Here is a 72,089-nt window from a genome sequence, read left to right as displayed (position 1 = left end):
CTTGAAGTCCATGGACGAAAAATACTTCCTCTTGTGTAGTTTATTCAGCGCGTTGCTTATCCGTGGGATTTGATCAACATCCTTTACTGTGACTCTGTTCCGGCGGCGAGAATCCCCACAGAAACGTAGGTTTCCGTCCTTCTTTCTTCACTGACATCACGGGTGATGCCCCACGGACTCTTAGACGGCTGGATGATGTCGTCACGTAGCATTTCGTTGGCCTGTCTCTTTAGGGCCTCGTGTTCTCGGATTATTCCAAATAATGCACGTGGCAATATATTTTGTGAATAGGATACTGTGCAAACGACTCGTCATTCACGTAACGATACTAATACCAATCTCCAGATTGACAAAAATCTAAACGCCGATTCTAGACAGTGATCTTGGTGGCCATGTGGGGTGTATCACACGCACACAAAAAAACTATGCTTCAGACTAATCATGAACGTGTAGTTTATAAAGATGCGAATAAATAAAAACTTACGGATAAAGGCACGTGCGAGCCGCAGGCCACGTGTTGAGACACATATAGAGTGAAAAATAGCATAAAATAAGGAGGAAGAAAGAAACAGGGAGGGAGGAATAAGAAAGAAGAGAAAGAGATAGTTAAAGATAGAGAACGACAGAAACAGACATAAAGATAACATGATAGAAGCAAGTAGGGAGCAAACAAAAAAGTGGGAGTGAGACAGAGATAGCTAATAAGTAGAAAACGAGAGAGAAAAAAAGTGGAATTAAGCAGACTCAAAAAAGCTTGAAAAACACAAAAAAAGAAAAAAGAAAGAGAAAGAGAAAACGACAAAAAGATAACTATATATATGCAAAGACTACTCGGTGCATATGAAAATATAGAGAAATGTTGGAACAGGTTGCCCAGCGAGGGGTGACGGACCCGTGCTTCGCTGTGCCGAGCATTGCGCGACTCAGCGCCAACTTCCTTCATACTTGTAAATATTTTAAGATTGACCGAGGTTCCTAAGTGCGTTTGCACGAACCTCCCACTTTCGCCGTTATATGCGATTTAAACTCTAAATGAGCAGCGCAGTCCTCAAGACATTATTGACGAGATATGCCTTCTGCTAGTCCCTTTTCACCCAGATTGTTTGATCACTCAACCGTAGTACACTGAATTGACTAAATTCGGTGTTTCCCCGTCAATTATAACGTTGAAAAACGTTAACAGTGGCTTAGCTCGTCTGTGCCAGGATATGTAGCGTGGGTTACGGATTGACGGTAGACGAACAACAGATGCATGGAAGGGCGGATGGATGGACGTATGAACGGATGAACCATGGACTGATGGATGAACAGACTGGTGATCTCGCTATCTCAGACGAGTCAAGCGCTAAACTACTGGTTACACGTCACTTCACGAGCTTTTAGGCCTTTTACAGCCCACCAGTGGTGCACCGTATGACGTCACTGCTCCTCACTCGTGCACTGCAGAACTGCTCACCTTAAGCCACGCGAAACTCCTCGACCTCGACCAGTTACGCGGAGTGGGAAGTCGTTAACGCCGGCGCTGTGTTATGCCACTGCTTCTATCTTGTTCTTTCGTCAATAACATGAAACATTAGGGAAATTTAGAATGCCGTTTGCAAGAGCTGCGGGCGCTGCGTGTGAAGCGGGCGCTATTAAAGTTTTATAAGGGCGCTTGCCCTGCTGCGAACCGCAACGCACGATCGCAGCGACACCGTAGCCTCAAAACCAGCGCTTGCGGGCCACATGGGGGCGCCATCACCACACGCAATTTCGGATTTTCTGCGTGCTGTCCGCGAACTCTAACGCCGACTCGCATTACGACGCATTCGCAGTTGCAGCGACCACACCGCAAGAGCTCGCGGTGCGCTATTCTAAAACTCCCTATTGATCGCGGCTTTATGCAGAATGTGTATAACTTGTAGGTCCGTGTACTCAGGTTTGGGTGCACGTTAAAGAACCCCAGGTGGTCGAAATTTCCGGAGCCCTCCACTACGGCGTCTCTCATAATCATATGGTGGTTTTGGGACGTTAAACCCCCCAAAACAATCAATCAATGTGCACAACGATTGCCGCGCGATTATAAATTGCGCTCAACAATACGATTTTGTGGGGAGAGTGGGGGAGAAACGAGCACATCTTATGGACCACAGCATGCCTTCTTCCCGCTTGCGCAAGTACAGTAGAATTTCGTGAATGTTTTCCAACTCAAAAACAACGTATATAAGCTGAACACCAAACAAAAGCTAGATACTGCGCGTTGCCATGCTAAGTGCATTGGCATGTACAGCTGGTTTCTGTGTTTACGCAGCCCGTAGCAAGAGCAAAAGTGGGTAATGCCATCGGCACACCGATGAGAGTGAAGGGGAAGCATACGGCAAGACTCCCACTGTTGTGAGTCATGTATTATTTCACACACACGCATATATATATATATATATATATATATATATATATAGCGTTGAATTCATTGACACGTCCACGTTTAAAATTCACATAGATACACAATAAGAACTGGCTGGGGAGATAACTGTCGTGGTAGCTCAGTGGTGGAGCATCGAACGCTTTATTCGAAGGTCGCACGTTTGGATCCTGCGCATGGCAAGTTATTTTTTCACCCCCTTTTCTTTCTTCACATTTACAATTTACATTACAATTGACCTGATAACTTCCCCTATACTTACCTTGGCATTATTGTCTGTTATATCTCATTATTATTGTGTCTAAACATGAAAACACAGGCCCTTAAGTATACACTGGTTTCCCATATGTATATATATATATATATATATATATATATATATATATATATATATATATATATATATATATATATATATATATATATATATATATATATATAATATCTGTGTGTGTGAGAGACAGAGAGAAAGAGAGAGAGGGCGGTCTCGTTATCAGTGTCGTGAGGCTTGAAGTCGGCACCAAAGGAACGTGTTCCGGCTAAAAACTTAAAAACATAATAAAAATTTGAAAACGCGAGAGGACGAATTACGTCGTTTTATAAAATCAGGCTATTCCGCAGTATGTATTCTGTGAGATGCACGATTGATTGCAAGAGAAGCGAGAAAGAACTTTAAACTTCGTCACATTCACTTGTTAAGCTCTGTACCCCTGCCATCAGCTCTGGGCTCTGTTTAAAAATTCCTATACATTCCAGCATTCCTTTTATCGCCATGAACAATCCTGCTACATTTACCTCAGCCACAGCTGCCTGGAACACTCCGATCAGAGTGTCACCTTTCTCCCCAAGTCATGCGTGACATAGCACAAACCAACACATCTTGTACATTATTGTTCACTGCACTGTTTACAAGAGCAAAGCAATTATATGTGCCACTTAAGCACAAATAGCAGTAAACGAGAAATATGAGGTACAGACGATATGAATCACATGTAAACGTATTTAAGTAAGTACGAACTACAAAACATTTACACGTATCCCTACTTAGAGGCTATGACTTGCCACTGCAAGTTATAAAGCTAATAACCGCCATGGCCTCGTATTTACAAAATGTTGTCACGCTGCTCAAAAAAAAAACACCGAAGTATACATTCATTCTGTTAGGCTTAATATTAGCGAATTTCGCCAGACAATGGCAAACCAGCATTTACGAATACAACATTTGTAGTTTGCGCGCACTTAAGAGTAGTGTGAAGCTCAAATGTCAACCGATCATGCCATTTCTTAACAAAAGATGCAATCTCGCGTTTAATCCATGTTGCACTTTCCTAAAGGCATATATAGGTCACAGGATTCGTTGCGGCCTAACCTTATGTATTTGCTTGTCAGCCTTTCTAACCTTTCGCGCACGAAACGACATAATTCAACCTCCGTTCGCGGCGTCCGCTCAGTAATTGAAATCTTCCCATTATTCCCAGAATTACCCATTACGGGTTCTATATTTTCTTTACATATGCATATGGAGATGTGTTCTTTCAGCATGGTATTCAATGAACGTCTAAACTTATCAAATTTTTGCTCAAGCCTTCCCTTTCATACAAATTCTTCCACTCGATTGCCGTTTGATTGCCTCGAGAGCAAGGCCCTTTAAAAGACTAGTGCTCCATTCAAAGGACTCGGAGATAAGGGAGGATTGCCTCCGCGTCCCCTGCAGCTGTCGGCAAAAATTCTACAACGTCAGCCCATAAGCTAGAGGCGCCGAATGTGAAGAAAATGGCTAAATTTTCTGATATAGTACTTGTGCACTGTTGTTCAGTGGGGCAGTATTTTACAAGCGTCCCTGATGGAACAAACTAAGGAAGCCAATAGAACTAATATAAAAGAAAAACAAACTTTTACTAAGGTACTAGCGTGTGTTTTACACTGCAATGCACGTTGCGATTTTCTAATATTATTATATGTTTCAAAGTTGAACAACACCCTGCATTTTAGCATAGTCTCACGCATTCATTGTTGCACATGTCGGATCCTTTTCAAGCGATAATTTTTCATTCAAAAAGAAAAAAACGCATGCACGCATTTTTATACTGGAGAATCCAAAACATGGCAGGAAGGGTGAGATGGAAACTTTCGATAAAGAATTCACAGATCCCAGGTAAAGTGGGAATCGATGATAAGCGAAGCACGAATGAGAAATGTTTAAACGTCACTGTAAAATCAGCACCACGCTATGAGGTAAAAGTAAATGATGCCGTACATGACTTCCGTGTCGTGATTATCATGCTTGGATGTGTCGTTTACTTTTGTCATCTATTCAAGTCACGCGATACCAAATTTAGTATATGTGGAGCTAGTGAAACGACCGCGAGCACGCTTTGAGCGTGGTTTATTGTCACGTTCTTACATGACACGTGTGTCAGGATTATCATGTTTGCACCAGCCATATATTTCGTCTTAAAACTCCATTTAAGCAGCAAAAAAAAAAAGTTTTTCAAGCAAGCAAGCACTCCGGTTTGGCCGCATTGCGCATGTTCATGATGATGGCTCGAAAGTGCGCATTATACCATTACTAATGCTTGCCGCTTTCGCGCTTCAATTGGCGGTCATAGCTCCTTGCCCGTGGTGTCCGCTTTTAGATTGATTGATATGTGGGGTTTAACGTCCCAAAACCACTATATGATTATGAGAGACGCCGTAGTGGAGGGCTTTGGAAATTTAGACCACCTGGGGTTCTTTAACGTGCACCCAAATCTGAGTACACGGGCCTACAACATTTCCGCCTCCATCGGAAATGCAGCCGCCGCAGCCGGGATTCGAACCCGCGCCCTGCGGGTCAGCAGCCGAGTACCTTAGCCACTAGACCACCGCGGCGGGGCTGTCCGCTTTTAGGATTCATGGTAAGTGGGCGTTAAAAAAGAATGGTGATCTTATCCAGTCGACAAAGCTCATCTGCAGTTCACGAATATTAAAAGAATCGAATTAGATCAAGATTATATTCATGGTGCAACGAACAATACTCCACTTACACACAGGAGCGCAGCGCAGAGGAAGCACGTTCACACTATCTGCCACACACATCAAGATTGCGGGTGGAAAGGTGTCAATTGAGCGAGACACAGAGTGCGTTGTTAAGAATTTGCTGTGTCGCGATGGTAGCAGTGGCGAAGAGCAGCGAGCCGTCCAGTGGACTTCGCTGAAGCCTTAAGTGCCAACCACTGGCACGCGTACGCTCGCGTCTACGCGCGATGGTAGCGGTGGCGAAGAGCAGCGAGCCGTCGAGCGGACTTCGCTGAAGCCTTAAGTGCCAACCACTGGCACGCGTACGCTCGCGTCTACGCGCGATGGTAGCGGTGGCGAAGAGCAGCGAGCCGTCGAGCGGACTTCGCTGAAGCCTTAAGTGCCAACCACTGGCACGCGTACGCTCGCGTCTACGCGTCAAAAGCGTCAAATTCGCCTCTCGGCGTCGACGTCGGAGGGGCATACGCGAGCAGAAGCGAGGGATCAAGCCGGGCTTGATATTTCGCCTCGCGTACGCTACGTCACCACGCGTACAGCGGCGCCAACCAACCAGAGGCCGCGCGCCAACCAACGAGAGGCCGCGATGACTCCGAATGCTGTGTCTAATGGCCGCCGCTTCGAAGGCACAGCCGAGTGCTGAAAGCAAGCATGAAAACTACTCCAAACGTTCCTGAATGACCGCTTCGTAATCTAGAACGACAACGAAACGACTGCGAGTGCTACCAGCGTGACACGGTTTCGTGCCGAGTTCGAGCGACGCCGACAAATCCACCAAATGCCGGCACCGGTCCCGAGTGCGATCGTCGGCCGAGCAAAAACATCGCACAGACTACTGGAGCATGTCGGTGTTCTTGTGCTTTGATTTGTGATTTTCTGTGCTAAAAATAAGTGTGAACAGACTTCGAGGTTCGAAGCTTTGAGCGCGAGCCCTCGCCTACCGCGGAGGCAATTCAGAGCGGTGTCATCTGGATCCAGCGTAGGCCTCTACCGTCTAATTCGTATGAACCAACACATGCGAGGAACATCGGCTGAGAAAGATCTACAGTAGTTTCCGTCGCAACATAGACACCGTATACGACGCCCAAAACATTGCGTAGTGCACACGGAGGAGTTTTTATCTGCACTGTGTTTGTTTTCAACATCGGTATTCATCATCGCTGAAAACGAACCTCGCACTAGCCAACACATTTCCGTGATGTGAAAACGAACGAACCTATATAAGTGTATTCGCGAATTGTATGACGCGGAAATATTTGTTGGCTTCGGTGCTAATCGTTTTCGTGTGTTGCCAAGCTAATAACAAGCGTGCGCTGGTTGGTAGCAGTGACATGTGACTTCGTGTCGGGTACCAGCGACGCTGACACATTGAGCTGTCAGCGGTCTCATTTCCATTCACGTACAAGACAGAAACTCGAGCGTGCGTTGCTGTGGTGATCGAAAAAGAAAGTTGCATGATTAAGTGCTGCTGGTATTGCCTGCTATTTCACTTCTCGCTTGTTCTGCTTCTCGGCCACGCTCAGTTGCACATACATTGTTTGGAGGCATTCTAACATACACATTCTTAATTTATAGTTCATTCTCTTACTCATAGCTGTAGGCATACGATGGTGCTTCTCCGTCGTTTTACAGTTCACTATAATATAACACGCGTTTTGTTTACAGCTAGACAGATAACTGAAAACCTTGTGAGAAGCGCCTGATTTGAAATTAGCTGCACGATGACACAATATTAGGAAGAGAAGGTCACCACATGTATGCACAGAAAAAATGAAGGTGCACTAGTACTGTACTGCACTTTGTATAGAAGAAATGCAAAAAGTACCTCATGTGACTTATGAGATCTTTCAGAACTGCGCATGTATTTATCTCTTCCTCTATACTGTAATGAGCTGAAGAAATTATTAGATGGTTTCAAACATTGAATCTTTGTATGTGTTTCCAAGGACTGCTTCATTTCTTTTCAGGTTTTTAGTATACACATTAACTTGGACTATATATGCATGCACTTAAGCACATTCAGTTAGGCTATGTTAAGAAACTTGCCAAAACTTCTGTATGGTGCTCTGGTGCAATCCTATGACCGGTATCTGTACGATCAAAAATTTTGAGCATGCTTTATTGCATTCTAGGGTATTTTGACTATTTATGACATGGGAAAGCCACAGTGCTTGGCTGCCGTCTCAAAACCAATTTCTGTCTCATCAAGAAGTGTCAGATGCACTTTGTAGATGTTAAAAGATATTGAAACTAGCAGCAAAGTGCAGAAACCTCCAACAGAGCACTGATCTGCAATGACAGTCCAGCCTAGAAGTCATTTGTAGTGCTCTCCACCACGTTCAAATAAAGTTGTCGAACACTGGAATGATCTACTTGGCTTTGTTCGTGATACCAGTGTGTCTGACTTTTTGGAGGCACTTGTATCATATTAATGTTCTGTAACTCTCATTTCTTATTGGGGTGCACTCAGGGGGTAGTGATATTTATTTACGTTGGCACACTTACTGTGATATCACTGTTTAAATGCTTTCATTTTGAATATATGTACACCACTTCTCCAGTAGCCTCACATTGGGCTGCCGTATTTGAAAATAAATAAATATACCATCTGAAAGTGTTCCACGCTGTGCTTGGTTCCAATCTGATCACTATCTGTTGCATCATGAAGTGTCAGGTGTGTTTTATTGCATTGGAGAACATTTTGACTGCCTTCCATACAGGGTTCAGTTCCAGTATTACGACCGATATCTGTGACTTCATGAAGAGTTGGGTACAGTTTGTCGTTTAACAGAATACTTTAACTATAGACAACATCCAGAAGTATTCCATACAGGGTTCAGTTGCAGTCCTATGACCAATATCTGTCTTATCATGAGGTTTCAGGTACAGTTAATTGCGTTAAAGCATATTTTTACCACAAAAAATGCCCAAAGGCATTATATGTAATGCTTGGTTCCATTCCTATGACCAGTATCTGTTGTATCATTAAGGGCGAAGTGCGGTTCATTGCATTAGAGGATATTTCCGATACGCTTATCATTCGAAAGCCCTCTGCACAGTGTACAATTACAGTCTCATGACCTAAATCCGTCACATCATGAAGAGTAGGTGTGGGTCGTTGCATTGGAGAACATTTTGATTGCAGACAACATTCGAAAGCCTTCTATACAGGGTTCAGTTCCAATATTATGACCGATATCTGTGACTTCATGAACAGTTGGGTGCGGCTTGTCACTTTAGAGAATACTTTGACTAAAGACAACGTCCAGAAGTCTTTCATACAGGGTTCAGTTCCAATATTATGACCTATATCTGTGACTTCATAAACAGTTGGATGTCGTTTGTCGTTTTAGAGAATACTTTGACTAAAGACAATGTCCAGAGGTCTTGCATTAAGGTTTAAGTTCTAATATTATGACCGATATCTGCGACCTAATAAACAGTTCGGTGTCATTTGTCGTTTTAGAGAATACTTTGACTGAAGACAATGTCAAGAAGTCTTCTATCAAGGATTCAGTTCTAATACTATGACCGATATATGTGACTTTATGAACAGTTGGGCGTCATTTTAGAGAATACTTTGACTAAAGACAACGTCCAGAAGTCTTCCATACAGGGTTCAGTTCCAATATTATGACCGCTATCTGTGACTTCATGAACAGTCGGGTGTCGTCTGTCGTTTTAGAGAATACTTTGACTAAAGACAACGTCCAGAAATCTTGTATTAAGGTTTCAGTACTAATATTATGGCCGATATCTGTGACTTCATGAACAGTTGGGTGTCGTCTGTCGTTTTAGAGAATACTTTGACTAAAGACAACGTCCAGCAGTCTTCCATACAGGGTTCAGTTCCAATGTTATGACGATATCTGTGACTTCATGAATAGTCGGGTGTCGTTTGTCGTGTTAGAGAATACTTTGACTAAAGACAACGTCCAGAAGTCTTGCATTAAGGTTTCAGTTCTAATATTATGACCGATATCTGTGACTTCATGAACAGTTGGGTGTCATTTGTCGTTTTAGAGAATACTTTGACTAAAGACAACGCCCAGAAGTCTTCCATACAGGGGTCAGTTGCAATAATATGACCGATATCTGTAACATCATGAAGTGTCAGGCACAGTTAGTTGCATTAGAGCACATTACGACTATGGAAAATGCCCGAAGGCATTCTACGCAGTATTTGGTTCCTATCTTATGGCCAATATCAGTTGTATCAATAAGAACCAGGTGTGCTTTGTTGCATTAGAAGATATTTCGAACACGCACATCAGCCGAAAGCCTGCTACTCTGGCCTCAATTGTAGTTTTATGACTGACTTAAATCTGTCAGATCATGAAGTTGCAGGCGTGATTATTAAGTTGACTGATGTAAAATATGTTGTGTAAGTATACTGAAGGTACCAGCATATGCAAGATATTGTTGGCAACTTTGGTAGTGCAGGTATAGAAAGAAACCCGGTGGTTTGTAAACCTGATCAGGAGGGCAGCCACGCCTCATTCACCGCAGAGAGGAGGGGGGGGGGAGGGAGCTCAATGTCAACTCCATATGTTAACATAATAGGGAGGGGGTGCTAAGTCAGTCCTGGGGAGGGGCACTGGGACAAATTTTTGCCCTCCCCCCTCCTTAAGGAGAACCCTGCACACGCCTATGATAGACGTACAGTATGCTAGACGTGAATGTTCGTTCGCGGGAGCGGCGCACGCACCGATGTTGATTTCTGGTGCATACCGCTGTAGTTACTTTGGGCACTGAAATGTCAATTACTTCTAAAATAGCCTAAACTCTGGTGGTTGAAGCACTATCAACTTGTTGACGTGTTCTCATATCCTCTAAAACATACATTCCCGCTCCAGTTGAGAACGTGCCGTTCTGTGCTGAACTTGAACATTTCTAAGCCAACATATCAAGCAACATTGTGCATCGGCCTTGGACGCGTGGGCGTCAACCCGGTCGACGCGTACGTGCCAGTAGTTGCGCGCCCTTTTCCTCCACAGGCGCGACTATACGCTTTTGACGCGTAGGCGCGTGCATACGCGGGCCAGTGGTTGGCACTTTAGCACGAAGGCGACGCAGGGAGGCAATCCGTTTTGAAAACAGCAACAAGAAGGAGCATTTACTGTAGCAGGTTGTCGTTTGTACAGAAGCCGGTCAGCACGACAACGTCGGCTGGGGCAAATCCTCTAAACATGGGGATGGCATGGCCTTAAATAGCGTTTTTGGACTGTTCTGCGAGACCAGCTCCCCGGAATGGCACAGTGGCTCGGCTGAGGAGACGCAGCCATACCCGGAACTGCAAGGTTGTTCGGCGGAGGAAGCGACGTTATCCCCGGAACTGCACGGTTCTCCTGCACGGAAGGCGGCGCTGGGAGGTGGGAGATAGTTCGTCAGAACAGCGCTCGATCTCGTGAGACGTGCTTCCGAACGAGGAAAATGTCTGTGGCATAACAGCACCCCCGCCGCCAGACAAGGCATCCGGAGTTTTGAGCCGTCAGCGCGGCTGGGAAGGAGGGATGCTGGTTGACCGTCGGTAGCCGTTCCGCTCTCTCCGCCCGTTGAGACTGTCATAGGCCTGCGGAGGTTCACTGGAACGACGGAGTCGAACACAAAGCCGAACCACTCTGGCCAAAGCAAGCACCCTCCAAATGCTGATCAAATCGCCAGACCAGCAGAAACCAAACGTTTCCTCGAGATTACGCTTGGCTAACAAATAGCATCACGAGCAACGAATCTCGGGAGAAATACACAATGCCAACACTTCTTCACAGTGCAGGACACTGCTAAACCAAACAGAATTTTTGTTTTCGTGAGCGATTCTCGATTGTGACCCGGGCAGATTGGGGACGATCGAAGCTGCTGAGGTTAATTGGATTTGGCCCCGAATCTACAGTTTAGAATGCCAAGAACTACCGAATCACGCACATTTGCGTCGCCTGCAAGCATAAGATTGTCAAACTTGACAAAGTTCATCCTCGTACAAGCTCTCACTTCAATGAGCTCCGCCAATGATCATCAAAACAAGAGAATGCACGCTTGAAAAGTAAGAAACTAAGAATGAAAATCAAACTTGCGTGCGTTATACAAAACAAAGTTAACCAAGACTGACGTGCATAATAACACGTAATGCAAAACATAGAAGGTATCTTAAACAGGAGCTTTTAGTATGCCTTCTCTGTTAAAATATAACACACTAACTGTTAGCTTTCGAAATATTATGAAGACAAAATTAATCAAGCAAACATATGAATATCTGCTTCTCCGATGACAAGGAAAGTAAAACTTACAAACATTTTGACTCATTCCTTGCTCATCGGCAGACGACAAAACTAGAAAAAGTTATTTCAAAACTAAACACAAAGTACACTCTTGGTATTGGCAAGGCAGCACTCTCTCAGACGAACTCTGGGGAGTCGCGCACTCCACAGCTTTCGAGGGTTGTGGTCTGGACAATGGGACGACGAACCAACTTGTTCGTCGTCCCAACAATTGACGACGAACCAACCAAAGACGAACCGACTTTTGACGTACACCCACTTAACTCGAAGAAATGGGCATCTGCACTGCGTCGTTTACCCCTCCAGTTCGACCAGTGACCCTCTCGCCACGGTGAAGAATGACAGCCTTTGTTAAAGCTCAGGCGTACGCGATGCTTCTTCACGTGATTGCCTCTACGTGGCATTGAAAAAGATGAGACCAGGCGAAGATCTCAGCGTCCGAATTTTCCTGAAAGTCGATTTTTCTTGACGCGCTTCCCGCCTAATCTCGATCCTCGTGATGGTCTGAGCTTCAAACATTTCCTAGAGAGCCCTGCCGCGATCCTACACTTAGCCGTGAACATGGCGTCTCGACGGATGATGTCATGGCACCTAACAGCAGCTTTAGCACGCTTGGCGCCCGTCGTCTTTACCACGTTACGCTTACGCCGACGCCTCTTTCTGTCGGGACTTCTCGCAATACTGGCAGCCTCGACACACTTACTTCCAAGTGTGCTGCCTTTGACAAGTACTTCCGAAACTCCATACTGGTTATCTAGCTTATCCTCGGGCCCGTTGCTAGCTTCCTCTGCTTGGGACAGAACGGGAGTCCCGATGCCCTTAAATGCAACTAACGCGCCTAAAGAGCTTTCGATCGGTGGGGGTTTATTGCTGTCGTGGTTAGCCCTTGTTCTCTGCCCTTCGAAGTCAGCCTCGTGCTCTCTTTCAAGAGCTTTATTCTGTAGCGCTTTATCTCGCGCATCCTGCTCAATATTTTGTCGACATGCGTGAACCTCTAGCGCCTTGCGAAGCGACTCGTCGTCAAGCTCTTTTTGACGCGATGCATCTTGATCATGTGCGCTGGGAAGCGGCTCCGTCTCTGGCGCTTTACGATGCGCTTCGGCGTCCTTAGCTGTGCGATGGGCCTCGGTTCCTAACTGCTCGCGATGTACCTCAGCGTATGGCTCTGTCTGACGCACTTCAGCGTCCTGCATTTTGTGACGGGCCTCAACGTCAGATACCTCGTGACTTTCCTCAGCGCTTCGCTTTCTCTGACGCACTTCAGCGGCTTGCGCATAGCAACGAGCCTCGGCGTCTTGCACTTTGCTTCTGTCCTTATCATCTAACACTTTCCAGTGAGCGACATCATCAAGCGCCACGTGGCGGGCCTCAGCCTCAATCGCTTCACGTCGCGCCTCATCCTCACGCTCTTTTCGGCAGGCGTCTACCCTTAGCGCCCTTCAACGCGCTTCAGCGCTGTCTCTATCGCTCCGACTTTCCCAGTCAGCAGGACTCGAAAGAAAAAAAATTCCTATCAAGGCATATCTAGCATGACTGAAGTCTCCTGCTTCCTCGAAGGGTAAGCACTTCAAAACATGCGCGATCTTGCTCGGCAACAGCGTGGCGAGCTTCTCCACCCAAAGGTCGCGGATAACACCTACAATACAGCAGACAACTTCAAAATCATCAATAAAATGCACGATGTTCTCGCTTGTCTGAAAGTTGTGGAGCTGGCGTTCCGCTTGCTGCCACTTAAGTGCTTGAATTTTACGATCAAGCTCTCTCATTTTGAGTGCATGCTCTCTCCTTTTGCGACTTTCCTCGGCCTTCCATTTTTCGTGCCTTTGAGCTTCGAGCTCTTCGCAGCTTTGCTCGGCCTTCTGCTTTTGCTCACAAATGAGCTCACAAATGAGCTCCCAAAACTCGTCAGCCTCATCGGCAGTCCCATTTTCTGCCCGCATCACCTCGAAAATCGTTTCCTTTGTTTTAGCGGACCCGGCGGAAATCCCCATAGCTCCCCAAATTTCGAGGAGGTCCTCCAGAAGGTATTGCTCCATCGCGATCTCGTTCCTCATGATGCTTTGCTACTGATATTCACCGTACTCTAAAACTAATCTCATGGTTTAAAGCACGTGAATAGTAAATTATGACCAACGAAACGAAACAAAACACTCTCCTATCATCTGCCTGTGCTAGAGTGGTCTGGCGAAATGAACGATAAACGTTGGGCACTCACTCAACCAAAGTAGCCGACGAAGGTCCAACTCGTGGCTGCTGTCGAACAGTGTCGTGGGTGTCCTCGGGCCTGCATGGATCCGCTCCAACTTTCCAGCCGTTGAAGTCGAGGTAGCGGGTCCCAGAGCAGTAAAACGTTGAGCGCAGGGGTAGCGTATCCCAGCGTATTCAAACGCTAATATCAGGTTGGTCGTGCTCGAGCTACCAGGGGTCAGATCCGGCGTGCCAAACGTAGGGTAGCGTATCACAACGTAGCCAAATGCTATCGCGGCGGTCGTCTTCGTGCTCAGAGATTCGATCAGACTTGCCAAACGTAGGATATCGTATCCCGTAGCTGCCAACCACTGTTAGGAATTCGCTGTGTCGCGATGGTAGCGGTGGCGAAGAGCTTGATTGATTTGTGGGGTTTAACGTCCCAAAACCACCATATGATTATGAGAGACGCCGTAGTGGAGGGCTCCGGAAATTTAGACCACCTGAAGTGCTTTAACGTGCACCCAAATCTGAGCACACGGGCCTACAACATTTCCGCCTCCATCGGAAATGCAGCCGCAACAGTCGGGAATCAAACCCGCGACCTGCGGGTCAGCAGCCCAGTACCTTAGCCACTATACCACCACGGCGGGGCTAAATTGAGAGAAAGCCAGGGAGGTCAACTAGAGTTGTAGCATCCCGTTTGCTATCCTACACCAAGGCGAGAAGAAAGGGGGAAAAAGATGAGAAAGAGGAACAGACAAAGTAGCGACCTTCAAGGCGTAATGTTCCTGGAACCCTTTGATAACTTTTCTTTCCCTCTCTTGACTCCGCAGCTGCACTTCCCTACCCCCCGCCTGAGCTCCCGGCTCTCCCGAGGGTCTAAGAGCGTCACAAACTTCGGAGAAGCGTGGGAGTTTTCCTCGCAGATCGTTTACGGCACACCTCGCCGTCCTCTAGTCTTTCGGTGACAATCAAGCCTTGTCCACGTCTGTTCTCTCGTGGACATTGCTGGCGGCATGCAATAGAAGGTCTTCCGCCTTCTCTGGCTGCCTCGGACTTTCCCGACAGGTCGACCGTAAAAAGTTTTTACGATCGCTTCCCTGTTTGGCAAGCGCCGCCTGTTAATTTTTTTTCTTTGATCAGTTCTACTGTTTTCAACGTTTTTGGTCACACCACGCATAACACGAACAACATATAGACGACAATACCAAATGCATGGTATTTCTTTTCGTTGTGGCACCATGGGACAGCCTTTTCTTTCAAAAAAGCCTTGACCACCATCTGGTCAGAGCAGCCAGTACCACAATTCAGGAGAGGGTATTTTATATTTCGTCCAGTGTAGAACCATCTCAAGGATGCGTTTCAAAAAACTCATCTCAGCTACGTGAATATAGTGTTTTCACGTGATTCCTGAAGCGCGAGAATTTTATAAATATCTCGAACGTGCGGCCTCCACAAGTCCCGATCGCAAGATGCCAAGAAACTCGCGTTCTTAAATGGTTTTTGCCTTCGTTTTTATCTCAATACGCTGCGACGATGTCTTTAGTCTTGAGAAAGTGATGCATTATTCTGAATAGTAATAAAGGAACTATAAAAATAGCTGTACATTTGCCTCTCAAAATACTGATGTACATCGCATCTAAACGTAGGCTCAGAGAGTTCTACTTTACGGTATCGTGTGCCGTAAACATAAACACATGAATTCAACGACGGTTATGGTAAGTGTAGGCAATGCATAATTCATAAGGCTTTTGTCTTCACGCTGGTTGCGGCCGGAGAAAGCGTACTGAAATTGCGAGCATAATCATCTGGTTTTTTAAAAAAATTTAATTTACCAGTTTTGGGTATTTTACACACGTACTGTAATTTAACAAAATGGTTTGCTGGTCTAGTTAGTACTTAATTTTACACTACCTTTGCTGCAACATGTCACAAGCTGGCTTTCTTACTACTCAGTTGGGTCTTCATATGCTATAAGACATACCTTCTAATGAAAATAAAGTACTCTGTTCACCTTTTATAGTTCTGTCTTGCCACGTATATGAGTCAATTTAGAGAAAACACATCAACCCACTTAGAGAATTATCTTAATTACATCGGAGAGCCATGTGATGTGAAGTCCCTAGATTTTTTCCTATCACTAGTAGGAAAAAATCTAGGTTTTTGTTGTGACCCTCACAAGAGTTAACGTGTCTTTTTAAAGACAGCCATTTGCGTGGTAACTGAAGACTCCCCGAAAAGAGTCACACGTACTCTTTGTTTTCATTTTAATGCAATAGCGTTAAACAGCTCATATCGCCGAAAACCCGCCGCCGGTGTCGGCCCCGTTGGTTGTGAGCGAGCAATCGTCTGTGCGTCTGTGACCGAAAAAGCAAGTTACCGAGATAGCCGCGGGAGGCCGCTACATGTGCACGCGTGTGCGCATGATCACACAGGGAAAAACCGCGCAATAGAAAAAAAACAAAGTGCTCAAAGTCTAGTGGCGTGGTTGTTTCTTTGCCCTGACATCCTTCCCTGCTTAGCTTCCAGCGCTTTCGTCGGACGAGAGAAGAGAGAATGCAATTGCAGCATGTGACACACTTTTGTAACTCCACTCGCACTGGGCAGATTCTTAAAATTTTTGCGGCGTTGAATTTGTGAGACAATAAGCTCTTGAAGTGAATTCATTCAATCATTACTTGATAAAGTGTTTCAGGGCCCCTTTAAACCATTTTGTTCGACGGGTGTCACGACGAAAACAAGGCCATTCGGCGATAATAGCGCTCTTGTCCAATCTACTGCGTTCGTGTTTCTGTGCGTGCGTGTGTATGTAGGAAAACATATAAATAAGTGTGCACTCAGCGGTTGAAGGGGTGCACTGGGGGCCGGATTTAACTATCGCGTTCAACTCCTAAAGGCGAAGCTTAAGGGTCCCCCAATTTTTTTAGTGTGTATGTGACGAAACCGGAAACATATACAAATTGTGTTTTACGAGGGTGAGAATACCGACTGAACGTTCTGAGTTTTTAGCCAGCCCGTTCAATCGCGGAGAGGTTACGTCATCGTGCTTCACTTCCCGCCGTTTTGACGGATTATTCCATTCAGACACCTATTTCTGCCAGTAATGACTGCCACAGGAGCAATGATGAGAGTATTATCTTAGCATCGGTGATATATCCCCGTACATTATCTTACTCTTCTCACTTTACAGGCAGTGGTTTCCATTCAAATTTAACCAACATTGAAAGTGTTGTTACTTGCACTGCTCAGTCTCACGTTACTTGCACTGCTCATTCTCACGTTACCTGAACTGGCTAACCTCCCTGTCTTTCCTCTTTCAATACTCCTCCTCACGTTACCTAACGTTTAAGTTTAGCTGTATTTATTCAATTGTCTTCGACGTTTCTTATAGCGAGCTTGATGCCATTTGCCATGTATCAGCGCTGCAAGCGCAGCGCCCGTCAAGAGCGTATGCCTGTGCTTTCCCACGCTTCAGGAGTTTCCAAGAGAAGCTTTTTTTTTCTCTTTCTATCCTTTTGCCGACAGCGTGTGGCGTCAGCTGGCCCAGAGCGTGACACGGAGCGGTGACCAATAACTGGGCGATCAGAGCGTCTTGGAAGAAAGCCGGGAGTGCTGGTGAAAATGGTGATGCCTCCCGAAGGAGATCGCAGAGACGGTCGAGAGATGCGTATGTGCGCGGGAAAAGGAAGACAGCCGGCAAAGGGAGAGACACGGAGGATGTCTTCGTATCTGAGTGGTGGGCATCAAGGAAATGGGCTGGGACTGCGGAGACGCCGGACGCGCTTACATTCGTGCTGAGGGCGCATTGGCGTCGGCGCCGTCTTTGATGTGCTGATGACGAAAGGAACAACAGTCGTCGTCCTGTTTTCTCCATCATTTTCTCGCCACGGGATGTGCATGTCGCTAAAAGACGTACTCGAGACCTAGCCGATATGCCAAGTCATGAGCTGGCAAACATCGATGGAGAGTTGAGAGCACTATTGCCCCGACGTGCGAAACATATTCACATCTATTTTCACAAATGGTGACTTGAGTAATACTACAATAATGAGAATTTTTAGCTTTTCCTTCCTGCTTCGGAAGTTTTGGCCATTGGGTGTACTGTAAAAAATAGCCGTGTTTTAACGTCGGAACTGACCATGAAGATCAAAGACTGAGATCTGTTTCTCGAAAAATGACGGAAGTGGACGTATGACAACATTCTTGTGTGGCGTTTTCAATAAAACGGCGGGAAATACCGTAAATGTGCACTATAAGTTTTGATTCCTGTGCTCATTCCGTAAAAGAGAAGAAAATAACGTCAAGCTGATGTATTTTGTCACGTGGTGCGCTAGCATCCGGGAAGCAGGAAGCAACGCCTTTGGCACTTTTGGACTCGTCGGCAGCGGCGGTGGTGGGGCGTCTTGCGATATTTTGTGGTTTTTGTTCGCGCGTGGTGATTCGTTAACTTACACATGCCACTGCATTTGGGCGCGGTGTGATGCCATCCACACGTTCTGTGCAAGCCAGGCATCTTCACGGAGAAAGCGCCTGTGTGTGGCGATACAGAAAATATATTTACAGAGCCTCCGTGAAACGAAGCCTGCTGTTTTTTTGTTAATTACAGAAATCTTTAGGCACCTATTTACTGGCAAGTTCTTCTGTGAACTGAGGAGGAGGAGGAGGAATAAACGTTTATTTTTCGAAACGGTGCAGCTGTGTACGTTCCGCGTCCACCTTAGGTGGGAGGTCTCCTCATTCCAGGACCCCTCTGGCCTTCGCTGCCTCCTTGGCCCTGGCGACGAGACGTCGTTGTTCGTCCAGGTCCTCGAAGGCGAGCGCGACCTCCCACGTTTCGAGAAGGTGTTCGTTTTCTTTAACAGCGTCGCAGGTGTTCGGCGGAGGTGATAGATCTGTATTTGTTTTGCATGGACACTCGGGGATCAGGTGGGCTAACCAGATTAACCGAGGCAGCTCATCTATTGAAGCAGAATACGACTTCCGATTACGTAGTCTACTATAGAATATTATCTTCCGGGAAGGCGTATTCGAGTCTGATGATCACATGAACAGATGGTTACATTTATTACACATCAGACATACTAACATTGCGTGCTGCAACGATAAAATGTTTGTGTAATTTTTGGCACATACTTTCCTTAACTTTCATCAAGTTTCAAGCAATTCCGCATCGTTTCTTTTATCCTGGCAGTTTTGTGCTTCGGTCATCACAGTTACGAAACGGGAAGATAGAATGAGTGGACAGACTGGGAAGAATGCGGAAGCAGCGACAGAGAAATGCGGTTCACCACTTGTGTTGCATTGTAACCCTCATGGTTTGGGTGATCCGGATTCATCCTTTAAGTGCACAGGAGCTAAACCTACAGTAATTATAGTCGTATAAAGGAGGTGCTTACACTTCGCAACAATGGGGTACGAGAAAATTCGAGAAACAATTCAAAAGAGAGAGACGGCGGCTGTCCACAGAAAATAACGGCCTTCCAAAGGGAGGGGGGTGTTGATTTATTGCACCCAGTACCTTCTTTTAAAATGTCGCTAGCTTGCTCTAAGAGACCAGGCAAGTGTAAGTACATATGGCTGGAAGAAAAAAAAAAGGCAATTCGAGAAAAAGATAACTCGCTAAGTACTAGAATTACATTGGTCTAAACCACGATATCCAGACCATGAGGCATGAACTTTGCTCATTTTTTTTTCATAAAAGCAGCAGGAAATCTATGAGCCAAAACTCGTATTAAAAACTGCGAGTTCAGAACAGCTATAGAAATAAAAGAATAAAAATAAACTTATTCAGTATTTATAGGCCATTCCCCCCAGCTTTACTATGACATATAAATTGGAATACATATGCAGACGCTTAGGTCCATTGGCAAACACCCATTCTACGAAATCAGCAAAAAACAGTACAGTTTTTTTTTAATAAAGGAACTAAAAACAAGACAACTTTTGCGTCGACCTTGTAACACACTGTCATCTTCTCGTCCTATTAGCTGTAGTCTTGTTTGTTGTTCTGCTCACAACATCATGACAACGTTAATACTGGTATAATCAGCCATATGCGATTGCTTTTATTTTTTAAGTATGTTACGTATTCAGTGCGTGTATAGATATCAGAAAGGTTTATAAGCTAATTCAATACAGTAAACGTACTGTCATGTTTCCTCACATTGTTAGTTCGTAGAGCTGGTTCTATAAACCAATTGTCGGACAGAGGAGAGACTAAAGGTACGTAGTACTGCAGTTTGACTTAGCGAAAGTTAAGATTTTCCTAAGCAAGGTATCGTGTTTTTTTTAAGTTTAACAGCTTGCGTTATCACATTCATGTCATCCATCTTAAGTGATGATTATCTAACGCAATATATTTCACTTTTTCTGCGTGCCCATTGTTATTCTTGCCACATTCATTCACAGTTGAGCACAAGACAGCAATGTCCCCAATGCAAGCTAGGTAACTATCTGTCCATGTTCATTCTTCATAATTATTTGATATAAAGAACAAGCCAATTGTGACGGCTAACAAACGCAAATAAGTTCGCCTAAATGTGCCTCATTACAAGGCACAACCACACTATTCAAATCCAACAAGAATGCATAGAAATATTGCATCTATTTGTTTTTCCGATACCACCTGCTGCCTTTTAGAATGCACGCAAAGAATGAGCACGTAGCCTTTGAAAATAGAATAAAATTTTCCTAATAGAAACGACCAACACGACAATGCTGATACCAAATAAAGCATTGAATAAAGATTAACCATATTTTTATGTTCTAAAGACCATGTTAGAATAACGTATATAAGAAATGCGATGTGAATATTCCTGCCATGCTTTTTCTTTTATTATTTCCTGCGTCGTCGTCACTCTGGTTTGAGATGGTACGCAGTAAAGTAACACATAACAACGAAAAATAATAAAGTACTCAAAATGCCATAAACCTCATGGTCGCGTGCGACGCAGTTTCTTTTTTAACGGAGATGCTCACTAATGCGCTTTTGAAGTGAACATCATGACACTCGCTAAAACTCGAGCCAGGTAGAAACGTTTGAGTGCACATCGCACAGCTTGTTTTAAGGCTGCGCACATTATGAATGCTAGCGTAATGAACGAGAGGATGGTGCTATACTACACTTTGCAATTTTCCAAATCAACCTTTGTACAGACTAGAAGGGCAGTGGAGGTTCGCTACACATGAGAAACGGCACACCAAGAAAAAAGACTCTGAAAACTTGAAAACCGAAAAAGGAAGTTGATTTACTGCATTATTTATACACACGGGCTGAGTTTCATGTCAAGTGAGAGTTTTAATGATGATTTCATGTAGGAAGAGAGGAATTATTTTTTTTTGTCAAGCATGTGTGTCGCATGATCTGAAAAACTGAAATAGAAGCTAAACGAGAGAATGTAAAAACCGATTAGCTTACTTTCCAGAAGCAGGAAGTACACTTCTACGGGTGAGGTTAACACAGAGAGAGAAATCCACAAACGTGGCACGAAGAGGAAAATGGAAGGTTGGCGTAAGAAGTTCGTAAATGGTGGGTGTCAGCAGGATGCGACGTTTTCAACAAGCGGCCTTGCTTTGAAAAAGACAAGTCCACTTGTCGTAACGACGGCTGCAGCTCCCATCCCCTGTTTACGTATTTCTCACCAAAAAAATAGAAAAGAATGTAAGAGGCAAATAAATTGGAAATTAGTTATGTGCACGAGTCATTGCTTTCGAGTTTTTCGCGCTCATCTTCTATAGTGGTATACACCTAAGGCAGCACACTTTAGGCTAGTAAAGTGTGGCCTTTCATATATATATATATATATATATATATATATATATATATATATATATATATATATATATATATATATATATATGCCTGCACATTGGAGAAGGAAGGAAAAGACGAGGCACCGAGCACAGCCAGATTTCAAAAAGTAGTGCTACAATCACAACATTTACGAAAATAAAAGTTATCAGAAAGCAGCAAAGAAACCAGTAAACAACGCACATAAAATAAGAACACCTAATCTATTATTATTATTATTATTATTATGGTTTATTGGCGCATGGGCAATGTTTAGCCAAAGAGCGCCATAAAATGCGAAATCGTAACAATTGTCGGTGTATAACGCTAGTATGTAGGTATGTGGGCTATGATAATGTTACGAGGATGTATAGAGGCCTGAAATTCCGCGCCGTAATGTGGGTAAAACACATAGATACTAAAATCATGAGAATGACGTGACGCTTGAAGTGAGAATGAATGACAAGCGATCGTAGTAATAAAAGCATAGAGAATAACAGCATGACTACCTTATCAACAACCCTTGTGTCCAAGGACCTCTAGGCAGGTGCTTTTTAATGTAGTTACCGCAGCAGCAACCTCCACTTGGAGGTCGTGCTATGGATTGCCTCGAAAGATGACGTGAAAACTATTTCATGTCTTTAAAAATGTGAGCAATGATTGGTACTTAAAAAGTAGCTCTCTACCTAAGACCATTGACGGATGCAGTGGTATTTGATGTTGGTGGAGAAGTTTTTTGTCTACGAGCATCCAATTCCTTCATCATCAGCCTGATTACGTCCACTGCAGGACAAAGGCCTCTCCCATGTTCCGCCAGTTGACCCGGTCCTGTGCTTGCTGCCGCCAATTTATACCCGCAAACTTCTTAATCTCATCTGCCCACCTAACCTTCTGTCTTCCCCTAACCCGCTTCCCTTCTCTGGGAATCCAGTTAGTTACCCTTAATGACCAGCGGTTACCCTGTCTACGCGCTACATGCCCGACCCATGTCCATTTCCTCTTCTTTATTTCAACTATGATATCCTTAACCCCCGTTTGTCCCCTAATCCACTCTACTCTCTTCTTGTCTCTTAAGGTTACACCTACCATTTTTCTTTCTATTGCTCGCTGCGTCGTCCTCAATTTAGGCTGAACCCTCTTTGTGAGTCTCCAGGTTTCTGCTCCGTAGCTAAGTACCGGCAAGATACAGCTGTAATATACCTTCCTCTTAAAGGATAATGGCAATCTACCTGTCATAATTTGAGAGTGCTTGCCGAATGTGCTCCACCCCATTCTTATTCTTCTAGTTATTTCAATCTCGTGGTTAGGCTCTGCGGTTATTACCTGCCCTAAGTAGACAGTCTTTTACAACTTCCAGTGCACTATTACCTATCTCGAAGCGCTGTTCCTTTACGAGGTTGTTGTACATTACTTTCGATTTCTGCAGATTAATTTTAAGACCCACCTTCCTGCTCTCCTTGTGTAACTCCGTAATCATGAATTGCAATTCGTCCCCTGAGTTACTCAGCGATGCAATGTCATCGGCGAAGCGCAAGTTACTAAGGTATTCTTCATTGACTCTTATCCCTAACTGTTCCCATTCTAGGCTTCTGAAAACCTCCTGTAAGCACGCGGTAAATAGCATTGGGGAGATTGTGTCCCCCTTCCTTACAACCTTCTTGATTGGTATTCTGTTGCTTTCTTTATGAAGCACTATGGTAGCAGTTGATCCCCTGTAGATTTCTTCCAGAATGTTTATATATACTTCATCTACTCCCTGATTCCGCAGTGTCTGCATGACGGCTGATATTTCTACTGAATCAAACGCCTTCTCGTAATCTATGAAGGCTATGTATAGTGGTTGGTTACACTCTGAACATTTCTCTATTACCTGATTGATAGTATGAATGTGGTCAATTGTTGAGTAGCCTGTTCGAAATCCTGCTTGTTCCTTTGGTTGATTGAATTCTAGTGTTTTCCTTACTCTGTTAGCAATTACCTTTGTAAATAGCTTGTATATTAGAGAGAGCAAGCTGATCGGCCTGTAATTCTTCAAGTCCTTGTCATCTCCTTTGTTATGTATTAAGATGATGTTAGCGTTCTTCCAAGACTCTGGTACCTTTCCCGTCAGGAGACACCTCGTAAACAGGGTGGCTAGTTTTTCTAACACAATCTGTCCTCCATCTTTCAGCAGATCTGATGTTACCTGATCGTCACTAGCAGCTTTGCCTCTTTGCATGCTCTTTAAAGCTTTTCTGACTTCTTCTATCATTACTGGTGGGGTGTCATCTGGGTTACTGTTAGTTCTTATAGTATTGTCGTGGTTGTCTCGGCTACTGTACAGATCTCTGTAAAACTCCTCCGCTATTTTAACTATCCTATCCATATTGGTAGTTATTTTGCCTTCTTTGTCCCTTAGTACATACATCCGACTTTTGCCTAACCCAAGTTTCCTCTTCACTGCTTTGACGCTTCCTCCGTTTTTCAGAGCGTGTTCAATTCTCTCCATGTTATACCTTCTTACATCGCATACTTTACGTCTATTAATCAACTTCGAAAGCTCTGTCAGTTCTATTTTGTCTGTTGTACTTGACACTTTCATGATTTGACGCTTCTTAATTAGGTTCTTCGTTTCCTGGAAAAGCTTGCCAGTGTCCTGTCTAACTACCCTGCCTCCAACTTCCACAGCACACTCCGTAATAATACTCGTCAGATTATCATTCATTGTATCTACGCTAAGGTTGGTTTCCTCACTAAGAGCCGAGTACCTGTTCTGCAGTGACACTCTGAATTCCTGTACTTTCCCTCTCAGTGCTAGCTCATTGATTGGCTTCTTGCGTATCAGTTTCTGTCGTTTCTTCTTCAAGTCTAGGCGAATTCGAGACCGTACCATTCAATGGTCACTGCATCGTACCTTGCCAACCACTTCCACATCCTGCACGATTCCTGGGTGTGCAGTCATTATAAAGTCTATTTCGTTCTTATTTTCTCCATTAGGGCTCCTCCATGTCCACTTGCGGTTTTCTCGTTTTCGGTAGAAGCTATTCTAAATCCGCAAATTATTGCGTTCTGCGAATTCTACTAGTAGCTCTCCTCTGGCGTTTCTAGTGCCGATGCCATAATCTCCTCCTGCCTGGTTTCCAGCCTGCTTCTTCCCTACCTTTGCATTAAAGTCGCCCATCACTATAGTATACTGTGCTTTTACCTTACTTATTGCCAATTCCTTATATTCAACTAAAATATGAAGCATGCTGAGTGGGTCGCCACATGTCACATACGGGAGGATCACCACCGGACAAAAGGCATGAATGAGTGCTGTAGGTGTGTCCTATTTGTAGCCTTGTGAGTGTTGGTTGAATGCGGCATCACCTTGATATCTGTGGCCAAGTTACAAGGCTCGGTTTGATAACACTTAATTTATTTCGTGTTTGCTTATTCTATGAAAGCTGCCAATACGCCCTGAGCTTCTGTTTTACGAGGTGTCTCTCAGTTCTAACGCAGCGACAACCATAGATGTATTAGTGTTAGCGTTGTCGTGAGCTGAGGAGGACGCAATACAACTTGTTTGTGAGTGAGTAAGCAGTGCATAAAAGAGAGTAAAGCGTCAAAAAGATGGGATTTTTATGTTTTTGAGGGTTTCGAAAGTCTTTATAACTCTGAGAGAATCACTGAACATTACCGCACGTTGATTTTTAATTCCTTTTTGTGTTTAGTGGCCACAAGTATTGCACAGGCTTCTGCTGTAAAAATGCTTGAATTAGAGTGTAGAGTGCCATAATCTGAAATGAATGGACCAACGACCGCATAGGACACGCCACTATCAGACTTGGAAGCATCTATAAAGAATTCAGGACAGTTATATTTGCGCTGCAGTTCGAAAAAGTAAGTGTGCGTATGTGCTATAGGCGCATGCTTCGTAAAGTCTACAAACGATGTATCCCTGTCTAGGGCCTGCCACTGCCATGACGGCAGACGTGAAGCGGGAGTCATCAGACGGTGTTCAAGAAGTGGTACACCCGTTTCTTCAGCGAGGCTCCTCACACGAAGTGAGTAGGACTGTTGAAACGACGGACGGTTCTCGAAAAGCGTATAACTTGACAAGTCGTTGATAGTCGTGTGTGAAGGGTGTTCTTTGTCTGAATTCGTTTTCAATACTATATAAAAGGCATGTGCGTTCTTTGCAATTGCAATGACCACTCATTGGATTCAACATACAAACTCTCCACGGGACTAGTGCGAAAAGCACCCGTAGACAGACAGATGCCCAAATGATGAACTGGGTCAAGCTTTTTCAGAACACTTGGCGTAGCAGGCTGGTATATTACTGCCCCATAATCCAGGCGCGTGCGTATGATGCCTTCATAGAGATTGACCAGACAATTTCGGTCAATCCCCGACGATGTGCGTCAGAGTACTTTCAGAATGTTCATTGTTTTGACACACTTGTTTTTAATATACTTGATGTGTGATGTAAATGTGAGTTTGGAATCCAGAATTAGGCCTAGAAATCGATGCTCGTCGGCCTTTGCAGGTAACCGCTGCCCATACAAGTCTATTTCGGATTTGGGTCGAGGCCTCTCTTTCTAGAAAAGAATACACAGGTGCTCTTCTCTGGACGTAACGTGAAGCCTTTTTCGTCCGCCCACTTAGACACTTTCTTCAGACAGACCTGAACATGCCGCTCGCACACTGCAAGACTATAGTATATGACCTACAGCCTACCTCCACATATGCGGAATAAGATGTGTTATGTGAAATGCAGATTCGTAATGAGTTCATTTTTATAATAAAAAGGGTGCCACTCAGGACACCACCCTGTTGTACTCCCGTTTCTTGAATAAATGGTCTGGATAAGACATTCCCAATACGAACACGCAATGTTCGCTCGGATAAGTAGCTCTTTATGATATTAAACATATTGCCATAGATACCAATGTCTGACAGATCTTTAAGGATGCGGTAGCGCCATGTGGTGTCATGTGCTTTTTCCATGTCGAGAAACACGCAGAGGCAGTGCTGTTTGTAGATAAACGCATCGCGGATGTGTGCTTCAATGCGTACGAGATGGTCCGTAGTAGACTGGCCCTCTCTAAAACCACACTGAAAAGGGTCAAGCAGTTTGTTGGTTTCTAGAAAATGCATAAGTCATTTGTTTATCATTTTCTCGAACACCTTGCGCAAGCAGTTTGTAAGTGCTATTGGACGGTAACTTGTAACTGAAGAAGGGTCCTTGCCTTACTTTAAAATGGGCACAATGGTCTCTTTCCACGTGGACGGCAGCTACCCGGCCGCCCAAATAGTGTCATACAGGGCAAGTAAAGTGATTTCGGTGTCATCGTGAAGATGTTTGAGCATGTCATACATAATTCTGTCCGTTCCCGGCGCTGTGCTGTGGCACGCATTCAAGGCCACCCTAAGTTCGGCAATAATACATGGGGTGTTATATTGCCCGTTTGTTTTAGACTTCAACTCAAATGTTCTGTGTTCTGTCATTTCTTTATATTTTAAGAAAGATTTTGAGTGGTGCGCGGAACTAGGGATGCGCTCAAAGTGCTTGCCGAGACTGTTGGCCTGTTCCTCCAGTGTGTTTCCTTGACTCACCAAAGGCAGGGCATGTGCTTGCTGGCCCTTAAGAGTTCTGAGGCTACTCCAGACTTTCTTTTCATGAGTGTAGGATTTAATGCCAGAGAGAAACTTGACCCAACTTTTCCTTCTTGCCTGACGTCATGTTTCTCTACCCAGTGATTTCACTTTTTTTTTTTAATTCGACTAGGTTTTCTGCATTAGGATATCGGTGCAGGATTCCCCAGGCTTTATTTTGTTGCTCACGCTCATCCCTACAGTCCTCGTTTCACCAGGGAACACGTCATTGACACGAGTGACCATTTGTTCGCGGGATACGCTTTTCAGCAGCATCAAGACTAAATGCACGAAGAATGGTACTGCGCAATCGATGTCATGATTTGTGATAAAGTCACGAGGTAATAGTGTTGATTCCTTGAACTTCTCCCAGTCAGCAAATGCTATTTTCCGTTTGGGTATATGAGTAGCAGGGTCATGTGACCTTGTCCAGTTTAACATAGCAGGAAAATGCTTACTGCGGTATGGATTCTTGACCACGTTCCATTCTAACTCGGTGAAGAGAGACGGAGAACCAAGCGCCAAGTCTATCGATGAATATGAGTTGTGATGAATGTTGTAATAGGTAGGTTGTTTTTTTATTGAAGAGGCATGCTCCGGAACAAATGAGGAATTGGTCTATCAGTTGGCCCCTCGCATCGCAGCGGGCGTCCCCCCCACAGAGTGTTGTGAGCATTGAAATCACCAACAACAATGTAGGGTGCCGGCAGCTAATCAATGAGGTGATGGAAGTATCTGCTGTTAAGGTTGTAGTTTGGTGATGTGTATAGTGAGCGCGCAGTGGCCAGTTTGTCAAATAGAATGACGTGGACTGACACTGCTTCGAGTGCCGTCTGGAGATTAAGAGGTTGGCAAGGCACAAATTTTTCTGCTATTATAGCTACAACACCAGACGAAGCAGTAGCTTCATACCGGTCCTTGTGGAACATAGCATATTGTCACAGAAAGTTTGTAATGGCTTCACATATGTCTCTTGGACGGACAGCACCTTGGAATTGTGTTTGTGTAAACGTTCGCTAACGTCATGTAGATTGTGGAGAAGACTCTTAGCATTCCAGTGCATTATTTGTGTAGCCATTTTGAGTGAGCTTTTGTGCTGTGCGTCGAAGTAGACAACCTTAGCTTACAAGGTCTTTCCAAACCCCCTAATAGATGGATTTTATATTCTGGCGGGCTCCTTATAGCCACGCCGATCTTTCTGTGTCTGAGGTGCCGATAGACTTTGCGTTGTGTCGATGATTTCGGCAGAGACGCTGGACGCCCGTTCGCGGTGTCCATGTGCGGGCGTGAGAGATTTGGGGCTCCCTGCCTTGGCAGATGGCCCGGGAGCTGCACACCCAAAGGCCTGCATGTTCGTTGGCGGCGGAGCAGCACGGACTGCTTCCGCTGCAGGAGTGGATGATGTTGCGGGGTAGAGGTTGCTCGCGGACCACTGTGCATGAACCGTGCAGATGCAGAAGGCCGTTGTGGCGCCTCCCCCGTGCGTGCGGCATCGGCATAAGAAGTGAGACGAATGAAAGTCTGTTTCGTGCTTATTTGTATGAGATGTTTTTGTTGACTTTTAGTGTTATAAACTCCTTCTCTCTCTTCCACACACATAAGAGCGAGAATAAGCAAGGTGATTTCCGTCACAGTTAGAACAGTGCGGATCAGAAGTGCATATCTCGACTTCATGTTCTTGAGATACATTTTCCACGTGACATGCGGTCACGGCCGTTCTGCAAGCTGTGGCCAAACTTCTGACACTTGAAGCACCTGCAAGGGTTAGGTATATATGGTCGGATGCGCATCCTTATGTACCCTGCTTGGATATGCTCTGGGAGTGTAACAGTATCAAAGGTGAGGATGAAGTGATTTGTTCGTACTTCCTGGTCATTGCGCCTTATTTTGATTTTTCGCACTTGGATGACATTCTGATCTTTCAGTCCATTAAAGAGTTCAGCCTTTGTGAGGTTTAAAAGTTCTCTGTCGGATATCACACCACGGACTCTGTTCAAAGACCAGTGGGCTATTATAGATATAGGAGTATAGCGCCAAAAGATGCCAGAGATTTCAACTTGTCATACTGGGCCTTGTGCTTAAGTTTAAGAAGAATGTCCCCACTGGTCATTCTTGTGGCTTTGTAATGAGTTCTGATGGTGTCTGTAAGACTCTTTGAGGCTAAAAAAAGTTACAATGATCTTGCTGTTGTCAGGACATTCAGTGCGGATGATGTGAAAAAGTGAAAATTTTCAGTGTTCTTTGCAAGAAAGCGGAAGCTTACTTTGGTGCGCACTCTTTTAGAAAGAGGGTGATTGTGAAGGTGTGGGAAAGAGGTTGAACCCATAAAAAATGTTTGTTTTTGGTAGCGAGGCCAGCCACCCTCCATCGAGCCCAACATGGGGAGGCTGCAGAAACCCGCAGGTATTGCAGACGTCTGCTGAACGAAGCTACTATAACTCGATATAGCATATTCAAGGTTGGATACTGTACACCAAGTTAGCCCTTGCCGCCAGGAAAATCAGAAGTAATTGAAGACAAGAGATGACAGGAAAGATTAAAAGAGAGAGAAAGACGAAGATGTGGGGAGAGAGAGAAAAATAGGAAAAGGCGACTGCCGGTTTCTCCTGGGTGGATCAGCCCAGGAGTGACGTCTACGTGAAGCCAGGGCCAAAGGGGTGTGTTGCCTCAGCCGGGGGCCCTTATGGTCAATCCACCCGGCGTCGTCTCAACCCCTAGGATCCTCTTTTCCCCGGACATGGCTCAGCCACACACGGCTAGGTGCGGGAGAGGTCAAAACCCCTGTTAGCTCGGGTCCGTGGTGTCGCTACACACCAAACGCCTGCTTTCGAAGACGCCCCTGTGGGGAACACATAATGTATACCGCAACAAACAATGCACACTACATGCGTCTGCTGCGACAGAGAAGTGCCACGGCCGCTTTTTCATCCAGCGGCCATAGTATTGGTTACACGCTTTCAACGCAATACGCGAGTCCACCATGAGAGCGTAGTGATTACGGGGCTTGGCTGCTGACCCGAAAGTCATGGGTTCAAATCCCGGCCGCGGCGGTCACATTTCAATGAAGGCTATGCGCTACAAGGCCTATGTACTGTGCGATGTACGCGCACGTGAAAGAATAGCGGAGCCCACCACAACGCGTCTTGCCTCATAATCATGTTGTTGCTTTGGCACACTATTACGCGATGCATGGACTGTACCCACACAGTACGTAATATATGCTAATCTAGCTATGCTAATCAACGAGTTAAATGAAAATGTATTATTAGTCGGCTGGAATCTGCCAGGGTTCGACAATGATGTGATGTCACTTCCCTGACAGGTCATGCTATATTTTAATGACAATAAAGGGCGAGAAATACTCAGCGAACTGAAGATTATTCGGCACTTATGATCCGGGAAATAATAATACGTTATGCCTAATATACATGGAAAAAAACAGTGGCACGTATTTGTACCAATACATAAAGTGGGTGGTTTAACGTACTATAACTTCGTAGCGTGCCTGAGGAACGACTTGGCAGAAACTATCTGAATAACTTTTTACAGGTCCACGTTCTCTAACGCGTACTTAAAGTTGAGTACATGAAAGCCCCCTCTGTTCTTTTTTTTTTTTGCATTCGGTCTACATGAGAGTGCAGCTTTTTACTATTGGTATATCCGACCCGTGACCTTGCTTAAGCTGCAAGCCATCCTCTCGATTTAGTTCAGGCGGATAACGACAGTACAGCATTGATTGATTGATTGATTGATTGATTGATTGATTGATTGATTGATTGATTGATTGATTGATTGATTGATTGATTGATTGATTGATTGATTGATTGATTGATACGTGGAGTTTCATGTCCAAAAACCACCATATGATTATGACAGACGCCATAGTGGAAAACTCCAGAAATTTCTACCACCTGGGGTTCTTTAATGTGCACCGAAATCTCAGAACACGGGCCTACAACATTTCCGCCTCCATCGAAAGTGCAGCCGCCACAGCCGGGATCCGATCCCGCGACCTGCGCGTCAGCAGCCGAGTACCTTAGCCACTAGACCACCACGGCGGGGCGACAGTACAGCCAACGTACATTTAAGAACTCAAAGCCATCTATGTCAGCAGCTGCCCAAAAGGAGCATAAATGAGAAAAAGTGGCAATTTAAAGGGACACTAAAGAACAAAGCGGTTTTTCGCAAATTCATCTTCAGCATAATCATCATCATTATCAGCTTGACTACGTCCACTGCAGAACAAAGGCCTCTCCCATGTTCCACCAGTTAACCCGGTCCTGTGCTTTCTGCTGCCAATTTACACCCGCAAACTTCTTAATCTCATCTGCCCACCTAACCATCTGTCTCTCCCTAACCCACTTGCCTTCTCTGGGAATCCAGTTAGTTGCCCTTAATGACCAGCAGTTATCCTGTCTACACGCTACATGTCCGGCCCGTGTCCATTTCCTCTTCTTGATTTCAACTATGATATCCTTAACCCCGTTTGTTCTCTATTCCACTCTGCTCTCTTCTTGTCTCTTAAGGTCACACCTACGATTTTTCTTTCCACTGCTCGCTGCATCGTCCTCAATTTAACCTGAACCCTCTTTGTAAGTCTCCCAGGTTTCTGCTCCGTAGCTAAGTACAGGCAAGATACAGCTGTTATATACCTTCCTCTTGAGAAATAGTGGCAATCTACCTGTCATAATTTGAGAGTGCTTGCCAAATGTGCTCCACCCCATTCTTATCCTTCTAGTCACTACAATGCCATGGTTCGGCTCCACGGTTATTACCTGCCCTAAGTATACAGTATTTTACAACTTCAAGTGCACTATTACCTATCTCAAAGCGCTGCTCTTTTCCGAGGTTGTTGTACATTACTTTCGTTTTCTGCAGAATAATTTTAAGACCCACCTTTCTGCTCTCTTTGTCCAACTCCGTAATCATGAGTTGCAGTTTGTCCCCTGAGTTACTCAGCAATGCAATGTGATCGGCGAAGAGCAGGTTACTAGGGTACTCTTCATTAACTCTTATCCCGAACTGTTCCCATTATAGGCTTCTGAAAACCTCCTGCAAGCATGCGGTAAACAGCATTGGGGAGATTGTGTTCCCCTGCCTTAAACCCTTCTTGATTGGTATTCTGTTGCTTTCTTTATAAAGCACTATGGTAGCAGTTGATCCCCTGTAGATTTCTTCAAGGATATTTGTATATACTTCATCGACGCCCTGATTCCGCAGTGTCTGCATGACGGCTCATATTTCTACTGAATTTTGCATATTATTAATGTATAATTACACAATCCCCGAAACACTATTCTTACCGCGGCACCATGCTTACTAAGTAAAAAAATATGCGAAAAGAAAATTAGGAGGAGACGCCACCTTCGGATTTCCAAAACAAACATCACGTCATTGATTTTAAAGGCGTTTACTGGGTCATAGGTAGCTTCTAATCGATAAAAATGAAGCACATTGTCATCCGTGGGCAACATATACCCAGCATATACAAAATTTTAGAAAGAATAATCAAGGCAATGTCATGAAAATATAAGAAACTACATTTTGAAGTTTTTGGCGTCACGCGCGGAGATTACGGCACAAAATTTAAAAAATGAAATTTCAAGCTTAATCTTCTTCACTACAAGTGAACCCATGACAGAGGGACTTATATGACATTAAGAATTTCAGAGTTAAGTTCGTCCATATAAACCAAGTCTTTTTAATGACCTTTTAAACAAATATGATTACCGGAAGAGCAATTGAGTAATCATAAGAAGCTTGGCTATGGCTGATGCTGGTCATGCAATCAAGTATAAATGCATTCTAGATTACTTCAAGTGGCGCTGCAGTGCTGAGCATGGCTTTCGGAGCACGACGCCACCATGGCAGCGAATGTGATATCATTTAGCAATACTGTGTGTTTCTGGTGCCATCCTTTACTATACACCACTGCCCGGCAAGATAGTATGCTTTAATTCGTTACCAAAGAAGCAAAGCCTGAAACGGGACGTGATTCTCTGCTCACGGTGCTCTTATTGCAACACACTACATATTACAGAAAATTGCATTTTTTTTAACATTGCTTAACCAAAGCAACTCAAACTTCCAACTGCTAGCTCTTTAACGGATGCCGGCATTCGGACGCACGTATCTTTTTTTCTATATTTTATGTTGATTACATACACGTATTGAGTGCCATGCCAGTTCTCGCGAATATTTCGAGCGCTCGAAATTTTGTCGAAATAAGTTCAGGTTAAGAACAGGTAGGGCTTTCGGAGCCCGCTCTGCACATTCCTGACGCAAATAAAGGAGCGTGATGTAGGCGCTGTATGCTTTCATTATCACAGACGGATGAATGCGGGCGCACTCGATAAGACGTACTGCGTGCTTTTCATTCAGCGCTTTGCGAACGCATATATCTCGAGATGCTGAGCGGAGACGGCGTCGATGCACCCAATTGATTTTCCCTCTTTTGTGAACGGGAACATTCATGCAGCACACATTCGCGTCGTTCGTGTGCTTCCTTATATATAGTTATTTCCTCAGAAAAAGAGAGTGTGAGTCTTAGATACAGGTATGGAAGCCCCTTGTTGGGCTGGTTCGCAAATCTCAATATGCACTCAGCTGGCTTCATAGCTAACGAGATACTATGAAAGCGCTATTTCGTTTAACCTCCCGCAATCGAGTGCATCAACTGCTGCGCAAGTTAAGCCATGATGTTGGCATTGCCTCGAAGTTTTGCGGAAATCAACGCCGCTGAATTCGCTGAAATAGAAAATTTAGGTGTATATATATATATAGCTGAGCACAATAGGAATTTAAATAATGCAATAAGTTAGTTCTTTGCATAACGGCAACACAGTAGCAGTGATATAAGCAGATTTCCGGTAATGGAGAACGTCATCGTGGGCAGCGAGAAAACGTGCTTGAGGAGCAAACTTTTAAAACGCAGGGGCAAATTTTCACAATAAGCTTTTAAAAAATTTTACTATTTATACAAAAATCAGAACTTCGATAACTTCAAAAGTAGTGTGTGGGTAAATAGCAGTGTTTCTGTATATCTTGTAATTTTTCTCTTGGGACTGTTTACATATTCAAGTACTTTACAAAAGCTACCAAAACCTCTTCTTGGTTATTCCACAGTATTTATTGCAACTTTCCGATTGCTGCGTATACTAACCCATACCTTTATGACGAATCAATGTCTCAACATTGAACTGTGTTGCCATCGAACTTTTCAAATACTTCTTTTTACCCGCCCAATAAATTTATCTGCTAGTAGGAGGGATCGTTGTGCGTGCGCTTGCCGATTCAGGATCCGCCGTTTCTGTGGCTGGAGAAAAACTGCGCCGCAATTTGAGTAGAAAATCACGTCACTCCCCAATTTCGACGTTCATTTGAAGTTTTCCTCATGTGGATTGCGTCTTTCATCGGGATGGAATCGGAGATACGTTCACGTTGAGAAGTGCAGCGCTGCATCTGATAGAGTCCTTCCTCGCGACAGACGTTTCTCGAAGAAGTTGGGGAAAACGCGTTTTCAGTGTTCGGTTGAGTTATGCATTCCAGGTGGCGGAGAAGTTCGTATTATTAAGGCGAACGGGAAGGGCGAGTGAAAGTGCGCGAGAAGCCAGAGTCGCGGGTATAGGGCTTACGAAGGACCGCGGGAAAACATCCTCATGGGCGCTGTTCCAGGCCGCCACACTATTACGGCCACATGCCACGCCCGATTTGCATCACGAATGATGATGGATGTTTCTCGGGGTCCCTGTCGGGAAGAAGGGGGGACTCTTAGGGCTTTTTTGACTGCATGCTTGCCATTACGGCGTCAGAGACGCGTCTGCTGTACTAACGCGTTTTTATTTCACAGAGTCAACGAAAGCAATAAAAAACAAATTGCAGCATTGTGGTCAAATGCGAAATGTAATGTGCGGAAATTTTGGTTTTAAGAATGTATTTTACGAACTGAGTTGAGTCAAGCAAATCTTCCTCACATTATGGTCCTTTTCCCAACTACAGCGTCCTTCGGCTGTTGAGATAGGGACCTAATAATAGCTGTATAATAGGGTCCACAATAACAAAGGGACAATTACCTTCCCAAAATTTGTCTACTCCTGAGACAAACAACCTGCAGCCTCACTAAAGACAAATGTTTCGATGAAAAGTCTAAAAGTTACGACTTATGTTTAATAGAAACTTGCAATAAATTATGCATTCTATCATATTTGGGAGAAAATAGGAGATTTTTAATATTATCCCACCGCCTGCAGCATGGTACAGCATTCCTACACAGGCTAAAACGTGCGTCCAGCCAAGACCTTGCGGCCAACCGGACGAAGATGCTTCTCGAGTGCGATAATTGTATGTCTCAACGGAAAGTATTACAAGCAAGCTTGATACTTTTAGATTGGAGGCCTTTCACATTGAAGAAAATACTGGATCCATGGCCAACTGCATGTCTTCAGAAAATAGCGCTTGTCGCCTTCAATAGGTTCTATGAAGAATCAAATATATTATGGGGATATTGACCTTCTACATACGATGTTACCTCTTCGTTCATACAAAAGGAAATGTGTAATACTGGGATGATGCATTTGATTTTACGTGTAACCATTTGTCTCACTGTGAACTGACCTTGTGTGTGGAGCTTCTGATAAAACACTTGTGTACATATAAACCTACTAGCCGTATCTGAGCTCTCCTGTGAAGTTCGGCTGTACTGTACTTCTACATCTTCTACTGCGTTGCATTTTGTGTTATTCTTTTCCTACTACATATTTTGTCTTCTAAGTGAAAAGGGGTAGCTGGTGCCACCATATTGACATCAACCTCTCCTATTTCATCACTTCAATTAAAAAAAGAACACAGCAAGCAGCAGTTTATCGATATGTACCAATATCCCCTTGGCCCATTCACACAAACAGTCACGATTACTGGCATTGCGCATCCATGCAAAGAACTGCGACTACCAAAGTGTGATTGAGCGTAATTGCTAAAATCATTTATTTTTTTTTTGTAGAAGAAACGCGCAAATGTTATTTTTTATACGTCGCATTTAGCTGGGTTCTACATATATACTTCAGTTAGTCACACAAACAATCCCTGGTGGGATAGCAAGGTTGAACAGTAGAAGTGCCTCAGACAGGCTGTCCGACGTTTCGATAGGAGGACCTATCTTCGTCAAAGCTGGGTCATCCTATCGAAACGTCGGCCATCCTGTCTGAGGCAATTATACTGTTCAACCTGACTATCCCACTACGTGTTTCCGTCTGTCGGCTCCCATATAGATTTTCGGAACAATACCAGGTAAAACTCTAAAGCCTGCCATTGGCAAACTATCACTGATCTTTGATATAAGTGCTCGTGCACTTATATGCGCTATTCCTAATACATTGCGTAATATGCAATTGACACACCAGGCAGCATATTACGATATCTTCAACTGCCCTGCAGAAGAGGCGAGGACCCGCTGGTAAAACTCGCAGGAATGCGCACCTCTTTCTCTCTTGCTGAAGCTTTGATTGGTCTACTCACCAGTGCCGTAAAAGCTGGTGCGTTTCAAGGGCAAGACAATTTTTTATGCACTTGCGCATCGCAGACACGACTGGTCACGACTACGGTGTGTTCCCTTTTGTAAAATGCCTGTAATATCTTTGAAGAAATGCAGACGCAAATCCGATAGCACTTTTTTGGTGTGGTGCGAAAAAATGGCAAGATTTAAGTAAGTTCCCCGCTTCCTGAAAGTTTGTCAGCGTGGCGTATACCAGCGTAAAAGACACGGGAGGTGAAACCGGAAGGTACCGGCTACTTACAATTTATTTACACTACGAACTGTCGAATGAATATTTAATAGCGAAGATTTGTTTCCAAATTCCTCTCCCGCTCTTTTTTTATTTGCGAAAATTTACTTTAAAGCTGGCGATTGTACCAATCGATGCCAACGTGAAAATTTTATTAGAACCTGCAGAAGCTTACTCCACCCGGAGCACCGCGTGTTAAATTATTTCTTTATTTGCGTTTTTAAGCCATGGTGAGCAGTCTTCTTGCTGTTTCTCTGACAAGTGAGAGTCAGGTTTTTTTTTTTTAACTTGATATGTGATATAATCTCGTATAGAAAGTTCTTTTCGTGAGACAGCCCTGATTGAACAACTTTCTTTGTAATGTCTGCTGTTGGACAACCTTGATCCTCTACAACTTTTATTCGAAGAAAAAAAAATAAAGAATGTTTATAACCAACAACGTACCTAACCGGCTGTTCCTAAATCATTTGAACCTAGTTCATTTTCTTCAAAGCGCTGAAGCTCCACTTGCACACACAGTTTATACATGGGGATTCCTCCTACATAAACACATTGCGCATTCCGTTTAACTACGGGGATTCCCGAGGTATTGAAAGAGATAGGCTGATACCCCTGTCACACGTGGCAACTGAAGTGCACTTTGAGCTAAACTACTTACGCTCACAAAGTGTAATTTTGGCCGTCCGCTGCTACACGGGAAAGTGAAGCGTACTTCGGAAATGGGCAGCGGCAATGGACAGATCTTTAGCACAACGTATAATCGTTACTTGTGCACCTGTGTCTCATCATCAGATGACGTTGTCTTCGTGGAAGTAGCACTGTGGCACACGCCATATCAAATTATTAGAGAACAACACACCTACACATGTGCAAGTGGGTTTGGAAGTAAACAACGCGACAGACGCAGCCATTGCACAGCATGTGCTGCCGCATCCCTCTAGCGGACGTGGCCGCAAACTGCCTGACGGTGAGAGTAACGATGATTTTGTTGTACTTTGTGACTTGATTTAATGCACAGCAGTATTCCTCATACCAAAAACAATTATTTTAGTTAAGTATGAGCGCTGTTTTAGCCAACAGCGCATTTCTGTACAAGCCACTGGTACCTGGCTACACACTTCGTCGCAGCCATCGCAGCGAAGTGAGGTGTGGAAACACCCTAGCGGGTAAGTGTACTTAGCAGAGAGTCACACTAGACTTTCTCGTGCGACAGCGTGCAAACGATACTCGCGGCGAAGTGTGCTCGCTCAAAATGCACTTAAGTTGGCACGTGTGACAGAGGTATAACCCTTTCTGGTGTTTCAGAAATTCTGATGTCTGACACATGCCCTTCTGGCGTATGTTTCTTCAAACGAACGTGAAAAAGATCGTTATACGACCCGAAGTACCACACACTCTTCATCAAATCAATGCGCATTACCTTTGGTGCTGCTTTTTCTTTTTCTCTAAATTTTGCTATCTATAGTAATGAAAATTTGAAAAGTACGTATTCTCAGATTTTCAAATTCCAACAGGAAACCGAACGTAAACTGAAACGATTCCTTCTACCCCGGCATGATCTACTATATCAGCCGCTCAATGTGTTCTCACCGTAACCATTCAGCATAATGAATTCCCAAGTGTGGTTCGCTAAATTTTCCGTTGAATTCTCAAAAGTTTAGGAACCTCGAGGATGTACTTTTCACACGTTGAGGACAGATAACGTCTGAACAATTCGAAAATTCGGTCAGTTTGCTTCATTTTTTTCGGACATCTTTTAGCTGCAGTTTATAAATCAGTGCAATCTAACAAGCACCTAAAATTACGATATTATTGCGGTAAGGCACTCGAATGGCGACAAACTTATCGCAGACGATCCTTTAACTTTTTCCACCTTATTTAATGCCACCCTGGAAATCGAGATTGTCTTGTAAATAAATCATGGGCTGGAGAGAACCATGCAAGAAAAACACTGTCCACTCTCGGATGGTGAAATGGCCTAAGCCATGTAGAAGTACTCTATAGAGCCCTTGCGAGAGCATGCTTTCTAGATAGCGCAGAAATAAATGTCACGAAATATGCAAGAACAAATTTTTGCTACCCCACCCCCTGTAAGTCAAAAGTGACAAATGGGAACATTCTTTTGACGCGAGTAAAAATTTTAGGAAGGGAAAGCTAAAGAAAGTTTTTTTTTTTCGAAGGAAATAAAACAAATGATCAAAAAATATCAGAGTCGTAAAGAAGATGTGCTGGTCTGCGCAACACTTTTTCCGATAAGGGAGACAATACATCATCGGGCTCCACCTTGCGTGAACTCTTGCGCGTATACTTTCCCATTTTATGACGCCTACTTTCGAGGTTAGAGCTGAGAAAATCTCTCGAACACTGAGTAAGAGTATCGTGAAAAGACGCTTGAAGAAAGATTGTTGTGAAAAAGTTTTACTTGGCGAACAATGGGCACACTCAGTGGTATAAATATCCCATATTATATCGCTTTGCGATACGGAGTTTCCATTTGGACCCACGAATCACATTGATTATACAACAATCCCAGTTATTTCTAATAAAATATACTATACTTTATTCTAACGCTCCACTAGCTGTATTGTTAGCCTCAAGAACCTTGACATGAAATTATGTACATTTCACCCTTTATTGGTGGTCGATCATAGGATCATGATGTGGGTCACAAATGCATTTAACTAGACGTCACCTAAATATCAAGCTTTGCCAAACTAAAAGATCTGCATGACTCGAAGGCCTCTATCAGTGTACATTATAATAGCTGTTTTTATGCAGAGATTTTTTTTGACAGCACGTAACATTTGTGGACTTACTCGCGCTTCTTTGTGGTTAAAGTTGCATACACTTTATCTGTGAACAGGTGCACTGGTTTAAAATACCACGTTAGGCCCAAAACACGAAAACCTCATAAGAAAAATCACAGCAGTTATTCGTATAAAGGTTCACTCAAGGTTGCTCCGTTTTATGGGCATCTAGGAAGCAGTAAAACTGTGCAGAATATAATGCCTAGGACGCTATTTCATTACGTGGAAGTAGCGCGATTTTTTTGTAACACTCGCACTGTGCTGTGTCAGTCTATATTCAGCGCTATGTACGCCACTGTATGCGTATGAATATTCAGCTGCAAAGCCACAGTCCGGCTAACTGAAAGCAGCGATATACGACAACGAAGAGGATAATCAGCTTTCTAGTTTCGCAACAATGCGGTAATAATTGTGACAGGCTGTAAGTAGGCATTCTTGCGCGTGAGATGAAAAATATTGGAACCGAGTGTGTGACCATGGAGCACGCGTTTCGACAAGGTGGTCTTGCGTAGTTCTAGGCAGCAAGTGGGTATACCTTAAACACGTGTACGGGTATTTTGTACCTCCATCGTCATCGTGACTTCCACCTGTTTTGTGCATGTTCAAATACAAAAACACACGTCAAGTGTTTTTGAGCTATCAAGTGTCTCCTTAGGCCGGTTCGCGACAACAGAAACTGAAGCAGCTCCTAGCATATCATAAAAATTAAGGCAGCTTCACCCTAAGGATACCAATGAGCCCGAATCGTGGAGTTGGGCAGCCTTCTTTGTTTCTCTTCGGTTTTCTTTTTCTTTCCTTTACTCTCTTTCTTTCTGTATATTCCAATATATCCCTGCCTTTCTCTTCATTTCCGTTTATTTCTATTTTTCTTCGTATATTTTACCTCTCATTCTTTTCCAATTTCTCGCTTGCTTTCATTTTTTTAACAGTGGTTTCATTCGAAGTTCTGCACTCTTAATATCATAGCCAAGGTGCTCGAAGAGCAACAGTGCGCTCAGCATGCTGCAGATGGCTCTGCAATAAGCGGTTGTGCCTGCGTTGTAATGGTATAACTGTCGTTCAAGCGCACTAATAAATGGAAATGCACTTGAACGACAGTTATACCATGCATATTCAACTAGCCTAACTTTCGATTCTGTTGCGCGTTAATCGCCGTCAGGCTCTCGGAGAACAAGAGCCAGAATACCTCTGTTCTGTGTGAGCGTGCGCTACAGCTGGCTATGGAATGTGTTGTTTTGTCTGCGTTACGCCAAGCGACATATAACTTCGGTCTTTATTTTATTGATTTTGCCATACTGTCATTATGCAATATCGTTTCAGTTTATACGCAAAATCGACTTTCAGTGTGATCTTTGTTGACGCCGTGACCGAATTGAAATCGGTCATAATTTGTATTCATAACTCTGGAAGTACGTTAGCTTTGATCCTACTACTCAAGCTTCCTTTGTCTCTTTGGACGATACAACGTTCTAGTGTGTGATAAATTCTCTTAATACAACTGACAAAATCCCGTATTACTCTGTAGCATAATGAAGTGCGCCAAACTACAAAATTCAAAAGAGTGCAATCGTACAACCAAGCCAACATCATGGTCTTTTCACTTAGTATGTACCTCGTCGGCTATAAATTTTTAAATAACTACAATGCTGGCCGACTTTCATCCACGTGTGACGATGTCAAGTTTTAAAAACGTTCTGTTTTTCTTCGACAAATTACTGTCACTAAACAAAGCTAGGCGCGATCTTCACCAAGAGCCCCACATTGAAACACACCAGACTTGCTTCATTTCAGATGGTATGAAATGAAAAACATGAGGCCCGCATGCAGCATATAAGGGCTTATGTTTCAAGTCCAGCCTAAAGTATGTGTACAAGTTATAACCTCAGCAATGAATTTCGTCATAAGCAATAATTTTTTATGGAAAAGATTTATATTTTAAATCTGCTCAGCAGTACTGTTGGCGTAATGTAAGGTATTTTATGGGAGTCCCAACCTCCTTGAGTTCTTAAATTGAAGCTAGTATGTAAACGTGTAAATCTGCCTGCGTGTATCTATGCATGTATACGTGTGTGTCCTCTTTTGCTTTTATTTATCTACCTCTCTCTGTCTTGAGTACAGCCCCTATTTCCCAAACCCTACGCAGGGTAGCAAACCGGTTACTTTTATCAGGTTAACCTTTCAGCGTTTTCATTTTATCTACATCTCTCTCTCTCTCTTTCTCTCTCTCTCTGTCTATACTATCGGAAGACTCCCAAATTTAAACGTAGTTTTAGCATTCCTTCTTTAAATTAGTCTTGAATGTGGACTCTTCACAAAGCTCCTTCGATAGCAGAGCCATGCGGGGAAATCCCACACGGCTCTGCTACCGAGACATCTTTGCCGAGTCTCCTGTAGCTGACATGTGAAGTCTTGCAAGACTTCCAAGCTCTGAAATCAAAAGACAGGAACGCAAAGGGATTATGTATCACCGCAGGGCTGCACACTTCCTCCTCGATGGCCGAGAGACGTGTTTTTGTTTATTTATTTAGTGTGTATTGTAAGGAAACAACTGCTACCTTTGTTCGCAAATGTAAAAGTGGTGATCAGCCTTTTGTTGTTCTTAAAAAAAAACTGTGCCGCAGCGCTTTACCGAAAGCATTGCGATCATTCATCTGCTATGATTTACAGCATGCTATTTTCAAGAAGAAACAGCAGCAGCGTTTGCAAGTTTACCAGTTTGAATGCTAAAAATTATTTTGACAGCCGCCCACTAAATTTTCCGAGTGCTAAGTCCTTTGTCGTTTGCACTAAATGTACAATACAATATAGGCTGCACGAATTCAAAAAAAAGTTGACCATTTTACTTTGGCTGAATTGTGTGACCGGTGAAAGAACGTGTTATTCGTTTCGAATGTGCAGTCCGCTAAAGTTTAATATGTGCGTGCTTTCTGAGCTCACGATTCTGCAGCACAAAGAAAAAGAGTATGAAACATGAAAAGTACCATGGGGAAGGCTTTTGTTTCGTTTTGTTTGCGGAAATGGGAGCTATATTGCTTTATAATTCTGCATCACTTATTTATTTATTTATTTCTAAACCATAATGACAAAGGTACTTAAAAGATTAAACTGAGAAGCAGGCGGTTTAGAAAGCATAAACCGCGAACATTAATAATTCACCCATGCGCTGTTAGATTGCACTTTTCATTCGTAAACTAATAAAGCATTTAATGAAGCTGTAACATAGTCTTTATAGCTGCAAACATAGCGTTATAAAAATAATTGTGAAATGAACCATAAGTAAGTGTCACTGTGTGAAATGAACCCAAGGCCACGTGGCGCGTATCTTTGCTTTCCAAGCAGAGCTCTCTCTTAGTGTCTTAAGTAGCACCATTTCTAGGCACAACAGCAGTGACCACTTCCATAACAGCCTTTCTGTCTTGAAGTAGTGCTGCCCACACAACACTGCTCCGGAAAGTGACACGACGTGTTCCGGTGGCTTGACGTCCCTATAGAAGGCCTTATCTTCTCACAGTCATTTTGGCGCCCGTTTTCTCCTTTTGGTTGCTTTTGCTTTCCACGTTTATTTTGTGCCAAACCCCTACTGGAGTGACTTATCTTATGCCACAGCTTGCGCTAGCTGTGTAAATACATGGCTTCTTGTCCGGAGATATGACTTATCTCCATTCACCGCCATCTCAGAACCGTCAGTGTACGCTCAGCGGCCATGGTATTACCAGCAGTATCTCAGTTCCTTTAACAACTGCAGCTTTATGATATCAGCATCCAAGAGTAGTCGCTGGAATTTGTTTTTTTTTTCTTTATTCATCAATCAAACGTGGATGAGCCATGAAATACGTATTTATTTGCAGTTAAAACAATGAGTATTTAAAGCATTTAAACATTTCAAGCATTGAAGCATGTAATTGCGCATTTTATGCTCGATTTTTTTTTTCTTTTTCTTGTGGGTTTTTCTTTCTACATGTTGTTGGGGTTCTAAGTCTTGACAGTCAAAGCAAACATCAAACGCTGCTTTTCGTAGGAACACTCGACAATCGGGTGGAAGAAACGTTAACGTGTATCTCTTAGTCTCGCCTTCTTTCAAGGCATCGATACTCTTACAAATTTTATTTGTTGTCCTGCATCTTTTTTTTATGTTCCTTAGTATTTTAGAACCTTCTGCAATTCATTTTCGAAAATAAGTTTCCCATCATTATCATTTGTGAACCGCATTTTTTAAAAATACCTCGACTGTCGGGCTATGAATCGTTCGTTTCTTCATCGTGCATTGAGCGAAGTCAAGTTGCTGTGTACATCCGTAAAAACTCAATTACGTTCTCCAAAGAGTAGAGTCACACAATGGCAATCACTACGTGTGTCTATATATTAAAAAGAAGAAGTTGTCGTTTACGCTGATAGGCGCATATATAGCGCCGTCACGTCAACTAGATCTAAAGATATTAAATGGTATATTTGCAACGACTCCAGCACCTTGGATATTGATGGGCGACTTCAACGCCCACCATCCATTGTGGGGAAGCTTCAGGACAAATCGAAAAGGCACGAACCTAGTTGATCTCGCATCAGAGCACGGGCTTCAGGTGCTGAACGACAGCAGCCCTACTTATCTCCGAGGAGTAACTTACAGCAGTTGCCTGGACTTGACATTAGTGTCGCATAGATTTGTCACAAAAGTCCAATGGTTCACAGATATTGAAACACATGGCAGCGACCATATCCCCACGTACGTGACAGTCAGACGTCTAGACGATTCTCCTTCCCCTGGACATTCAAGACTTATTTACTGGGAAGAGTTTCAGATATCAGTGGAGAGCAAGTGCATGCACGAACCGCCGGAATCTATTGAAGAAGTGATTAGTTGTGCAATGGAGACTTCCAAGAAGATATGTTCGATAGAATCGAGACGCACGGCACTCGACTAAGAGTTGGAACAACTTCGAGTGGTCCGCCGACATGCCGAAAGACGATACAGACACACGAAATCTATCCCTGACCTCAGAGAATCCAGACGCATTCAGAAAAAAATCCAGCGTCGAATGCACAAACTTCATGAACAACGGTGGAAGAATTTTTGTGACTCGCTAGACCGTCGAAAGCCCTTGTCTCCCGTATGCAGGACTCTTCGAGGTATTCACTCGCATCCGCAACAGCGTGATCCCTTCGCCTCTCTGGCGCTACATCAACGTCGCTCACAGCTTGATGTTTCTGGTGAATTTTGTGCAAAGATCGCCGGTGACATCTCTATACCGATCGATCTATTGCCACAGGATGTTCCAGTCGCACGAGATCAGCAAATGGAGGTTGCATTCACCATGGAAGAACTTCCTGCGGCATTGAACACATGCAGACGCTCATCGTCCCCAGGTCCAGATGGAGTGACCTATACTGCCCTACGTCACCTAGGCCCGAAGGCACAGCGCTGTCTCCTGGACATTTTCAATAAGTCTTGGCATGATGGAATGGTGCCTGATGAGTGGAAGTGTAGTCGCCTGGTGCCTTTGCTGAAGCCCGGAATGTCTCCAATCGATTTGGCATCACACCGGCCTATAGCACTAGCAAGCTGCGTTGGCAAGGTCATGAAGAGGATGCTGCTTACACGCATAGAATGGTACCTGGAACATTATAACATCTATCCTGATGCTATGGCTGGATTTTGACGAGGTCGGTCTTCAGTTTATAGCGTTACTAACTTAGTGACCTCTGTTCAGCATCAGAAAGCTCAGAACCGGCTGTCGGTAGCTCTGTTCTTAGACGTGAAGGGTGCCTATCACAACGTGACCCATGAGGCTGTTCTCAATGCTCTTGAAGCAGCTGAACTTGGAGGACGTGTCTTTCGATGGGTAAGAAGCTACCTCACAAAGAGATCCATGTTCGTTCTAACTGAAGATGGGTCTACGAATAAGTACTTCACAAGTCGTGGGGTGCCACAAGGCGGTGTTTTGAGTCCGACTCTTTTCAACCTGGTTCTCGTGGGGCTCACCGAAATGCTGCCACAGACGGCTTATATATCTCTCTACGCTGACGATATCTGCATTTGGGCGTCCGGCGTGACACGGCCTCAAGTGCATGCAAGAATACAGAAAGCGGCAACAATGACATCGACATACCTTCGCCAGCAACGTTTTACTATCGCCACAGAAAAATGCGCAGTGGTGGCGTTTACATGCAAACCGATGTCTTTCTACCTATTGTGCATCGATGGCAGATCAATCCCATATAAGAGCACTCATAGATTCTTAGGTGTCATCGTAGATCGTGACATAACCTGGAGCCCGCATATCACATACCTGAAGAAAAAGGTCATTGGCATTAAGAATGCATTCAAGTTTGTCACCGGAAAATCCTGGAGTCCATCCGTGCACTCCATGTTGCAGATTTACACAGCCCTCTTTCTCGGAACTCTCCAGACAGCCTTCCTGTCCTGTCCAACACGTGCAAGACGAATATCCGTGCACTGCAAAGCGTACAAGCCCAAGCGCTTCGGACATGCCTTGGCCTTCCAAGATGATCATCGACAGTGTCAACTATTGTTATTGCACAAGAACAACCGGTCACAACGCATATCATTGTCGAGACGCTGAGAGCGCACATTCGACATTTATCACGGCTACCGTCACATAATTTAGCGTGTTTGACAGCTCGGAGGCCCCATTCTTCGTACTGCGGTATTGTGACAAAACATCAGGACATACTACCGCCTGGCTTCAAACTTGCGATGCATCCAGCAGCTGAGCTATGGAGTCTTCGTCAACCTGACGTGCCCTTATCAGTTCCTGGAATCGTTAAGAAGGCACGCATGTCAACGCTAGCCCTGAAGCTAGCGTTGACATGCCCTGAAAACTTTGCGTCTGTTGGACGAAAGGTACTTCGACCGCATACATGTTTACACCGATGGCTCCACTAATTCCAACAGCTCTACAGGAGCAGTGGTTGTCCCATCTGAAAATGTGTTGCTTCAGTACAAGTTTTCTCACACCATGACGTCGACAGCAGCAGAGCTCGCAGCACTTCAAGGTGCAGTAAAGTACATTCTTCGGCAGCAACCTAACCAATGGGCCATCTTTTGCGACTCCAGGTCAGCCTTACAGTCACTACGGTTTGTTGTGCAGCATGGGTTACACGAACAATCAGTATATCAGATAAGGCACGACTACCACGAAGCGTTCAAGGAAGGTCCCGATATTGTATTTCAGTGGTTGCCGAGTCATTGCGGAATCGTCGGCAACGACCGCGCGGATGAAGCTGCTCGATCGGCTCATGACCAAGACCAGCGCACGCCCATACCACTCTTGAGAACGGACGCTGCAAGGCTACTACAATCACTTGCTCGCCGTATATCTCTCCTACAATTGAATACGCAGGGTTTCTCCAACACGCACCTGTATTCTATCGACCCAAACTTGCAACTTCGTTTGCCATCCGGGCTCCCACGATGCGCTGAAACTTTACTGTGTCGCATGAGGTTGGGCGTGGCATTTACGAATTCGTACTCTCGTCTCCTTGGAATGGCGAGCACTTCGGCATGCAACATCTGCGCCTGCGAGGAAACGCTTGAGCACATTCTATGTCATTTCCCAGCATACCAGACCGAACGACGTATTATGGGAGCCAAGCTCTGTCAGCTGGATTCACGGCCGCTTACAGAAGAGAAGATCCTGGGACCTTGGCCGACGGCTTCCCATATGCGCAAAGCCACGAAAGCCCTCTTGCACTTTTTAAGGACCACCAGACTTCACGACCGCTTGTGAAAGAACTGTGCGAGGCCATGCTGTGTAGTCTCGAGCTGACTGTTTATGCTTCTCTTTCTCACTCCTCTTCTTTTCTATCTCTTTCCGTTCTATTATTTTCCTTTTCTCCCACCCCAAGTGTAGGGTAGCCAACCGAGCCAAGCTTCGCTAACCTCCCTGCCTTTCCTCTCTATTTATCTCTCTCTCTCTCTCTCTCTCTCTCTCTCTGCAATCCAGCTAAGCCACTCCGAATACGACGTTTGGCGACACCTCAGGCTGAAGAAGAGCAGGAATGTGATATAGCTTCAATCGGTTTCTTGGTAAACCCAAGTTAGATAGCGACTTACAAAGAAAGGCGCTTACAGTAATCAAGTGCCGGCAAGTAGTCATCAAACAAAACAAATTACATTCATTCGAATACACTCATTTGAACATTAGCAATTTTTTCTCTGTAAAAGATAACCTATTGTAACTCATCGCAAATCAAACCTGAGTGAAGAAACACGTGTATCATCAAGAGTTGCTGAAATTCACCGATATTTTTCCACTTTATGGGAACTTACGTTGTATGCATCATGGAAACAAATATCATACAATAGCGTTAAGACTGTGAAACTGCCAGCATTGACATACGTATTGAAAAGAAGTGGATAGGGTCAGTATCCACGCCAGAAAAAATTTGGGGTGGAACCAAGAGCTGCAATTTGATCAATTACTGACAGTAAGCCTTCTGACTGGTATTGCTCCTTTCTTTACACCCCCTTATTTACTCTGCTAGAACAAAACCGCCCAAACCACCCCCCTTCCCCCCATACTGCAAATTGTGTTCACTTTTCGCAAAAGGAAATTTAAACCACTTTCCGCAAAGTAGGAACCCCTTTCTAAATTACTTCTTTGTGGACAATGAACTCAATGACACTAATGATGAACAGCTATGTGTTGCTGCGCGAGAAATGGTGTGTCAGTCAGCGACATCTTGTGCCAGGCCACAAGATGTCGCTGTACTGCCCACGTAGAGCAGTGACATCCCCATGACGGCAACACGAAAAGTAATCAAGACGCGTGTCGATGTAGTCACCTCCACTGTGTACAACTGACAGAGAAACGAGATCTGGTAGATGCGAGCCAATGAGATTTCGTTCACCGTCCTGTCATACTTGTCTTCTTTCCCGGGGGCAACCAACGCTCGCTTATTCGCCTTGCGTGTCACGTGATTTCTTTCGTCTCAGTAGGTATGTGTTTTAGGGAGAAGGGATGCTATCAGTCCTCTCACACGTGCCTCGGGGAGGAGACAATTTACACGAGGGAATTCATTTGATGAATTTGTCTGACAGGATACTGCAGTGACGCATTTGGTCGGTATAGATGCCTAACTTGATCCCCCATCTATGTGGCATCGTGCTATTTCGTAAAACCGTTTCTAACTACGCGATATGACCTGTCCTCAAATATTGAGCCAGCTTGTTTTTGTTTTTTTTATTCGTGTGTCATTCAGTGGACAGAGACTTGTATTCCTATCGATAATTTACTGCAGCCCTTCTTTTTTTTTTCGCCTATGAGTAATCAAGGTTGTATTACAATGTAGGATTCCTGTGACCAGGGAAAGTCACCTCTCATGGCAAGCTTTGAATCTGTCGTCTTCGGGTGGTGTTTGCGTTCACGAAGACAAAAATTACAAGTGAGGTCTAAGGCACCGAAGAAAAGTATGTCACTGCTCTGGATTTGCTTTGCACTTACTGAAATAGCGATTGGTCTCCAAGCATATGCTGCTAGAATACCGACCCCAGCACCATTCGACACAAGGGAGTCATAGCACTTTTGAGCCTCTTGAAGATGACTAGCTTGTACGGATGCCTTCAACTGGAAGTGCAACCTCAGAAACTTTAACACATGCACTGCTAATTCAACTCTATCCTTCCCTCCTCTCTTTCTCATTTTTCTAGGTTTTTTTCTCGTTGAACCAGTTTATGAGAGCCAACCGGTCATTTCATTGCATAACGTCCACACCCTCTGCCGTTTTTTTTTGTTGTTGTTGTTGTTCCCTCCCTAGCAAACAATAAGAAGGAGTGAACGTCATATGTTTATGAAATAAGTTATCACGCAGTGGAAAACACAATGAATGGACAAAACATTACTTAGTAATTCCAGAAAATTAAGATATGAGCAGCTCACAAGGCCTCAAGACATTGCTTACTATTTTTTTTACAGAGAACCACTAGAGAGAGACGGGCCATACATAATTCAGTAAGGATTCAATGCGTACACAAGGTTTTCTTCAAATCTTCATTACATTGCCAGCAGCCACAGCAAATAAGAGGTCACTAACACGATGAACAGAGAAAGGGCGCCTTCATTGAGGCGCTGATGCACACTGAACATCGTCGAACATTGAAGGAAACATCTCGAGAGGCACCGCCTCATGCAGTGTATGGTGTGCAGTGGCCGACGAGTCAATAGAGTTTTCCCACTGATCCAATAAATCACCAGAATTCAATTAACGATGTCCTCCGAGACAAGCGTGAACCAATCTAGTGGACAAGCCTCGTCCGTTGGCCCTGCGGGTCCACTTCGACAATGACTCGCCGCACTGCTGTAGAGGCTGAGCAAACCACTCCGTAATTAATAAAACGGGTTTTTTTTTTTGTGCGTCGCCTTAGCCACAGTTTTCTTTAGCATACTAACTAATATACGATAAACTATGCCCCTTCAGGTGAGTGTGTTTATGCGGTCGCTTTTTTGTTCTGACCCATTTCTTACCTCTATCTCTCTCTATTTCTAATCTCATATTTTCCCACCCCAATGCAGCGTAGCCTACCATGTATTCCAATTTAGTTAAGCTTTCTGTCTTCCCTTTCTCTCTCTTATCTTGCGTGACCGCGGGGGGGGGGGGGGGGGGGCACCAAGATAAACAGCCCCAAAGCTCTTCCTAACAAGGCTCACTTGGAAGACTTATAAATATGTGCATCGAAACCAGGTATCAGCACTTAAGCACGCTCTGGTGTGGCATTTCCGTTAGAACTTGGCGATCTTTTCTCTGAAAAAGTGAATTGGCTAGTGTTTCCCGTCAATCATTTTGATATAGCGAGTCATCTACTTCAGTGATGACACATTTCCGCTTGAAGGGCTCAGCCAAGAAGTGAGCAAATCCGAAGTAATAAAAAGTTATAATACGTTCATAATGTTTTTATATAAGCCCTTTTGAAGAGCGGTAGTGCTGCAGGTGTACATATGGTAGCGGCTACTTTTTTACATGAATATTATCATCATTGAATTGCCAATAAATATAAAGTAATTTGATATTGATGTAGTGTAGGTAAAAGCGAAATACAAAGTGCATAAACGGAAGAAAAAATGCGTGACTTGTTTACAGGCAAACCGATATCAGCTGAAATTAGGAATCAACATATTGTCATCACGTCTTGACGTGAATTAAGGTAGTAGACTGGATGTTCAGGTTAAACTGTTTATCGGGCTGAACTTGTGACCACGTAAAACTTAAGTCTGATTAGAACAACAAATTGGCACTGATAGCGGCGAACAGAGCATCAGCCGTCAATGAACTGACAAGCTGCAAAGCGGGTCGGCATTTATACATGGGCCGTCGAATATTCCAGTTTTATCCCTTGTCGTCACGCAAGCTCTAAAATAATCTCGAGCGTTCGCATCTTGCGCGCAATATTAACAGAACAATCTACAATGATTGCAAACCTTCTCGAACAATCAGGCGCACTTAGCACTGAGCATTCCTGACAGGCTTTGCTAGAGAAAACCAAATGAAGCAAAAGTGAAAATAAGCAACGGATGTGGCAATACTATGTAATTTTTTGAAATTTTGCAGTTATGCTCGTATGATTAAGAAAATGTCTAGCGTATATAACACCTTATTCGTTCTTGGTAAATTCTACTAATGAACCTCAAGATACCGAAAAGATGTGTTATTCCATTCCAATTCATAAATGGCCTGGTAGTTTTATCGACACAGATAAAAAAACTTTCAAAGTTTCTCATGATGATTTTTAACTTGCTTATTATTAGGTGTTGCAAGGTGCTGCTTTCACTTCAATCTGCATCAGTTTAAACGAATACTAGAGGCAACTATTAAGTCAACGTTGATTGTTGAAATAGCGGTCCAGAAACCTCGTAGTGGTACTATTGTATTAAAGAAGGGCTTATTTTGAAATAAAACCACGTTTTAGTGGTATACTTCTGGTTAGCGCACTTCAATTTATCCGCTTAAAGAAGTGGACCGTTTCACATCCCTGTTGCCGGGCACAACGTTGCCCGGCTTTACTGCGTGGCCACCGACACTATTTAGTAACAGCAGAACGAAAGCAGCGGCAGCCACAGCAGCAACAACGGTCATTGATCAATTTTCTGAGTTGGCTCCGTCATGGCAGACGTGTTTCGGTTCAACCGTGTCCTGTTAGATGGCACGACCTTTCCAGCTTAACGATGCGAAAATTGAATTTTCTAATCACTCGCGCCATTCCTCATTGTAACGTCCGGCGGTTCTTTTTTTTTTTTCATGAATCAAACAGAAACGAACAAGGAGCATTTTTTGCGTCTCTTGATACACGGAAGGTTTTTTTACTTAGTGCAGCTAGATATAATACTAGTGAAAATTTGTAGACGGTTCATCTGACGTCATCGCGATCATTTTTAGAATATCCTACTGCGCCGCAAGTATTATTGTGCATTTACCTTAATTTCTTGAAAAGTTGGCCATTGCTGTTGATAATTGTCTCGTTTTAGATGTTTTCATACAATGAGCTTTTATTCCGACGTAAATTTTTATTTCAATGTAGTGTCAAAGTAACCACAGGCAACGATTCCGCGAAGAAATCGCCATTGAAGAAACTGACCCTTTTGCAAAACCAAGCGTAGTTCGGCTTCTTTGCCATATTTTATTGTTTAGAGAGGAAACAGCTTTCAGTATTTCATCTTTGATCACGTGGTGTTGGAGTACATTATATCTGCTCATTTACCTTGGCTGTTATAAAGGCTATTTATACACTCATTTACAATATTGTCGGAAATCAAGAGATCCTAGCTCGCTGCAGCCAGTTTCTAGAGCAAAGGCACTGTGGTTTTCGCCACACCCCAACACCGACGGTGGTTTTCGCCGCACCCCAACACCGACGAAAAAAAAAATACAGTGTTCGCTATGCTGCAGAATACAGCTTCTACACGTAGAACAGACCTATAACGGTAGAGATAAGCTTTGAAGAGAGCTCACTAACAAAATTCAACCCGACGCCTCTACTCCCCACATTTTTCTATTGATGGTGGCTGATCACGGTGTCGAATTTTCCTTTACTTTAGGAGTTCGACATTCTATGGAGTAAGACGTTCACTGTGCTGTCCACAAGCCAGGTGCCAAAGCATCGACAGCAGCCCCGCCGCGGTGGTCTAGTGGCTAAGGTACTCGGCTGCTGACCCGCAGGTCGCGGGTTTGAATCCCGGCTGCAGCGGCTGCATTTTCGATGGAGGCGGAAATGTTGTAGGCCCGTGTGCTCAGATTTGGGTGTACGTTAAAGAACCCCAGGTGGTCTAAATTTCCGGGGCCCTCCACTACGGCGTCTCTCATAATCATATAGTGGTTTTGGGACGTTAAACCCCACATATCAATCAATCAATCAGGCATCGACAGCACGTCCTTGTGGCTGAAAGTCATACGTAAGTGGGTAATCAGCAGCTTGAAAGGAAACTTACTGAGACCGAAAAGCAATCGCATTGGCCCAACATGTGTAAACTGGGGGATATAAGCCTCACGAATGCGCAATACAAGACGGGAACGACTTGTGCTCGACCTCTGCAGGCGTGTTAACTCATCCATGCCTGAAGAAGAGAAAATTCGACATATTCTCAAAGGCATCGAGGATGGCGCATTCCAGATGTTGCTGGCGAAGAGCCCGACCACGGTGGCGGTCCTCGTAAGCCTGTGCCAGAGCTTCGATGAATTGCGTCGTCAGCGTTCCATCGCCCGACAGAGTGTTCCATCACCAGATTCCATCTCGGCCGTCGCACTCGCCAATGGCAACGTTCACCAAGGAACTCTGTCGAACCAGATTAAAGACTTCATCAGGGAGGAAGTCGCCCGACAGCTTTCCCTGCTGCCGCATAGTGACGCGCCCACGACAAGCCTCCCTTCGAATATGCAGCAGGCCATACGCACTGAAATTTGCAATGCACTCCCTACAGTTCCGGCCTCTTACCCGTGCACTTCGGTGCCATCTGATCGTTCAACTGCTGGCTACGCACCAACTGCGCCGCCTTCACCTCTCAGCTACGCAGCTGTGGTCGCGCGGCCCCCACCGCATCCAGTCGCCTTATCGGCTCCAACTCCTCCGGCAGCGCCACCGGTTTACAGGCCCTCACCTCGCTTTTTCCGTCAATCTAATGAGTGGCGCACCCATGACAACCGTCCTATCTGCTTCGCGTGTGGCATCGCTGGCCACATTGCACGCTACTGCCGCCGCCGTCCCACACCTGCGTACGCCTCCTTTGGAACTCCTACCTATGCGTCACAGCAGGCCACCTCGTCTGCATACGAACAGAGGCACTCTGACTCGGATCGTCGCCCATCAACTTCTCGTTTCCCATCTCCTCGTCGCCGATCACCATCTCCTATGCGTCGTAGACCACCTCCTGAGGAGGGAAACTAATCAGTGCAGTTCCAGAGGCAAGAACTGCAACTTCTGCGCAATTATCAAGGCCTCCATTTTCGCCGCGAAATGTTGTTGATGTCAATGTTGAGGGAGTCGCCACACAAGCGTTAATTGATACTGGGGCCGCCGTTTCTGTGATGAACGCAAAATTTTGTCGCGAACTGAAGAAAGTGACCACATCTCTCTGTGGCATCGTGCTGTCCACGGCTAGCGCGCAACGCATTCAGCCCTCGTCTGTGTGTACGGCGCGCGTCGTCATCCAAGACGTTTTGTACATCGTCCAATTTTTCGTACTACCATCTTGCTCTCATGACCTCATCCTGGGTTGGGATTTCTTATCAGGTCATGAAGCTATCATCGATTGTTGCCGTGCGGAAGTGTCCCTAGTGCCAAATTGTGAGTTTCCATCGCCCGACCATTCACCACTGCTCTGCAAACTCATCGCTGACGACGACATCACCTTGCCTCCGGAAGCTTCAGTCCCTATTAGCCTTTCATGTGTGGCGCAACCTGACGCCACGGTGGTATTTACGCCATCCCCTGTTTTTACTGAACGCAAGGGCATCGTGCTCCCTTTTGCCGTTCTTACGATTGCGTCTGGTTTAACCGTAATGCTGGTTACCAACCACTGCAACTACCCCATTGGCTTGCTTCGTGGTGAAACGTTAGGATATGTGCAACCTGTCGACCATATCAATGATATTATTCTTCCCGACGAAACGCCATGTCAGATTGCCGCAATCACTCAGGCGTCTGAGCCATCAAGCTCACCAGCCTTCGACGATGCTATTGACGCAGACCTTCCCCCCTCGCATCGCAGCCAACTTGTTGCTCTCCTTAACAAGTTTCGCTCTTCTTTCGACTTTCAGAAACCTGCTTTGGGCCGCACCACGACTGTCACTCATACTATTGACACCGGCTCACATTCGCCTCTGCGACAGCGTCCTTACCGCGTTTCTGCCGAAGAGCGCCGCGTCATTACGGAGCAAGTAGATGACATGCTTAAACGTGGAGTCATACAGCCTTCTCAAAGCGCTTGGTCGTCACCCGTGGTTCTGGTAAAGAAAAAAGATGGCACCGTTCGATTTTGCGTGGACTATCGCCGCTTAAACAAGATTACAAAGAAAGACGTCTACCCGCTACCACGAATAGACGATGCTCTTGACTGTTTACAAGGCGCCGAGTACTTCACATCCTTGGATCTGCGTTCTGGGTATTGGCAGGTGCCAATGGCTGAATGTGATCGCCCTAAAACAGCCTTTGTAACGCCAGATGGCCTGTATGAGTTCAAAGTCATGCCATTTGGGCTCTGCAACGCGCCTGCGACGTTTGAACGCATGATAGATACCATATTGCGGGCCCACAAGTGGAAAACTTGCTTGTGTTACCTAGATGACATCGTAGTCTTTTCAGCTGATTTCCCGACACATCTTCGTCGTCTCCACGAGGTTCTGGCGTGTCTAGCTTCTGCAGGCCTACAACTTAACACCAAGAAGTGCCACTTCGCAGCCCGCAAACTAATCATCTTGGGACATGTCATCACAAGAGACGGTGTTCTTCCGGACCCCGATAAGCTTCGAGCTGTCGCTGACTTCCCCATGCCCACATCACTGAAAGCCCTAAGAAGTTTCGTTGGTCTTTGCTCTTACTTTCGTCGCTTCGTGCGCAACTTCGCGTCCATCATTGCACCTCTGACTAGTCTGCTTTCCAACAGCAAAGGTATATCTGCATGGTCACCTGCATGTGACGACGCATTTCACCAGCTGCGCCGCCTGCTGACCTCGCCACCTATTCTTCGCCACTACGACCCTACTGCTGCCACAGAAGTTCACACTGATGCAAGCGGCGTTGGTCTTGGCGCAGTTTTGGCACAACGGAAAGGTACCCAAACCGAATACGTAGTCGCTTATGCAAGTCGCGCTCTTAAGAAGGCTGAATTGAATTACTCCGTGACAGAGAAGGAGTGTTTGGCCATAATCTGGGCGCTTACGAAGTTTCGCCCGTACCTTTACGGCCGTCCTTTCGATGTGGTCACAGACCACCACGCTCTATGTTGGCTGTCCACCTTGAAAGACCCGTCCGGACGTCTGGGCCGTTGGGCACTTCGATTGCAGGAATACGACATCCGTGTCGTATATCGTTCCGGTCGCAAGCATGCGGACGCCGATGCACTTTCCCGATCGCCATTAACACCAGATGTGGCTTCTCTGTCACCCCCTTTTACCACCTTGTCACCACTCGACAGCACTGACATGCTTTCGGAGCAGCGTAAAGACCCATACCTTGCCTTGTTAGTCGACTACCTTACCGATCCATCTTCTGTCCCTTCCACGAGAGCGGTACGCCGGCAAGCAGCCCACTTTTCCTTACGTGACAACATTCTGTACCGCCGCAACTACACGCCTGGTGGTCGGAAGTGGCTCCTTGCTGTCCCAACTCATATGCGCTCTGACATCTGCATGAATTTCCATGCAGATCCCCAAAGTGCTCACGCAGGTGTCCTGAAAACCTACGAACGGCTGCGCCAACGCTATTACTGGCGAGGAATGTATCGTTTTGTGCAGAAATACATTCAGTCTTGCACCACTTGCCAACAGAACAAAACACCTCCGCGGCACCTTACCGGCATGTTACAGCCGCTGCCGTGCCCGGCTCGCCCATTCGACCGCGTGGGTATAGACCTCTATGGCCCACTCCCATATAGTAGCTCTGGAAACCGGTGGATTATTGTCGGAGTCGATCATCTGACACGCTACGCTGAGACTGCAGCTCTAACGGCAGCGACCGCCCACGAAGTTGCACTCTTCATTCTCCGCAGCTTCATTCTACGCCATGGTGCTCCGCGGGAATTACTCAGTGATAGGGGTCGAGTGATAGGGGTCGGTGGCGCAGACGCTGGTCAGCGCGGAGCTTGCGGACCTCTGGTCGGCCGAACGCTTCGGTCACGAGGGTCTTGAAGGTGGACCAGCTGGCGATGGCGGTTTCGCGGTTGGTGAACCATAGCTTGGCGACGTCAGCCAAGTAAAAGATGACATAGGCAAGCTTGGAGTCGTTGTCCCATTTGTTGCTGGCACTCACGCGTTCGTACAAGGAGAGGCAGTCTTCGACGTCTTGCTCACCACTGCCGCTGAAGATTGGTGGGTCCCGCTGACGGGTAGCACCGGGGCAGGTCGACGGGGCAGCCGATGGTGCTGGCTGGGCTGGGACGGGCTGGTGGGCGACTGCGTCAGTCATGTTTCGCGGTAGTCTTTCAGGCAACTTGCGAGAGCGGAGCTCCAGGTCTTCTTGGGGATCTCAGCACCCTCCACCAAATGTGATGACGTTTATTCGAGCCGAGAAGTCGCAGCGAGGTCGCAACGGAAAGTGGGCGTACGGCAAGTCTGGCAGAGGCGGCACAAACTCTCGCGCAAGCAGAGCACGGGCTTTTCGTTGTCTTCCGAAGGCGCATACGCGTTGGTGCGTATGCTCCACTACACTTGTTACATAATTATCTGAAGAAAACGAGGCTTAGCTACGCTATGCAGCAAGGTTATGGGTAAAAACAAATATGCTTTGCATAGTTTGCGTTCGTGCAAGCACTTTCCTCTTCGGTTCAGTGACAAATGAAAGAAACCACGAAGTTTTTCAGTGTCCACGGAAGCTCGGATTTAAGTCGTGCTATGTCATTGTCGCTTTCATGCACCTTAAGAAGTAAAAACGAGGAGTAACAATGTGAAGACGGTAATAACCACCTATCATTCGATGTTGTGCTAGACGTTGCTGTTACTACTTAAACGTGCACATATTTTTTAAGCGTTTAAGTTTCGATTCATTTTGTAATGTTGTCGTAAGAGTTGACTGTAGACATGGAGTTGCGGAGTTGCGATTGAATAAAAGTTATGTTCCCATGGAGCATAGTTTTTTTAACAAGTTTCATGGTGGCTACAATTACTGTTTTATATTATGCCATGAGGCTGCAGTACAATTGAAAATAAAAAATACGGCCTGTAATTACGCTGCACAGCGTTGGTTACAGGCCTGAGCCAAACTTAATGAATGATGCGTGGTGGTCGCAAAAAAATTACTGAGCACAGCAGGAGCAGCAACGTAGCACAAGCGATTGACTAAGGCCGTGGGAAGCGACAGCTGAGTGGGTGGGCAGTGCTTCCGAACCACCTTCGCAAATATTTGACACGCATGATGGTTTTTGTTTTTTTTTGTTTTTTTTTTGCTGGGACATGTGGATTTTGGTGGTTGTTTCCAGAAAACAGCAGAACGTTATCAAAAGAAAGGTTTTGTAAACAATTCAGGATGCTGTCTACCACATCACCAATCCATCAACACGATTTGGACGGAAGAAAAACTTTTATGCTTCTTTTTTTTTACTAAATTTTCAGCAACGTTGGTCACCACACTAGGAAAGGCAAATATATGCATGACCTAATCATATTCAAGATGTGTTGCATTCACTCCATCTTCTCCGGTTTTCGTTCTTGATGGTATCTTGTTCCTTGCATAGGTTAAGAGAGCGAAAGGAAACCCAGACAAGTAAACAGAGTACTTATACCGGCTGTCAACCGTTTCACGTTATTGTGAAAACACGCTAAGATACCTTGAAAGTGGTTACACAGCGGAGGTGAAAACTATTAACACCTTTAGTGGCCCATCTGTCAAGTAACAAAGCATATTTAGTCAGAAAAAATTAGTTGCAGAGATAGTTGCAGTTCTTGTCACAATGATCGATGGCAAGCTAACATCTGGCGAACGTGTTGGGATCAACTATATTATGCCCAATCATTGGCTAGCGCAGACCACACGAATCGCCAGTCTTCCTTAAAAACCCGGTTGCACCTTCTTGTCTTACGTTTCTATGCCCTACGTTTAAGGGATTTAATATTGAAGCGGGCTCTTCCATGGGATTATTCCTGATCGCTCATACATTATTTGTATCCCAAAGTAAACTCCACTCCTGGATCCATGATTCCGTTAGTTCCCCATGTTGCTTCATCGTGAAGTGCACACAGACTCTTCCTCAATTGCGTACGATTTACACTAAGCAAACAACAAGTGCCGACATTAAAAGCATAGCAGTGAACGAGTGCACTCTACTGTATGCAGGCCCCGTCCACTCTTTTGTTAGGGCTTTTTCTTACGATTAAACGCTGCAAGCGCATTAGCCGCTGTCACCATGTTCACGTTATGCCTGGCATGCTTGATGCTCACGCTTTTTGTAGTCCAAATGAAAGTGCAGGAACAATGTAACGTTTAACATCCAAAGAAAAAGAGGATGTTGCCGCTGTGCAGTGAGAAGCGATCGTAAAAAAAAAATTTTTACGATGGACACGACAGAAATACTTCCCAGGGCAACAGTAAGGAAGCGTCGGCCTTCGGGGCCGTTCACGTGGGAACGCGAACGAGGAACAGCCCTTGATTGCACTCATGGCGGAAGTGAACAGCGACTCAACCAGAGACACTGGCGTCGCAAAGGTTGCTTATCTTGCGCACCTAAAAAGTTTCACGTGTGCTTGAAGTCTCTGGGGAGCACAACCTTCCAAGAAGTAGCAAATGCGACGCATGGGTCAGGATCCCACAGGAGAAAAAGTGAGTGAAACAACGATGCAAGGTTAACGACTAGAAGTGATCACGTTTCTTTTTCTGTACTTTGACGCTCTGGAAGAGGTGAAGTTGTTAGTACTACACTGTGTTTTATATATAACCCGCCACTGTGATCTAGTGGCTAAGGCAATCGGCTGCTGACCCACAGGTAGCGGGATCGCATCCTGGCCGCGATGGCTCTATTTTTGATAAAGGTGAAAATGATTGAGGCCCGTGCACTTAGATTTAGGTGCACGTTAAAGCACCCCAGGTTGTCGAAATTTCCGGTGCCATCGACAACAGCGTCTCTCATATTTATATCACGGTTTTGGGATTGTTAACCCCAACAATTATTATCACTGTTTTATATATAAATGCTGAGATTACAAATTGTGTCAGTCGTGCACGTATTTTACACAACGGGACCATAGACGAACAAATCTCGCTCATGAGTCTAATCACACGGTCTTAGTATGACTCAGATGAGCTGTTGTGTCTGAGTGTGTTCGCGTGAGTAATATATTGGTGAGCTTGTGTCTCAGTGAGTCTGGCTTTAAAATAATTTAGTAAGTCTGAGCCATAGGAAGCCAAAGTGAGTCATAGTCAGTCTGAAGGCGCTTCGCCTTTTATTTTCAACATGTGATCCTATCTACCCTTCATCGACAATAATATCAGCCTTATATCGTTTTACCTATATAATCTAGTCTACACACACGCCACAGCGCACTAGCGTTCATGCATCACTTTAATATTCGATTTTCACAGATGAGAAATGGGGGATAGGGTAGCCCCAACCTCGCCCCTCACATCAAGCTTTTTCACGGGAATTTTTCAATGAATATATCGCGGGTGAATTGCGTGTGTCATAAAAATATTCTTACTGAATTGAAATCATTGATACCTCTTTTTTGAGGGCACAGGACTATGAGGCGTATCATAAAGCACCAATTACGTGAGAATAATGACATGAAAGAGCGTTGACATGACCGAAAATGCAGATTTTACGCTGACGGACTGATGAGTCGACTAACTCGTGAGTCGACACTCAGATTCAGGATTAGCTGTGAGTCGGAGTCCGAGTGTTTACGAATGAGTAATACGTCGATTAGTTTAAGTCCGAGTGTGTTTAGTTGAGAAGAAGTTTACTGAGTCTGAGTGCAAGTGAGTCTGGTAGACGAATCTTTTGGTGAGTCTCAGTACGATTGAACCCTGACAGAAAAATATATTTCTTGAGTGAGCCTGAGTGAACTATTTTTTGCCCTTCTATTAATGCGACTGTTATGCGTGTCTTTTTTTTTAGACGAGCAAGGGAGGACAGCCACACCACGGGCTTCAGATTCATGCACAATCATATACACAAATAGGCGCGCAATGATTTTTTTTTAAGGCGGCTGCATTTTCGATTGAGGCGAAAATGCTGTAGGCCCGTGTGCTCATATTTGGGTGCACGTTCAAGAACCCTATGTGGCTGAAATTTACAGAGCCCTCCACTACGGCGTCTCTCATAATCATATGGTGGTTTTGGGACGTTAAACCCCACGACGCAATCAATCAATCAATGATTAAAAAAAAAATCACGGGAAAAAAATATCGCCCCAGCACTCCGTACACAAGGACAACCAGCAAAGCTGAAACGTGTGGCCACAGGCGGTTGCAGACGGCACAGGCGAATTCAAAGTGCCACTCCAGAAACTCATTAATTGATATGTGGGGTTTAACGTCCCAAAACCACTATATGATTATGAGAGACGCCGTAGTGGAGGGCTCCGGAAATTTAGACCACCTGGGGTTCTTTAACGTGCACCCAAATCTGAGCACACGGGCCTACAACATTTCCGCCTCCATCGGAAATGCAGCCGCCGCAGCCGGGATTCGAACCCGCGCCCTGCAGGTCAGCAGCCGAGTACCTTAGCCACTAGACCACCGCGGCGGGGCACTCCAGAAACTCAGTCCACCACGAGCAGCCGCTGGCCCATGTGACCACTTTCACGCCATTGCCACGTCCACGCTGCTGTGCCAGTAACATCGCTTCCTGAGCTAACCGTTGCCACTTGCATTAAGCTCGGAAGGCTACCGAATTCCTTGTGCGCAGTTTTTTCTTGCACTTCATCCCCCAGGCCTGTTTTTATTCCAGGACTGCTGCACCGGCTCCGCTAACATGAATTCTCCCACGGATCAGCTGTCAGCGCTGTTACTAGAAATTTGCTGTTTGAGTGTTCGTACGACCTGCGCCCTCCCCATGCGGAAGTTGTAAATTGAAGCTGCTGTGCGCGGACTCGCTGGTACGGCTGCGAAAAGACGAACGACCTCACTGACGGCGCAGCCAGTGGCACTCGTGCTTGGGTACGACGTAAAGAACGGCTTCACTAACGGCGCTCTAGATGGCCCGAGAGCTTGGGTGCGACGCACAGAAAGACGTATAACTTACGGCGCAGCCAATAGAGACCGTTATTATTTCTCATGGCAAACGATTATTTCTTTTGCTAGGTCATATACAGTTTTCGCTGTAAAAAGCACCAGTTGGTAATATATAGTTCTAAGAAAATAGCCAATGGGTGGTCACAACTGGATTCGGCCCTTTAAAAAATGTGTTGCTAGGTTAGTTGGTGAATTGTCTCAAAATAAAAGTAGAACGCGAAAAGACAGGACACAGGAGACAAGAAGATGGGACGGGTGCCCATCCTGTCTACCTGTCTTCTGCGTCCCATCTTTTCACGCTATAGCTTTAATTTAGTTTTTTTACGCAGTACCTCCCGCATTTGTGGTGGATACTCTGTCAACACTGTCTTACGAACTATCTTTAAGAGAAAAAATGAAAAAAACTACTGCGCTTGAGTACTTAAGAATACTGTCCAATTAAAGCACCTACATAAAATGGACGATCCAGGGGTCTCCCAGTTACAGCTAACTATTTATCTTTCGCTCCATATTTAAATACTTATCTCACGATTGAAAGCCACCCAGTTCTTAAGAGACTCACAATGCTTCGCCAGGTGGAGGCCTTGCTGCCTGCAAGGCATGAAAAGAAAGCTGTCACCAATGCAAGTGCATGGGAAGGTAAGAAAGACTGCATAAAGAGAGGGGCATAATGGCCTATTGTACTGCTTATCAGTAGAATAGTCTGTACTTGAACGTGATCCCCTTTTGTACCTGGAATATTTGTGTGCACTTGTTTTCATTGTTTACCTAAACGTTCGCTCTTAGAGCACTGTTTATTTCTGTGGAACTTTCATGCAGGAAGTGCTAGTAGTCCTCGTTGTAATGGTTTATTCTTTCTTATGGCTCTCGTTCTAGATGAACACCAATAAATGACGGTATTGTAAAGGAAAAGTGATCTCAAAGTTCTGTATATACACACCTCAGCCTCTTTGTTAACCATTTGTTATCGTTGTACTCCTCACGGTTGTTGTTAAATTGTGTGACCTCAAATGGTAAACGAGGAAGGGGGCGTGGTATGAATGATGCAGCCGACTGAGAACGTCAAAGTAGTCTAATGAGTACCTCGTTAGTGAATATGCATGTTCTCCTTGGCGTTGATTAAATTAACAGGCGATTCCATTAAGGAAAAAACATTAGATGCCTCATCAAAAGCCAGAATAGGGTGATGTCCTGCGTCGGCGCCCTACGTATCGTGGTTTTGGAACACATTATCATGACCTCACTGCTTGGTCAAAGGTGAACCGATCCCGGAAGCTGCGCAGAACGCATACACTACTTCTGATGCGGGAGGCATTAGAAGAAATTGTTAGTTACAGAAAGCTTTCGAAAGAGGGCGAGGGACGTTCGATGCATCCACTTAAAAAAAAAAGAAGTTGGCTATCGCATTCGAGTCGACTGAGGCGGATAATAAGGAACTCTGTGAGTTTATTTATTTATTTATTTATTTATTTATTTATTTATTTATTTATTTATTTATTTATTTATTTATTTATTTATTTATTTATTTATTTATTTATTAACAATACATTTCTTTCTATGTCGTCGCAAAGAGGCCCCTATTACATTCTAATTAAACATTGCTGACTCCATGGAGGCTTCTATTGAAGCCACAATCACAACCACTCGGTATGTGTATAGGCGATAGAGAAACTGCATTTGAGAACACTTAATCTAATTTTCTTAGCTTGTGCGTTAACGTCAAGTAAGGTAATCGTGCTAAAAAAATATTTGATCCATTGGGCATTTTTGTCTTACTCTATCTCCACACCCGTTAAGACTCCATCTGATGTCAGCATCCATCGGCATCTCTTTCGAGACGTCGTGCTTCAAGATTTGCCACCAGCGGCTCAAACGGTAAACGCCAGTGGATTAAATCTCGCCACCCATTTCATTTCTTCCCAATCATACAATGATAGCCTCGGGGTATCAGACTGGAGAGGCTATATGTGACACAGTAACGAAGTTTCTCATCGATCTGCGCTGATTAAACGAAGCATGCATAATGCTGCATGCTTGAAAGCGACGAGTATTTCAATAAATGGGTTCGCCACCGCAATCAGACGACAGCTATGGACAAAATGGGCTGCCCAAAAACAAAGCGGAATCCAGTGCAGCATTATGTATATACTGGCCTTCCTTCCTCATCATCACCAACACCTTCTTTTTCTCCTTTCTTTTTCACCCCCTCCCTTCTCTTAACGCAGAATCGCAGGCCAGAAAATGGATTCAGGCTGAGCTCTCATATTTTGTGCCACAATACACATTCTGATCTTGCTAAGTTCTTGAATTATGTTTCAACAACTCTCGTGAACAAGCTCGGTGCCTTTCAAGCACAGGGTACTTTGATACCAGGGCGCACGGTTAGTTTTAATTGCTGGTTTTTGAGGAATTTGCTATTAATAAGGCACCAACCATCATCCAATACGTAAAAGCACTTCCGATTACAATGTCCGTTACTCCGGGCATCAATGCGACGTCAACTTCATGAAACTAAAGCTAAGGCCATCATCATGGCGCGTAGAAGTTCTAGTGTGATTGCGTTGGAGCGCAAGATTTAAGATGGACTCGTTTATGCAAAATCACAAAGGAATCGGCGCTTTCTACTTGGCTGCTTCAGGAAAAACATTTTTTAAATCGGGTTTGATGGCTGACTCCGTTTATCAGGGTTTGTGACACTGAACCCCGTGGGCATTTTCTGTGAAAGCGCAATTTCTGCGTTATAAGATTTTGTTAGATCAAATTTGAACTCTACACAATTAACAAATCTTGTTTGAAATCTTTTCACTGTTTCGTTATTGAAACATGTTACCGCCATTGGGGTCAATGCAGTTAAAAGGGTGTATACATGAAAACGACGGTTATATTGCAAAAGCAAACAAAGCAAGCAAATAAATCAGCCGTATATATCTGAGTTACCTTTGGACATAAACTATAATATTACACCGACAGTTCCTGTGAACCATTTCAATTACCAGGTTGTTTAAGGCATAATTGTTCTTTCATTCTTAATTGACACAAACTACCTATACCAGCCTTTTTGAAAACGCTGAGCTGCCGGACGACGAAGTGATTGCTTAGCAGATCGCAGTTTCAGTAGGTGCTCTCTTTTTTCACCTAATTGTAAGTGAACTTCGCGAATATCACATTCGTGTCCGTCGGTGATGGACGTGGACCCCCACGGACGTCCGCCAGTTACGGCGGCGTCGGCGGTGGCCGCATCCAGGAAGCGTACGGGACTCTACAGCGACTACGACAGCGAGGGCACTCTTGTTTACTCAATGAGCAGCGAAGAGCCTTCTGAAGACGACGATTTTAAGCTGGTGCTGAGCCGTAAAGCGAAGAGGCGGAACGTCAGAACATCTTCGACATCGAGTACGTTGAATGACAGAGTGCCAAGGAGACCCGTGACAAACACTATCCTTTTTGTCCCTGAGGTACCGGACGGTAACATGAAGCGCCTCAACAGGCAATCTGTTTCGGTGATACTGGTCGCGGGTTCGATTCCCGGCTGCGGCGGCTGCATTTCCGATGGAGGCGGAAATGTTGTAGGCCCGTGTACTCAGATTTGGGTGCACGTTAAAGAACCCCAGGTGGTCAAAATTTCCGGAGCCCTCCACTACGGCGTCTCTCATAATCAAATGGTGGTTTTGGGACGTTAAACCCCACAAATCAATCAAATCAATCAATGTTTCGGTGATGCTGGGAGGACTCGTGCCAAACAGGATCACAGACATCAGAGTGAACACGCGTAAAAACGTATTGGCCATCGACGTTTTGCATGCTGCGGCACTTAATGTACTGCGCAACGTCAACAAGTTGGGGGGAATGAAAGTTCGCTCCTACACTCCTGTGAGCTCTAACGTCGTCACTGGAGTCATCTACGATGTGGATACTGCCATTCCCAGCTCCGACTTCGATGTTCTGGTCAAACCGGTAAATGAAGCCAGCGTCATCGCAAAAGTTGTCCGTTTGGGAAACTCACGCTGCTTGAAGATCATGTTCAAGGGCGACTCTCTTCCTTCACACGTAAAGGTGGGCCATTTTCGGCATTCAGTGCGACCTTTCATACCGAAGCCCTTACAGTGTTATAAGTGCATGAAGATGGGCCACGTGAGAAGCGTATGCGAAAATAGGACGGTGTGTCCTCGTTGCGCGGAAGCCCATTCTGCGGATGACTGCGAAGCAACTACCCTCAAATGCTCGAATTGTCATGGGTCACATGCAGCTTCGTCAAAAGAATTCCCCAAAATACAAAGAGAAATAGCGGTATTGAAACAAATGGTCAGAGACAATTCGTCGCATCGAGAGGCTGCCAGGACCGTCCGAAATAGGCGTAATCGTCGCCGCAGTTCATCAAAGAATGCCGCAGACGCTGCATCGACAGCGCCACTCCACCACCCTTCTCTTCCACCGCCCTTGCCTCCCAGACCGAAGGCGGCCAGCGCGGTCAACAAACCAACGAGCAGCACTGTTGCAGATGAATCAGTTTGGCCTTCATTGCCGAAATCACAGCCACCTGCAAATCCCAAGCGTACATCGACAGTCACATCACTCCCGCCAGCCGCTGACAAGCTGCCTGAGGAGGACACAGAAGTCATCAGAATGTTTCGAACACTGCTGGATGCCATGCGAAAGCTGTGCAGCAGCCTGAAGTCTCCACTCGCTCAGAGTGCACTGCAAGTACTGGATGCTTTAAGTCCAGTATTTGCAAGTCTCCAGTAGCAACCATGGCTCGACCAATTTTCTCCTTCCGCAACGAGGTCCGACAATCGTCAATAATGCAGTGGAACGCGAGAGGCCTGAGATCCCGCCTCTCTTCGTTCCGTCAGTATATATTCATGAATCGTATTCCTATGATAGTTATATGTGAACCAAACGTGCAACAACCTCCTAAACTATCAGGGTATGAATCTTTCGTTTCTTCAACGTGCGAGGAACGCAGCAAGGTGGTTGTTTACATTCGCACAGATTTCACATATGTGCATCATGCAGTTCAACCGCATGATGACAATCAATATGTCTGCTTACGTGTTAAAAAGGAAAAAGTGTCATTCACACTCATTGGTGTCTACATATCACCATCAGGACGATTTGAACAAGACCGACTACGAGACATACTGACAACAACTATGGGCCCGTGGGTTATAACTGGAGACTTCAACGCACATCACTTAATCTGGGGTAGTTCGACGATCAACGCTAAAGGAAGAAACCTCGTGTCATTCGCTTCCAAGCATGACCTATGTTTCTTAAATGATGGCAGTCCTACATACCTGCAGGGCCTTACGTACAGCAGTTGCCTCGATTTGACTCTGGTATCCAGAAACTTCCGGTCGCAAGTGCACTGGTTTTCAGACATCGAAACGCATGGGAGTGACCACATTCCAACTTATATGCGAATAAGGGGTCTTACTAACTCCTTTCCTAAGACCACAATACGAAGAATTGATTGGTCCAAGTTTCAGCAACTCATGGAAAATACATTCCGTGAAGACCCTGACCAGAACTTGGAGGATGTCATCAAAGAGGCAATGAGGGAAGCTTCCTGTCTCGTCCCGTTCACCGGCAAGCGTTCAGATTTCGACGTTGAGCTGGAAAAACTGTGCGCGCTTCGCCGAAGGGCGGAAAGAAGATACAGGTGGACGAAAGCAATATGCGACTTGAGGCTGGCACCACGCATACAGAAAAAAGTCCAACGACGTTTAGACAAACTTGAACAGGAACGCTGGAAATCATTCTGCGAATCATTGGATCCCCGAAAGTCGTTGTCATGCATCTGGAGCACCATTCGTGGCCTGCGCTCGACTCCCCAACAATGACATCCTTTCATGGCTTTAGCCCTACCTTCAGGCCACACCCAACTTGAAGTGGCAAATGAGTTTTGTACGCGAATCGCTGGTGTGTCCGCCTTGTCCGCTGGCACCATTAGGAGTGTTATCCCTGAACCCCGCATCTACGAAATGGACAATCTTTTCACTATAGAAGAACTTGACGCATCTTTGGCGGCTTCCCGACGATCATCTTCACCAGGACCCGATGGCATCACCTACGCCGCTCTAGCCAACCTTCAACAGGAGGCAAGGGGACAGTTGTTAAGCTATTACAACCACTCATGGCTGGCGGGCAATGTTCCCCAGGATTGTAAGATAAGTCGACTTGTGCCACTACTCAAAGCAGGAAAGTCGCCATTTGATTTGGCATCATTTCGCCCTGTTGCCCTCGCAAGTTGCGTAGGAAAAGTCATGGAAAGGATGATACTTACACGCCTAGAATGGTACCTTGAGCGCTACAATGTATACCCAAACTGCATGACGGGTTTTCGGCGAGGTAGGTCATCTCTTGACAACGTAATTGATCTCTCAACATTTATCGAGCAACAGAAGAGCCTCAAGCGCATACCACTGGCACTCTTCCGCAACGTCAAAGGGGCTTATGATAACGTAACACATAAAGCCATCCTAGACTCGTTGGAAGCTGTTGGAATCGGTGGTCGGATGTTCCAATAGATCCAGGATTATTTGACGAGAAGGTCCTTTTTTGTACAAACCTCAGATGGACCTACCACTAATTACTATACCTCCCGTGGCGTCCCTCAGGGCGCCGTATTAAGTCCCACTTTATTTAACCTCGTGATGGTAGGACTTCGTGAAATTTTGCCAAGTACCATCCTCATATCTATATATGCTGACGATATTTGTCTATGGACTTCGGCTGTAACTCGTCTACAAGTACGTGCAAGAGTCCAGCAGGCTGCCACCCTGACATGCTCATATCTCCGCAAGCAAGGTCTTTCCGTCTCAAAGGAGAAATGTGCATTGGTTGCGTTTACCCGCAGAGCCATGACACAATACCCCGTTACCATCAATGGACAAAATATTCCATACCAGAAGAACCATCACTTCCTGGGTGTGATTATTGACAGGGACCTTTCGTGGAGTGCCCACTACAATTACCTGAAGAGAAGGCTAACTTCCATTGTCCTTATAATGCGGTTCCTCTGCGGAAAATCTTGGGGCGCATCGATAAGGTCAATGATGCAGCTATACAGGGCACTGTTTCTGGGATTTTTGCGCTACAGCTTGCCGTTACTGGCAAGTACGTGCAAGACGAACATCCGCACTCTCAAAAGTCTGCAAGGAAAAGCACTACGCGTGTGCTTAGGATTGCCGCGATGCACCTCAACCTACGGGGCAGTTATGATCACAAGATAGCATCCAATTCGAACATACATCACCACTGACGATTGGAGAGCCCACATAAGACACCTCTGCCGAGTTCCTGGTCACCATGTTGCAGTGTTGCCACTTCAAAGACCACACGCGATCTTTTCAAAGATTATTTCTGCCCATAGACAATGCCTCCCTTTTGGCTTCACTCCCGCAACAAGATCAGCGTCACCCCCGTGGTGCCTACAACAACCACAGGTGTGCCTCACTATTCCGGGAATTACGAACAAGAGCCATCATTCAACAGTGGTCCTACAACAGGTTACATTGTCGCTACTCAACGAAAAATACGGCCAGAGGACCCACATTTACACCGATGGATCGGTCTCGGCTGACAGCTCCACAGGCGCTGTTGTCATCCCGGTGTACCAGGTCACTATAAAGCTCAAACTGTCGCATAGGACAACATCCACAGCAGCAGAGCTTGCCGCCTTACGTGCTGCTATACTTTATATCGCGGAAGCCCGACCTCAAAAATGGGCTGTGTTCTGTGACTCCAAGGCATCCCTTCAGAGCTTGCAATCAGCTTTACGACAGAGGGAGCATCAACAACTAGTGAATGAAATAAGAGAAGTGATTCACGAAGTTTTATCGAAAGGACATGGCTTGGTGTTCCAGTGGTTACCGGGACATTGTGGTATTGTCGGTAATGACCTTGCTGATAATGCTGCCCGATCCGCCCACGCGGACGCCCAGACAACCCCAATTCCAATGTCGAGAACCGACGCTGCAAGGGGCCTTCACTCGTTCGCTAACACCATGTCGGAAACCTGGCTGAGTGACCCCAGTGTCAGGAACCGCCACCTACACAAATTAGACCCATCGAGAAAGCTTCAAGTGCCATCGGACCTCTCCCGCCAGGATGCAACTTTACTGTGCCGCCTGTGGTTAGGAGTAGCTTTTACAAAGGCGTACTCCTTTCGCATAGGAATGGCGGATAGCTCCCGATGTGAATCGTGCGACAGTGACGAGACAATAGAACATCTACTGTGTTCATGTGAACGTTTTGCGAGCGAACGCAACTTGCTACGCGAAACGTTGGAGACACTAGACAGTAGACCTTTTTCCGAAGAGAAGATACTTGGCTCATGGCTCTACGCGTCGCTGGCCAGCAAAGCGACGCGGGCACTGCTAAGTTTTCTAAAGACGACCGGACTACGCGACCGCTTATAAGCGTGCAATGGACAAGGTCACATCTACACACACGTTGCCCTTCACTTCTCTCCCTCTTCTCCTTTAATTCCCTCACCCCTTCCCCCAGTGCAGGGTAGCAAACCGGACGTGCGTCTGGTTGACCTCCCTGCCTTTCATTTCTTCCCTTCCTCCTCCTCCTCCTGAGCTGCCGTATAAACAAAAGACACCGTGAGGTAAACTAAATTTACAGCTACGTCAGCAGTTCGGTGCGACACTAAGGCATAGAATAGTCAACAATAATACGTAAAGTATAAGGGCAGCGGCTATTGCATACTCTGTTACGAATGAGACAGACTTCAAGCGTGCACAGCTTTGCTTTTGCGCATTGAGAAGCGAACTGTCTCCCCGCTGAGAAGTAAGTCGACTGTGACGGTCTGAGCGTATAAAGTGTAGGCAAGTTACAAACTTCATAGTTACAAACTTCGCGAAAAAAAAACGGGGATGAAGGAGGAACTCAACAAACACAGCGAGAACTATCAACTCAGTAAGAAGCACAACAACTTCAGAAGTTGTGCTTCCAAACTTCAGAAGGACAACAAGCAAAGACATCGCCGAAGACGCAGAGTAGATACAGGTAATACACAGAAAAATGAACGCATACAGGAAGAGAAGATGTAGTAAGGAAGCTATAAACTGGAAGCCTCAATGTAGGCGTGACATTTTCTTCTTGGTGTTCATGCCTCCGTGGGCTCACGTCTGTTTTTTCAACGCCGTGACACGCATTGCCGTGGAAGTCACGGTCTCTGCAGTGTGGCTGTGTTCCAATGGGTCTAGTGCTTCAATGTCTTGCGCGCCCTTTTTATGCTGACACGCTATATCTTCTGTCTGTCGCGGCCCACGTTCATTCTTGTTGCCTACTACGTGGCCTTATCTTTCGAAACATAAGGACATGCAGCATTCACAACGTAGTGCCACTATCAGAATGCACCCCGCCGTGATGGTCTAGTGGCTAAGGTACACGGCTGCTGACCCACAGGTTGCGGGATACAATCCCGACTGCGGCGGCTGCATTTCCGATGGAGGTGGAAATGTTGTAGGCCCATGTTCTCAGATTTGGGTGCACGTTAAAGAACCCCAGGTGGTCGAAATTTCCGGAGCCCTCCACTACGGCGTCTCTCATAATCATATGGTGGTTTTGAGACGTTGAACCCCACATATCATTCAATCAATCACTATCAGTATGCATCACTTCGGGCACAAATGCGTCGCCTCACTGGGACTGGAGTTAATGAAAATAGCGCCAGACCGTTCAGCAGCATTGTTTGTAGATATACTTGTTTTTGTTTTCATCCGCATTACGTGCAATGAAGGCAACAATGCCGTTATTTGTATAGTTCTAGCAACAAAATACCTTAACTTTCGAACAAAAGACATTATAAGGACATTGTT

Source organism: Rhipicephalus microplus, chromosome 1, assembly GCF_043290135.1.
Source record: "Rhipicephalus microplus isolate Deutch F79 chromosome 1, USDA_Rmic, whole genome shotgun sequence".
NCBI lineage: Eukaryota > Metazoa > Arthropoda > Arachnida > Ixodida > Ixodidae > Rhipicephalus > Rhipicephalus microplus.
This window is presented reverse-complemented; position numbering follows the sequence as displayed.